Source organism: Spinacia oleracea, chromosome 1 (assembly GCF_020520425.1).
Source record: "Spinacia oleracea cultivar Varoflay chromosome 1, BTI_SOV_V1, whole genome shotgun sequence".
NCBI lineage: Eukaryota > Viridiplantae > Streptophyta > Magnoliopsida > Caryophyllales > Amaranthaceae > Spinacia > Spinacia oleracea.
Window position 1 is genome coordinate 56586154 of NC_079487.1, and position 68315 is coordinate 56654468.

The 68315-nt window shown below is 37.6% G+C and overlaps 1 long non-coding RNA gene and 1 other non-coding gene across 2 annotated transcripts; one reads left to right on the forward strand and one right to left on the reverse strand.

Moving 5' to 3' along the window:
* Positions 1-55929: 55929 nt before the first annotated feature.
* LOC130465890 (uncharacterized) lies at positions 55930-59533 on the reverse strand. Its single transcript, XR_008925904.1, has 3 exons — positions 58420-59533; positions 58029-58311; positions 55930-56302 (listed from the first exon to the last, which is right to left on the reverse strand). It is a non-coding gene; the product is annotated as an uncharacterized lncRNA (long non-coding RNA).
* A 7958-nt stretch (positions 59534-67491) lies between these two features.
* On the forward strand, positions 67492-67597 carry LOC130466599 (small nucleolar RNA R71). Its single transcript, XR_008926784.1, has one exon. It is a non-coding gene; the product is annotated as a small nucleolar RNA R71 (small nucleolar RNA).
* Positions 67598-68315: the final 718 nt, after the last annotated feature.

The window sequence follows — 68315 nt, forward strand, 5'->3', positions numbered from 1 at the left end:
GCATATTGACTCATTCTGTAAATGACCATTTCATTCAAATGAACAAACAATCAAGCATTGTTTTTGTTCTTCTGAATGTGAGTCTTTCTGTGTTTGAAGCAGAAATTTAGGTATGCTGATTATGGAACAAAATAGCCATTAAGTTCCAGCCTTTGAAAGGACTTAAAACAAACTAGATGACCCTACAACTAATGTAGCATTGCCATGCTTCATTTCCCACTTGTAGGTCATTAGTGTATCCTAGCTTCCATTGTTTGAGTTATTATCGAAGTAAGAACCTCAAGCGGTATATGATACCAAGGAAGTTTGATTGCTAGGTTACTTCTCTTTAAACATAAACTTATAGGTAGAATCGTAAATTCCTTTCATGTGTTCCTTTGTTTTCCTATTTCTTGTACCCTTTCTTATAGTCTTAAGAATTGAATTCTTTAGTGTTGACTTTTATACTTTGTTAGACATGTCCAATGTCACCAACAAGGTTCTTTACCATTTTAATTTATGTTGAATATTTTGTTTCAACTAGATGATCTTACCAGAAGCTTCTAAAGTTCTCTAAGCATCGATCTATTCGAATGTCTAGGGACTAGACTCATTCGAGAATTAAATGGACAAAGATATTAGGTTGTTAACCATTGGTAAAGCTGAGCGTATTAAACTCAATGCTTTATGATCTCAAAACTACATTGTATTTTGAATTCACAATCACCAATCGGTTTGCCATTCGATTTTGATTCTCGAAAACAACCATAAAAGTCGATATAAGAAACGTACATTTTAAATTGCTCATTTTCTCTCATTTCCGTGAATCGTTCTTGGATTCACTACCAATCGAGGAAATTTACTGTTACCTTTCTAAAAGGATTTATTGCAGTGCAAGATATTTAATTATAAACAATAATTAAAACATACATTGAAGCATGCAAAGTCTAAACATTTATCATGAATAATAACTTGAAATTAAAGCAACCATGCAATTCAAACAAGTTATTAGCATTTTATTCGATTTTATTGTTCCGGCAGGTGTGAATAAAATGATTCCAAGACCCTAAAATCATTGAAGAACTAAGCACAGTTTGTCGACTTAATCCTAAAACATCTTAGGTAAGCAAAAGCCTTTTGCTAATAGTCTAGAAACTACTCTTGGTTGATATGTACGTCTAAGAACTTGTTAGGTAAACCTATCGATTTTGCCACGACATAAAAGGACTCCTTACTTATATCGTTGAGTTTCACCAAAACTAACATGTACTCACAATTATTTGTGTACCTTGCCCCTTTAGGACCAATAAGTAACACCTCGCTGAGCGAAAACTATTACTAGATTGATGTAAAGGAAATCCAAGCAAGTGTATCTTTTGGCATGGCACCTTTTAACTCAATTTTTAAGTTTGGAACTTAAGGCTCTTAATATGTTGGTTAGATTTTAAGTGAACTAAAATCCTTAATCATGCAACATAATCAAGCTTTTGATCTCATGCATTTTAAGACATATTTAAAAGCAATAAATAACTTAAAACATGCATAAGATATTTGTGATCTAGTATGGCCCGACTTCATCTTGAAGCTTTAACTTCAAAGTCCGTCTTGAAAATCTCCGTGGGAGGCACCATTTTCTTCAAATAGGATAAGCTATAACTAATTACAACTATTTGATGGTTCGCAGACCATATTTGAATTGAAAAATAACTTTGGTACTTTAGACCAATTACATTCAAATTAATGGTACGCAGACCATATTTTCTATCCTATTTGGGCCATACTAGTCACTTCATAACCCGCAAAACAGTACATATACAATATATACCATTCACCCATTCATTATCATGAATGGCCCACATAGCTGGTTAGTAAAACACATTATGCATCACGTAAACATTTGCAGCAATTAATCAAGGGCACCAATAATCTACCAATTATTCAGTCCTTATTAATTCTAATCAAGTTGTTTTAACCTTAAGGATTTGTAGACCTAATCAAGAGTTTATGACTAAAAAAAAACGCTCCCACTTAAACCAATAAATTCATATGCTTTACTAATTTTAAACATAAAAATGTATTTCTAGTCTAACCGGAAACATACAAATTTAATTAAAATTTAAAGCTCATATAAATTTATAATTGAATCCAAAAAGTTTAATTTAATTTCAGTCGTTATTTAAATTAATTCATGATTTTAATTTTAGTAAAATAATTAGAATAAATAACATTTATTATAATTACAATATTCAAAATTAAAATCCAAGAAAATAATTTAAATTATTAATTTTAAAATTAATTAAAATTACGTGAACTGAAATTTTCAAATTAAACATTCAAAACGATCTAATCGTAACGCAAACACCCTACGCATTGCACGCCCATGGGCCGCCCGCACACAGCCATCGCTGGCCATGTGCGCGCAGCCCATGCGCTCGTCGCATAGCTGCTGCATTTCCATCGCAAGCCATCGCACGCTGCGCGCGCGCCAGCGCTCGTCGCACGCGAGCCATCGCTCGCAGTGCGCGCGAGCCATCGCTCGCTGTGCGCGCGACATCGCTCGCTGGGCGCGCAACATCGCTCGCTGTGCGTGCGAGCCATCGCTCGCTGGGCGCGCGACATCGCTCGCTGTGCGCGCGACATCGCTCGCTGTGCGCGCGACATCGCTCGCTGGGCGCGCGACATCGCTCGATGTGCGTGCGAGCCATCGCTCGCTGGGCGCGCGACATCGCTCGCTGTGCGTGCGAGCCATCGCTCGCTGGGCGCGCGACATCGCTCGCTGTGCGCGCGACATCGCTGGGCGCAGCGCTCGTGGCACGCGAGCTTGCGCTCGCTGCGCGCGAGGCTGCGCGCTCTTGCGCGAGGCAGTGCGCGTTGTGGCGCAGCTCGCTTGCTGCCCACACGCGACTGCCTTGGCTCGCCCTTCGCCCATGCCCATTCGTCCATTGCTCGTGGCCCACGACACAAGGCAGGGCTGCTGCCTTGTGCACGTGCACCATGCCTTGCTCATTGCATTCGTGCCGCACGGGCGACGAGCTCCCTTGCTCGTCGTCGCATGCCCGCACTATACAACACCCCTTAAGGGTAACACGAAGCGTCCCTTGCTTTGTGCGTGCAAGTTATATGAACGAATCGCATAAAAAATTTAAAATTTATAAAATTAATGACAAATTAATAAATATTATTAATTTCATAATTTTAGGGCGAAAAATCGAAAATTTATTATTCAATTGATTTCCGATTTACATGGATTCAAGTCTAGGTCATAAAAATTTAAAATTTATCAAAAATTTACAATTTTTATGGTGGTTTTTAATCATAGGTTTCTAATTAAATTATAATTAATTATGAAAATCAAATTAATTCTAAATTATTCTAATTTTCAACAAATTAATCATAATTACAAATTAGATTGCATAATTAACAAGGCTAGGCATTCAAACTTGTTAAACATATACAGTAGGTCAATCAAAAATTCAAGATTTATCAACAAGAATCGCAAATATTTAATTTTAACATCTTAAATTTACGAAATTTTGCATTCGAAAAACTAAAACCTTCGAAAAGTCATAGTTAGGCTTCGAATTTGAGAATTCTAAAAGTCAAAATTTTAGAATGCCTTTTACATGCGAAATTGACACAAAAATCACTCGATTTGGATGAGTAACGAAGAAACTGCCGAAAAACTGCGTACGTATAATTAAATAAACGCAATTTGCAATTAATTAACAATTACGAAAATTAATCACCCCTTTTAATTCTTGCAAATTTGTAAAATTTAACCATGTTCATGCAATTTTAGATTATGAAAATAATAAGGGGCTCGTGATACCACTGTTAGGTTATGATACATATGATATTACATAAATCATGCGGAAACAACCATTAACCCAGGAATACATATTATTTACACATAATCATATAGCATAATTTAGATGCATACTCTTTGTTGCGTGCCCTCCCTAGCTGCGCCCGAACCGAACAAGAACAAGTCTTTAGGACTCCAAGTGTCGTCCCTCCGTAGATAGTCCACAGCACGTCCGGATCCGCCTTAAGATTGACCAACTAGAATCGCCCTTAAGGTACTAGAATTTTCGGCACTTTTGAGCAAGATGTGTGGCTGAATTTTTCTCTCAAAAACTCACTTTGAATACTTTTAAAACTCGTTATAAATTGTGAACCCAGGCCACATATTTATAGGGTTATGGAAAGGGAATTGGAATCCTATTCAGATACAAATTAATTAAACCTAGAATCCTACAAGAACTCTAATTTAATTATTTTATCAAATAGAATTAGGAATTTAATCATTAACCGAACTCTGCACGTTTTAGGAAACGTGCACGAACACAAACACTTACGCACACACACACGGCAGCCTCGATGGGCCGCCCATGCGTGCGTGCGAGCAGCAGCCCACGCAGCGAGGCCTGCGCGAGCCACAAGCCCACGCAAGCACCCGCGCGCGCTGCGCGCGCTGTGCGCGCTGCCACGACCTGCTGGGCCTGGCCTTGCGCTGGGCCTGGCGTGGCTGTTTGTGCGGCGCGCTTGGCTTGCTGGGCGATGGCCTGGCTTCGTGCTGGGCCCTCGTCCGGCAGGCCTCGTCCGATACTTATTCGTACGATACGCTTCCGATTAAATTTCCGATTCCGGAATTCATTTCCGATACGAACAATATTTAACATTTCCGATTCCGGAATTAATTTCCGTTTCGAACAAATATTTAATATTTCCGTTTCCGGAATTATTTTCCGATTCCGGTAATATTTCCGATTCTGACAATATTTCCGTTTCCGGCAATATTTCCGATTCTGGTAATATTTCCATTTCCGATAATATTTTCCGATACGTACCATGTTTCCGTTTCCGGCAACATCTACGACTTGGATAATATTTATATTTCCGATACGATCCATATTTCCGTTTCCGGTAATATCATCGTTTCCGGAGTATTCATTTCTTGCCTGTGACGATCTCAGCTCCCACTGAAACCAAGATCCGTCGATTCCGAATATCCATAGATAGAGTATTTAATGCCATTAAATACTTGATCCGTTTACGTACTATTTGTGTGACCCTACGGGTTCAGTCAAGAGTAAGCTGTGGATTAATATCATTAATTCCACTTGAACTGAAGCGGCCTCTAGCTAGGCATTCAGCTCACTTGATCTCACTGAATTATTAACTTGTTAATTAATACTGAACCGCATTTATTAGACTTAACATAGAATGCATACTTGGACCAAGGGCATTATTTCCTTCAGAAACGACCATAGCAAAATAAAAAATCTCGAAGCAAATGTTTGAACGACCGAAAAGGCACGATGCTTGAGCCCACTTCATGAATGGGCCTGAACCCTATCAAGCTTCTAAGCAAACTATTCAAAATCAGTCATTGCTCAAAAAAAAAATGATTCAAGCAAACTGTTTAATGGACCGCACGCAACGACCATTCTATGAACGCTCGTTCGCGCATACATATCATCATTCTAAATATCGAATATTCACGAACGCGTTCAAAAGAAGAAAAAAAAAATATAACAACAAGAGCGATCAAAGTCCTACGCCTCAAGGTATGTTCCTCGGGCCATATAGATTCGCCCAACTATTGCAATAACTGTACGCCTTAAGAGCAACAATTCCTTTAAAATAATCGCCCCAAAGCGACAAACACCGTAGTCCACCAATCGGCTACGGCTTCTCGAGAAATCATCACGATCACTCGGCTCATTGTGATCTCTAATAAAATTCTACGTTCCCAAAAATAAAGAAAAAACAAAAGAGAAGAGAATACGTAGAATTCCCAAGTGAAATAAGCAAACGGAAAAGAGGCAGATCTGCCCAATAATCAACTCCGACGCCAAATCCCACGCCTGACTTTGGGCGTTGAAATGAATCCCACAATCGTTATAAGCTAAGAAATGGCGAACGAATAAGGAAATAATAAACACCGTTGGTCCACTATTAGGCTACGGTTTCTCGAGAAATAATTATTCACCAATCAACGGTGATCTCAAATGAACGGTGCGTTCCAAAAAAGAATCTCTAGACGAAAAGAAAAAAAAAGAAAACGAACGAACAAGAGGCCAACTGTGTCATCAAGGAACCTCGCCAGAAATCATTTTCAGCGCCCAGCGCTGGGCGCCGAAATATTTAACGCCCAGGCATGGGCGCCAAAAATGATCCCAGACCCAAAAAGGCCCCTGACTTCTGTAGGGCCCTGCCGTATCCGCTCGACTCGAAAATTGCCGATTTCTTTACTGAAAGTCGCACCTCACGGCTTTGTTAAAAGTAGCACGCCACTACAAAGATCGCTCGCACTTACGAGCACGATCCCAAACACGATCAAGGGCATTACAAAATACGTATCCCCAAGGAACCTCTTTGACAAGAAATGACCATCAAGCACGAATGCTTGGGGGCTCGAAAGAAAATATATAAAGCTAAAACAATATTTTCAGACTACGCTATACGAAATCCCGTGTTTGGATAATCTCAAAAGATAAAACCGGATTACGACCTCAAGACAAAGGTCGCCGTTGATACTTATACATAGTCCCCTAATCAAGGACCCAGGTAGTGGCAAAATTGAGCCATGAAGACTAGCTCAAAACCATGAAAGGATGATGACCACAAGACAAATGGTTCATCTAAGCACGTTGTCAACCCACATTTAGGTTACAACTAAATTCGAGCATCCCTCGAAAGAATTCGCTCCTACAAGAATGAATAAAAAGAAATTCCCAAAAGAAATCACAAGAACAAATGAAATAGGGACTTGCCCACCTCAATCGGGCAAGATCGCGCCACGAACCACGCGAGTTCCAAATATAAAAAAACGAATTCAGGGACGTCCACCCTCAGCGGACAGGGCTCGCCCACCTCCAGCGGGCGGGGTCTGTGTCACTAGCCGCGCAGGTCCTCAGTTTTCGAAAAAATAAAATCTTCAAATTCAAAACAGACTCGTCCCCTTCTATCGGACGGGGTGTCCACCCTTAGCGGACAGGCTCGCCATCTTTAGCCGGCGGGGTCTACGTCACAAACCGCGTAGGTCCTTATTTTCAAAAAAAAACAAACGAACTTCAAAACAGACTCGTCCACTTCTATCGGACGGGGTGTCCACCCTTAGCGGACAGGCTCGCCATCTTTAGCCGGCGGGGTCTACGTCACAATCCACTTAGGTCCTTATTTTCAAAAAAAACAAACAAACTTCAAAACAGATTCGTCCACTTCTATCGGACGGGGTGTCCACCCTTAGCGGACAGGCTCGCCATCTTTAGCCGGCGGGGTCTGCGCCACTAACCGCGCAGGTCCTTAGTCGCTGCAACGATAACTTTTCTGGTTTTCCCTTTTCCAAAAATTAAAGGATTGGTTTTCCGTTTTTTCCAAAATGAGCGATGTGCTGGATTTTCCTTCGTTTTACGTCCTATAAAAACAAGGGGGTTTTCTCGTTTAGTTAACCCTGAAAATGAGAATCTTTAAAAACATTTTTACCTCGTGATTGGGCTTGGCCAGGCCCAATTACACTTTATAACTTTGATTTCAAAAACATCTGTAGCTACTTCCAATGACAAAGTGAGGGAGTTTCTACGCATCTTTAGATACTTCCAATGACAAAGTGAGGGAGTTTCTATACTATCCGTTGACAAATCCCAATGACACGTGAGGGATATGTCGACACTTCAAGTGATGACCCTTAAGTCAAATGTTATCACTCGGGGGCTCGTGAGACCCTCGCAAAACAAGTCACATACACTATGGCTTGTGTGACGCACTCCCTCCAGTACTTTGACCATCGTCTCATCCCGAGACTCAGTCAAAGTGGGGGCTAACTGTAGACACCTACTTTTGTCCCCATTCCCGAAAGGGAAGGTTCGATGATGAGAGCATAAATCTCCACTTGGCAACGCATCTCCTATAAAATAACGAATCTCAATCACCCTTTTCATTTCGACCAAAACTGCTATTTATAGAAACCTTCTAAAAATAGTAACTGCCGTAACGGGTAGTTGCTAAAAGTGGCAAGATATAAAAGATAGAAGCCTGTCAGAATTAGGTGTTGCACTCCGACATAAATCCTAAAAGAGATAGAATTTGCAAGAGGAATCCTATTCCTAGTATAATTAAAGATAAGAGTTACGTATTAATTAAAGTCCTGACGAGCCTAGAGTTCGTAACGGGCCCAGACGCATTCCGTCATAAAGTTAATACGCGCTAAAAGACTCGGATAAGTCTCAAAGACTCCGTATTCCACGAGTCCAAATCTGACAAGGAAATTCGGCCCAGACCCTATTTTCAACGCCTGGCTCTGGGCGCCGAAATCTTTAACGCCCAGCCCTGGGCGCTGAAATTACCTGGGTACGTGTTCTCTCCTAATTCTTCTTGGATTAGTGCTCTAAAATTCTATCTTTCCACGAACTCTTCCCTATAAATACAGCCCCAAATTTGACGTGAAAAGAACACACAACACACAATTCATATTCTGAGTATTGACTCCAACCCCTAAGCCTAAGCCTCACGCTGCGAAATTGATCCCGCGTTCTGTCGCAATCGATCCAAAAATCGAACAGAACGTATCCTGTCCCTTGTAGCTGAAGAATTAAGCCCGGAAACTTGAGATTCGTTAAATAAAAGGAGAAATAGCAAAGCCAAAGTGGTTATTTTTCTGAGAACCGTGACGCACCTCTCAAGGGTGCGTCGTAATGTGTCCCTTCGCATGATTTCATCGCTTTCCTCGCCCTTTTATAAAATTGTTAAACTATAAATCTGATTTTTCTATCACGCTTAATAAAGATAATATCTTGGGAAATTGAACTATCATGCTAGGTCCCTTCAATCAATCTAAACAAGATAATCACGATCGATCTAGTATTATGTGTTGCACATTGTTAAAATCAATTCAGATTAGTTTAATAGTTAACGCATGTCCCTTCAATTATTTATGCTGAGCTAGTAAGGATATCCTGAATCTGGAGTTATCGAAGAGCGAGTACTCCTCTCGGTAGTTACAGTCCCCCGAACCCTCAATCTCTACCTTGCGGGTGTACGTTGAGAGATCCCCACACCAGGGATCACAAGGGAACCTATGGCCGTCGTGGTCAAACATAATTGCACTCCCTTTATGTCACGATAACCGGGTTTTGTCAGTTTTTCTAATTGTCGTTAAAAACTGAATGGCGAATCCTATATTACTAGTCAATTGGGTGTAAACTCACAGGAAATCCAATTACACTTGATTTGACAAAAAGAAACGTCACGCCCACGAGGGACGAGGTCACGCATTAGCCTCGTGCTTTTTCGACCCCCTCACAGGTATACCAAACTTAGTTGAAGGACATCTAAGTCAAATTATTAAGCATAAGCTTCATTCTTGCTCCTCTTTCCAAGAATTCTTTTTCAACCTTCAACAATATATACACAATTACTCGTCCTTACGCCAACAAAATTAATAGGTTTGCTGACTTGTGTAATTGCATATATTTTTATACTTGGTAAACTAAGAGTATTCCCTTAAAAAATAACCCCAAGGTATGTTTCAATTCTGCTTCGATGGTAGAAACGACGATTTGCTCTGAAAAACGTCATTTCTCTAGATTTAACAACTTCTCAGATCTAGTTCCTCTTATTCTATTTTCTTTAGTTGTAAATTTATTTTTAATTGATCTAATGCTCGGCGTATATATTTTTTCTTCATATTCTTATGTATTATTTTTTTTCCCTTTTGTTGAAGCTTGTCGATTTAATCTGATTAGAATGGCATGAGATTTGGTAGAATATAGACATGCATATTACAATAGTATGGAAATTAAAATGTAGCGGCAAGTGGAAAATGCAGAGCTATTTATAATATGTACAACTGTGCATGTAGGCTTAGAAGTAATTTTGTGTAATTTTATTTTCAATGTATAATTATGCCAAGGTTGTAATATTATTTTTATTTTTATTTTCGTATTGTGTAACTATGTAGAATTCGATCTTCCATGGCTAAATTATGTTAATTTTTTTTTTTTTTGGTAGAAGCTAAAATATGTAACGTTTTCATATGTACCATATATTTGTCATGAATTTGAAAGTGAATTATTGTTCTAAATTATTTCCTTATTCTTTCATGTCCATTAATTACCTTTTATTATTGTTATTTCCAATTTAATCTCCTCATTAATTGTGTGTGGGTTGATTTTGTTAATTTGTTTATTTCCTAAGTTTCCTTAAATAACGAAGCGTGATAGATGAGGATTGGGGTTTTGGAGCCTTCACATTCCTCACCACTCTGCTTTAATAATATAGATTGAAGAACGACTCAAAATTTTGGTATGTTATATATGTAACCATGAAATAATGTTGATGTTAAAGTATTGTTTTGCTTTATGGAGGACCTTGTTGCAAACGTTATTGTTATCTTGATAATTGTATTTGCTTCATATCTCAGGATTAATCTTTATCATCAAAATGTATTCATAAAAACAACACAATTTCCACCATAAAATATACACTACTAATACCCCTCAACTCGATACCAACACGTACACAGACAACATCTCGAATAAAAGGGGGAAAACCTCGTCTTTTAAGGGAGAATCATTCCTCCCCAAAGAAGGAAGCATTTTTAGATCTAGACAAACAAAAATTAAAGGAAAAAATATAAGAAAATAAATTAAATGGGCTTTCCTTTGGTAGAAACCGATGGAAGCCCTATTCACCAACAGATGTTGGGGTTTGGAGGAGACCGGAGAGGAAGAGAAATAGGAGGGCTACTATTGTTATACTTCATTATTGTACTTTACTATATTTAAAGCCCGTGCGATGCATGGTTAGTTCCTTTTTTATGACATTTTTTTTTCAACTCTAAGCAATAGTTAGAACCGTGGTTGTTTTTATAATCAATTAGTATGAAAGTTTTAAAGGGTCTTTATTTATCTATTAAAACATTCAAATTTTATCTCTTATTATCTTTGACCGGATCTTTATTTATCCATTTTTATTTTTCTCTTACTATCTTTTGCTGAGTTTTATTTATCTTTTAAAAATTTTAAAACTTATCTCTTGTTATCTTTTACCGGTTCTTTATTCGTCTATTTTTATTTTTTTCTTATTATCTTTTACTGACTTTTATTTATCTTTATCTCTTATTATCTTTTACCGGGTTTTTACTTATCTATTTTTATTTTTCTCTTATTATCTTTTACTGAGTTTTATTTATCTTTATCTCTTGTTATCTTTTACCGGGTCTTTATTTATCTACTTTTATTTTTTAATAAATCTAGAAAATATTATTGTTTGATGACAAGGAAATCCTACGTAGCGCTCCAAATTCTCACCAAAAAACTCCCCTATATTATTATTATTATTATTATTATTATTATTATTATTATTATTATTATTATTATTATTGTTGTTGTTGTTGTTGTTATTATTATTATTATTTTTATTATTATATCGAATGCTAACAAAGTCAATCAAAGTACAAAAATTTAGTGTGAAGCCGAGATACAATATGGCCCGCACTCCTCTAGCTATAGCAAAGCCTATCCTAGTGAAAATATGAGTAGCAGCACGAGCCCCAATGTCTTGGGTCCTAGAGAACTTCTGAACTCGCTTCAGCAACGCAACAACATCCATATCCAGTTCCCCCAGAGGAAAAAAAAAAAGAGAAAGGAAGAAGCCATAACCAATTGCCCGACAAATTGATTCGTACTTGACCCGCTTTCGATTAGCCGCATCAGTTATACCCCGTTCCGGAACAAAGCCAGACAACTCAGATTGTGTCAAAGGAAAAGATTCCGTCAAGTCAACACACACATCACGTCATCCCAAGAGTAGAGTAACACATCTGTTGGCCGTAGAGCTCCGTCGTTCCCTCCAAACAGACCAATATCAACCTCTTTCCGTGCCGAAATGTCAGACCGATAACAAACATCAACAAGGGTATCCCGAACAACATTATACCGATGTTTAATACCCACAATACCAGCACAAGACACCGCATGATCACCGAAGATATCCCCCCGCAAAAACCCTGGAGCAAGCAGAACATGGTGACGAAACAAAGAACAAAGGAACAACCAACTGGTAACAAAACACACATCGGTAAGCCTTAGCATTCATCGTTTGTCTCAAACCTGATATGGGGACCACCCGAAACCAAGCAGAGGTGTGATCTCCCTTCTGCGACTTCCATAATGTCGATAGTCGAGGAGATAAAGAGAATGTGGATTCTGCAGATGCAGTGACCTTTGTGAAATATATATCTTCCAATTTCTTCATGAGTTTACGGGCAGCGACCTCACTAGGATTACTCAAAATGTCAAACTCCATAGTTCTATTAAATAGACTCAACGCATCTGCAAAGGCTCGACCATGACCAACAATGTCAGCATGTCGAAGAACCTTTGTCTGCAAACCAGCAGACTGTAACCGAGAAGCAAGAAAAGCATAATGACGAACATCACTTGCGGCATAAACGCCAAGGCCTCCAAACGCAAAAGGTAAGGTGGCAAGTCGCCACTGTCATTCGCCAAACCCAGGCCCCGAAGCAGTAACAATACGCTCCAAGGAAGATCGAAGAGCCCCGTCGAATGTGCGCTGAGCCGCCTAAAAAATACAAGGAAGAAAAGTACGCAAAGCAATGTAGAGTTTAGAAACTCCGGTACATGCCCTAAGTAACAATAACTCACACTGAGAATCTTCAAGCTTAGCAACCTTATTCATAAGCACATTGGTCTTAGTCACCCTCTACATTGTCTTAATTTCTTACGGATTCCTTCTGTTTTTCTAATTGGGTGTTTTAAAAATATCTTTTTTTCGAAATACCTTTTTTTGTTACAAATTTATTTACCCATTATGTTCTCAATTCCTTAATTTACGTTAAAAATTCTAAATAATAAGGTCAACGAGAAACTGGAGTAGTACTCTTCATCTTGTTTTTAGTTTATTCTTCAACTAGATTAGATCCCGTGCACACACGGATTTTTATAATTTTCAAAATATTAAATTGAATATCTCCCAAACTAATGCATAATTCTAACATGTTTAACATACTCGTTTAAATTTATTCACCTAATGTGCATATTTAAAATGCTAATATAGTAATTTGACCAAATTTTAGAGTGATATATATTCCATTATTAATACAATGATTTGACTAAAATATTACTCCATACCAATTTAGAATAATAATTATTACGTCGTATCTATTATTGCTATAATTTATAAACTAAATTTTGTTTCCATACCTAAATAATTTATAAAAAAGGGAGAGAATAAAAATAAAATAAAACAAATACACTTTTTGGGAAAGTGGTTTTTGGCGGGAAAAAATCGGACCAGGAATTGACACGTATCATTCCTGGTGTCTCTTTTAGTATATAGTAATAGATAGTCCCCGATACCTCGATAGAACTGATCATGAATGACGTCGCCTGTTGGCTTGACCGAACCTAAACAAATGCAAAAGGTCTTGCACGTATAAGATTTATTATACACTAAGATAAATTTTATCTAGAATTTTGTAACTTTTTAGCTAGTTTTCAACTTTCAATATCTTCTGATTAAATTTTAGAGCAACATCAATGGGGTCTTATCTCAAGACATTTCTCATATGCATGTTAGCTTTCCACTAATATTTAATTAATTAAATTTTGTCAAGACTTCTTAAGACTCATCCAAATTTAGCTCTTAATCCCTCAAACTCATTTAAAATATCTCAAATAATATAACATCTTAATTTTATTTATTTATTTATTTCCTATCAAAAAAAAATATTTATTTTTTTATTTATTTAATTTACATATTGAGTCTTAAATTGAGTCTTAGTTTTTCAACACTCGATTTAAGACTTTATTAAGATAAACCCACTTCAATGCTACAAAAAGATATGTTTGATCTTAAGACTAAGTGAATCATATGCCATGTCAGCAAAATTCAAGTCGTAAGACTTGGTGCTGATGTTGCTCTTATATTATATAAAAAAAAGTTGATAGCTAAACATTTTAAAGGGTTAAATACTTAATTTTATACATTATTAGTGATTTTGAAGAAATAATTTTTATTTAAATGAAAAAATTAATCACTAAAAAATATACTTCCTCCGTTCCAAAAATATTGCACCATGATTGATTTACGTTCTCCAACACATATTTTGACTCTTAATAACTCGAATTATGTATAAGTAAAAATTATAAAAAGTTGGTATTTATAAAATGTATAGCGATATGAATCTAACAAGATATTACATGATTGTACTTTTTCTCTGTTATAAATCACAAAAAATAACCAAAATCTAGTATGAATAATGTAAAAAAATAAGATGGTGTGATATTTATGGAACGAAGGAAATATAACTTTTACATATATAAGGGTAACTTTTAAGTTGTGTTAACTTTTACTATGATGTACAATAGTATATTACTTGTAATTAAATATGAATTTGTTAAACTAATGCAGGTTTTGTTAGCTTACTAAAAAGTACTTACTCCTTCGTTTATTTTTATTTTTTACGTTTTCTTTTTTGGGTGCCTCAAAATGTTCTTTACATTTCCTTTTATATTATCACATCAATGCTTTAATATTCTAGCAAAATTTGTATCAAATGATTATTTTAACCAATTAAATTCATTGGTTCATTTAATCTCTCACATTTTTCTATTGGGACATTAAATTTTTCTCATTTTCCCAATATCAGAATTTTGATAAGAGTGAAAACATTATAAATAAACGTAATTTTTATATTTAAATTGAAAAATAGAGGAATTTCAATGTACATTAATTAGTCGCTAATAAACGTGTAAAAGGCCAAACGTAAATAACAAAAAGAAACGGAGGGAGTACTTTTTAGGCCAACGCCCGATCGTGGCCCGAAAAATCCGACCAAAGTGTACGAGTTAGGTCATGTGTTTTGTACAATAGTTCGGGCCCGACCCGATGTGTATCAGGCTTATTCCTTAGTTTTGGTTTTTTTTAAATGTGTAACTAGTTAGTTGTCCGGGCAATGCCCTAGAGTGTTGCATATAATTTGAGTTTTTTATTTATTTCGAATTCACTTATAAATTTCTTTATACATGCAGATTGAAAATAATATGTGTTTCATTATATGTGCAGCTTAGTAATAAAGTTGGTTAACCAAAAATCAGTAAACTAAATTTTTTAGCAAAAACAAATGTGTGTAAATATTTATCTTTGTTGTGTAAAGCTTTATTTTTTATACTACTTACTTATATGGAGTACGCCCTCCGTATTTTAAAAAGAGATAACTTTCATTAAACGTCTGTATTTTAAAAATAGATACACTTTACTTTTTTGGCATATCTTGGTCCCCACTTCCAATTATATTAATATTTCTTTCTTTCTTGTGATCCTTACACTTACTCAAATCATCTTTTTACTATAATAAAATAATTCACCACTACCCCACTTTCATCTTATTTTAATAAATTCAACTTACTCTCCTAAAACTATGTGCCGGTCAAAGTGTATCTCTTTTTAAAATACAGAGGAAGTAACTTATAAGAATTTTTTTAAGTTACAACTGAATATATTGAGTTACAAAGTCGTAGTACATTTTGGAGGAAAAAACACATTTGATTAGCTAAAAGAAAGCGCAACATTATTCTTTTCTATTCTTTTTTATGTTGATTTCATGGGTTTATGTTTGATGTAAATAAATTTCTAGAAAATATATATGATTTTATTAGTAAATGAATTATTTAAGAAACTTAAACCATTTAATCGAGAAGGAGGGATGAAGTCATCGGGACGATCCGGAGGACCAAGAAAAAAGGAGAATTTATGTCAATTTTAGTTAGACCTGGAAAACGTGTGATGTCGGGTCATGTTCTTGTTCGTGTCGAATATAAACGAGTTGGAAAAAATCAACAATATCCCCACCCCTTTAATAAACGTGTGTGTCGTGTTGACCTGTTTCACTAACCGTATCGGAAATTCGTGATACTAACCCGTTTTTTTTTTGTGTCCGGTTCGTGTCGTGATACAGTTGGCTCATTTATAAGGTTAATCACCGAATACATTAAAATAATTGTTGTTTTTTCTTAAGCGGTTTAAGTCGCGTCAGTTTCGTGTTGAGAATCTCAACACTAATAACCTGACCCGTTTAATTAAACGTGATGTGTCGTGTTTACCCATTTAATTAAACGAGTCGTAAACCTTCACACTAACCCATTTTTTCCGTATCTGATTCGTGTCGTGTTATTTTGCCCACTCTAATTTTAGGTGTTGGTGATGGCGTGGTCACCGCCGGCTATTATCACGGTTTATGGATCTTTGTTGCCGTGGCTCTAATTTATACCATGTAATGAAATGTAAAGCTTAGGCTAAAAGGTTGAATTGTATTGATATCGAGAGTTGAATGTATAGTACAAACTTAAACTTTAACGTACTCCCTCCGTCTCAGAATACTCGCATCAATTTGATCGACAAACCGTTTAGGGCAATTTAATTGACTTAGTATTTAATTTTGTGGTACTTCCTTCGTCTCTTTTTGTTCTTTATGTATTTCATTTCGGGTTTCCCATTTTGTTCTTTACAATTCATTTTATATTATCACAGGAGTATGCTTTAATATTATATCAAAATTTGTGTCCAAATATCATTTTAACCAATTAAATTCATTGTGACATTTAATCTCTCACACTTTTCTAGTATGGTATTAAAATTTTCACATTTTTTCAATGTCAGTTGTTTGATAAACGCGAAAACTTCATAAATAAGAAAAAATATGGTGGACTAGCTGATACTTATATCAATTAATGAAAGAGCCCAAGAAACATCTTGTTGTTTCTTCAACAATTGCGGATTTACAAAAAACGTATTCGTAAAAATATTTGGAAAAAAAGGGATATTGGGCGGCGTAGCCCGGGCTCGCTTAAAGAAAGTCGAAATGGAGAATTTGACTCCACGAGAAATGGAACAAAAAGCGGCTGAATTGGCCTATTTCTAAACGTAATTTGTCTTGTTTAAGAAAAAATAGAGGAATCTCAATGCACATTAATTAGTCGTTAAATCGCATGCATAATACCAAACGTAAAAAAAAAAAAAAAAAAAAGGGGGGACGGAGGGAGTAGTTGATAGATATTTTTTTTAATATAGTTAGTGAAAAATGGGTTAACTTTTGGGGTGGTGGGGATGGGGGTGATTTTTTTTAATGTCTTTTAAATGTTAGGAATGCAAGTGAGACATTAGGTAAGTGAGAGAAACAATATAAAATTAGAAAAATATGCCATTTATAAAATTGTACAAGTTTTCTGGGACGGCTTTATAAGGAAAGCGATGCGAGTATTTTGAAACGGAGGGAGTAATATGCAGTAAATTACTCCTAAATTTACTCATATAACTCCTAACTCCCAATAACTTCTAGTACAAACGTAACAAGCCGAGATTTGATTATATCTTGGGTAACACATTCCAAAACTTTAACCAACTAAGTAAGGAACTAAGGATGTTATATTTGCAGTACGTTGTCAAAGATGTTCTTGCGTGCATATAGTGTGCAATAAATTTATCGTACAACGAGGTAACTTTTACCTAGATTTTGTAAACCTTTAACATGCTTTAATTAACTTTTATATTATGAATTAAGGATAAATTTTTTCAAGGGTTACATGATTACCTTTATATGAGGTATGTTGATTGTGATTTTGAAATGATAATTTTTATTAAGAGAAAAAATTATCACTAAAAAATAGATCATTTTTACAAATTTTGGGGTAAATTTTAAGTATTTGAGTTAATTTTACATCTACCTTACCATATATTTTACTATACACCAATTTTAAATAAAAGTTTGTGATACGTTGTACGGAATGCATTTTATTTAATGCAAATCCCTCATGTTTTATTAATGGTTTTATTTGTAAAATACTCGTACAAATTAGGCTTCATTTTAAATATATATTTTTCTTATTAATATCCCCTCCGTTTTTTTCCCCTTTGTTTATAGCATTCCCTATTTTTATGGCCCTTCTTAAGGTAAATGTTATGGACCATCATGGCGAAATTAGTTAGAAAATCTCATTTGTCTTTCACTCTTTCTTAAAGTAGTGAAGCAGGAAGAAGAGCAGTTGAACTAATTAGTTGACTGTTTGAGACCAATGACGTACGGTGACGTCAAATGTTTAAATAACTTTTCTAACCAACCCTACAATAATTTGTATATTTAATGACAATCTAATAACGACGGGTCCACTGTCGCAAATGTCTTTTACGACGGGTTAACGACGAGATTTTTCATTTATGACGGCCCCCCTTTTATGACGGGTTCGCGGCATGAAATCCCGTCATTAATCAATGATTATTGGTCTTTAACGACGGAATTTCCCGTCGTTAATGATACAATTTCTTATAGTGCAAGTTATCGCATTTTGTCCATTACTTTAGTCTTTTGGTAAGACAAGATCGGATGATTGCACCTCAAAAATTTTGTAAGAGAGGATCTGATGATTGCAAACTGACCAGATCCGAAAACCCGACTTGAACCGACATGTATTCTTAAGAAATGGAAATCAACCGAAATCCATTAAAATAGAAAATCGATAATTCGACCGTCTCCAACCCGTTAAAACCAACAACCGAATTCGACCCGTTAATGCATGACCCGAACTAGAATCCGACACCCGACCGGAATATAACGGATAACAGAACTGACCCGACCGGACAATGACCCGAATTCAATTTAACACGCAACCTGATGTCAACTCGAAATCAATTAGAACCCGACTAAACATGTTATTGACACGACTCGTGACAACCGTTACCTGATTTTACCCGACCTGTTGACAACTCGACTTGTCATTGACCTAACCAAATAATAACTTTTTTTTTAGGGAACCAAATAATAACTTAAATCAAGTTAATATTAATTTTTATGATTACCTAATCTAGAACAAGTGAAAAGTGTTAAACCAAATTTAACCTAACTTTAGTATTATTATTTAAAAGTAAACAATCGCTAAGTATTAATTGCTTTGTTCCTGCAATGCTTTTGAATTATTGTTTTGTAATTTGTTGTAACCTTTAATTCTTGTTTTGATCCTACAATTTTTAGTATACATTGCTAGTATGTAAAATCGTACATGATGTGTTTCGCCTATGTTTAATTAATACGGAGTAGCATAGTTATACTTACATTTTATGCTTTAAAATATTGAGATGACCAAATCGATTATTGACTCGTAATTCCATATTAACTTTATATATGTATTGACTTGGCAAAAACACAGGATTATTTGGTTTACATAAAACTCAAATCTGAAATAAAATGAATCATTAAATTTTACAATATAATAAAGAAAAAATAATTATAGGTTAATTAAATACTTTTTTTTTTGGCAAATTTTCTATTTTATTTCAAACCAAAGCTGAGGTTAATTAAATACTTGACTAGACCTGATAGTATATATGTTATCGATCCCGATCTTAACCCGTATCCTAAAGCGAACCCAACCTGAACCGACCTGATAATTATCCGATCCGAACTTTGCCTATACCCGACATTATCTGCTGGAAGCCCGACTCAAACCCGACCGAATAAGACTCGAACCCAAAATTGTATCTGACCGGAATAAGACACGCCCCGAACCCGACCTATACCCGAAATGAAAAAATAACCCGACATGACCCGACTGGAAATCAATCTGACCGAACCCGAGTAGAAAGCGATGCCCCAATTGCTACTTTGAATAATTAAAATTCGAGATTCTTTCTCAGCTCAATATTTGACCAAAATATATTTAGTCCATAAAAGTAAAAAGATTCATTAAGTTCATCAACTATACTTGTACACTACGTCATTTATAATGCCAAATAATTTTTCAATTAGATCATCTTACAGTTAGTTTAATTTATTTTCTAATGGAACTAAGTGCTTCAAATTAATAAACACCAAATTAGATATATGTAGGATATTTCTATAATTGATGCTTATGAGAATTGTGATATCATGTTTAATTCATGATTTTCCTAATTCTTTAATTGTCTTTATAACAATATAGTCCATAAGAAATAAAAGATAACATAAAGATTTAATTGTGTTAGACTTTGTTAACATGTATTTTTATAAGTTAATGTCCATGAATAAAAAATAATTAGTGTTTGGTTAAGATGGTATAATGAGATTTATTTTATAAACATAGAGATCTTGTGTCCGAACCTTATTGTATTGATTTTTGATTGTCTAATATCACATAACCTTGGCGATTGGATGACGTGGCGTAAACAGGAGAGTTCTACGCGGCACAAAAACTTTCTTTGCAACGCCTTTTAATATATTAGTATAGATGTTCCCTTCGTACCTAAATGTTTTCCCCTTTCCTTTTAAGCTGTCCCGAAAAGATCTTCTCATTTATTTTCTTTCCTTTTTAATCCCCTATTTGTAATTTTAACCTTATAATTCTATTAGTTTATCAATAAAAGACCTTGTAATCTCATTGGTTGGTTTAAGTTTGAATTAATTAACGAGTTGACATTTTTATTCCTTAAATTCTATTGGCTCAAATTTTTACAACAATTTTGTTTTATTGTGAAAATGGAATAAAAAGTAACAATTTCCCATAAAAGTACAACAATAATGGTTAATCTTATAATGTTCCATTTTTCTTAATAACCGCGTAAAATGACAAATGGAAAATCATTCACGTACGGAGGAAGTAGAATGTTAGGGACATTTACATTATATTCCATAATATAAAAGAGAATATTACAAATATAATGATTAAAATAAGATACCTAAAATAAAACACGTAAAGAATAAAAAATAAAATTAAAATAATATACCTAAAACAGAACAGGTAAATAAAAAAAATGTAAGGAAGGAAGGAAGGAGTAATATTTAACAAAATTAAACATGTAAGTGGATAAATAGTAAAAACACAATATTGCTTAAGCTTGCAACTAATGTCTGCTACAGTGCTACATAGTTGACAAAAAGTAAACCATAAAACAAATGATAAATATATGATCTTCGAGTTAAAGAAACTCAAAACACACAAAATTGTTGGGCGAGCTTCAAAATATTACAGAAATTAAAGCTCCTCGTTCTACACCCACTTTTTGTCTGTTTCTTTCTTTGACCTTTGGATTTGCACCAAATCGTGCATAACCTCAGTCAATATCTTCTAACCAAAGTTTACTCGACTTAACTTTCCTTCTTGTTCATTACTTCGATGTGTAGCAAAATCCACATTAAAGTCTGTAGGGGTTGTTTTGATAGTACGTGTAACATCCCAATAATTTGAACTAAGAAAATAAGATAAATAATACTCTGTAGCTTATTATGGGGAAAAGGCTACATGTACTCCTAGAGTACAAGAGCCTTTTGTATATCACCTATAATATATTGACAACACATCAATCCCACTAAAAAAGGGGAGGGAAAACAGAAATGAAAAACTCATTTTGAGCGGGAAACAATTTCACATATGGCGCCAATTAGCCAGAATTGGGCGGGATACAATTTGCCATATTGCGCCAAGTTTGCCAACCCACCAAACGAAATTATTGTAGGTCCTTCATGTCCCTTCTTCTCTTTCCTTTTTCTGCCATTGTTGTTCATAAAAGAAATCTGCCATTGTTGTTCTAAAAAAAAAAATCTGCCATTGTTGGTCCATATTCATTCCTGCTAAGAATAAAAATTGAAATTTAATTAATTTCATAGCTAGACATTCGTACTAGATATAACCTATTATCAACTGCAATTCGAGTTTCCCTTAATATCTTTCGAATTGGGCTTTGAGATAGACAAAAATTTTATTACATAAACCTCCATTTGTGATGCATATAAGATGTTTGATAAAATGCTCAATTGAAATAATAAATTTAATCTACATTTTCTAAATTAGTTTTAGTTGCAAAAGCTAGCTATATTGATGGTTGAAGAAGGTATAGAAGAAAACTAGCTATGTGGATGTTTTGTGCTTGAATGGAAGCAAAAGCTGGACCCTTTACCGAAGGTTGATGAAGACGACAATGGCTTTTCAGAAGTGACAATGGCCGTATATTGCAATATGCAATCTGATTATGTATTGTTTATTATGATTCTGTAAATACTAAAAAGAAACCATAAAAAGTATAGAAACATAAAACAACAATTGCACAAAGGAAAAAAAAAAGCCACATATAAAGGATCGAACGTAGGTCTAGGCAGTGTAAAGATGACCATATAAACTTCGTTGTAACCAGTTTGGCAAGGGGTATCAGCACATCCATTTGTGCTAGAAAATATATAATATATTTGAGATTTTGAGAATAAGGTTTTATAAGCAGCGAATGTTTAGATTTCATAATAAATAAAATGATCCCACATATTAAAATACATACTAATAAAATTTAATTTTCATTAAAGAAACATACGGAGTAATTCCTAGTAAAAATATAATAAAAAAGCGTTTTCTGCCAATAACCCTTTATTGAATTAGGACCGAATATTGATTGATAATTCAAGCACTTGGAAAATTATGGAGTAATTAAGCATATGTTCAAGATAATTAGTCTTTTCAAGCCTTCACGACTTACGCTAAATGCTTCATCATAGTACTATTATAATTTACATGCAATATTTAATCCATTCACTAGTGTGTAGCCCGGGCGTTGCCCCGGATTTTGACTTTTATTCGGGTTTTTTTTAATAATTATGTGCACGTAGAGATGGCGTCATCATCAAATTACGGTGGTGACATAAGAATAGTGGCCGATCAACAACCTCCCAGATCTAAAACCCCACATCCAAAAATCTAAACAAAGCCGGATCCTTTTCTTCAAAGTAATAACTGTACATTTATAAATTAAATAATCATTCCCTTTTTTGCATTCACTTTTATTCAATGTATTGGTTATTGTAAAAAGAATATATTTGCTTATATAGAAAGATATTACATAAGTTGTAGTTGGTTAAGATGGTAAGAAGTGTAACTTTTAACAAAGAGGTCTTGTGTTCGATCCTTATTAGATATTTTTTGGTTGTAATGACATGTCATGATGCTAATTAGTTGTGACGTGGCGTAATAAGGAGAGGTCTACGTGACACGTATACGTTCTTCAAAACGTCTTTTAATATATTAGTATAGATTACAAACGTTTATAGATATTTGCTAAAACAATACCGTCGTAATAGAAGGTTACATTTACCTTTTTAATAGACGACTACTCTTTAAGAATCTAGGATGAGAATCCATACACACCTAGAAGTTAATTTATGTTTTATTAAACACATCTAATACGACAATAAAAATAAAAGGTTACCCTGACTGTGGATTTCCCTAGAGCAAAAATCATCTTTTTAAAGTTTAACTAGGCTTTTGAATCCTGGCCAAAGAGGAAATTACTTGGTATAATTTTTGACCATGAATTTACAGGATCATTACACCTTTAAGGTAAAAAGAAAAAAAAAATCAAACTCTAATTCAATAGACAAATTGGTTCTTTTGAAAATACAGATGTGCTGATACCCCTTTGTCGTAATGGTTACTAAACGCTGATCATATTGAGTAATATCCCCACGCACCCATGTTTGACTCCTTTCAAGGACAGACAAAATGTTTTTAACATAACATTACTATACGGGATCATTTTTAATATAGAGAAGTCATTTTGTTTTTATAGGGTTCAAACTTCAATCCGTTAAAATGGATATAGAGTCTTACAAATCAAAAGGGATTCTATTAAAAATGATACCGTCCTAGAAATTCAATTAGACATCATATACCAACTCCTTTGAGTGTAAATGAATTGATACCTATAAAACGCAATTCACATAAAGAAGTTCAAACGTCCCTCAGTACAAAACTCCCAGAGAGAAGTTCAAACGTCTCTTAAAACACAACTCCCATAGAAAATATCAAACTTCAATTTGGGGCTTCACAGCTTGATTGAATTAGTAATTCTTAGGTAATATCGCCTTGCACAATCTGTTGTTCCTTCTGTTGAACTAACAAGTGTGTATAAAAGAAACATATAACTGACTTTAAAAAGTAGTAAAGAACCCGTTGGTTTATCGAGGTCACAATTATACCCTTCGCAAATAATATAAAACTATAGTATTTACCTATTTAAAGGATCATTATTGTATATTTAACATTTGTCAATGGTTTACTTTGATTATCTTAATTAGAAAACGATACTTTAGAAGCAAAAATGATGAATTTTTTTTTTCAAACCAGTTAAAGTTTAAAATATTCCTCTTTTTGCCAGGTTTCGAACACTACTGTGCACAAACATTGAAACTCAAGCAGTGTGTTGTAGTAATCATTGTAGTAGGGGGTATCTTTTTAACTTTAAGAACATTTCATTTTAGTTTGATTTCTAGAACAGGAATATGATCCCTTAATTTCAAATTTGTTAATTAAGTGTTAATTTACGAAATCATAAATTAATTCAGTGTTTAAAAAATCACCTTTTGATTTCCTTAAAGTTAAAAAGATCCCGTAAAATCTTATTCATAGTTAAAATGTAGACAAAACGTTGCTCCAAGGGTTTGAACACGCCACGCAGGCTGAAGGAAAGATAGGAAGCATTGCAGTGACCATTGTAGCAAGGGGTATCAGCACATGCAATATTGTAACGTTATTTTATTTATCTATTTGAATGAGAACATTTCATTTTTGTTTGATTTCTAGAAAACGAATATGATCCCTTAATTTCAAATTTACAATTTGTTAATTTACGAAATCAAAAAAATAAGTCAGTGTTTAAAAAATCACCTTTTGATTTCCTTAAAGTTAAAAAGATCCCGTAAATTCTTATTCAGAGTTAAAATGAAAAAGAGATTGTTGATATCAGGGATCGAACACGCCACGCAGGCTGAAAGAAATATAGGAAGCATTGCAGTGACCATTGAAGCAAGGGGTATCAGCACATAACCTTTGGTAAAGTAAATTATTTTATATGGCTGCCATAATTGTATTAGAATCACTTTATTTGATTCTATAAAACAAATGACCCCGTATATTCAATTTACCTTGATTTCATTATTTTTTAAATGATCTCGTTAAATCAAAGGCATATAAAAAAAGATTGAACAACTTTAAGATCTAGGTAATTCATCTGGGTTCCCAACCCGCCGCCTACTTCCTCACTGGCCGCCTTACCATCACCGTCGTCACCACCCTCAACATACCTCCCTTCTCTTTCGAATCTCTTATTTCTTTTTCCTTCTAATACTACCCCTCTTACCCTATATTACGGTCGGAAATAAGAACACCAACGACCCACCGCCGTCGTGGTTTGACTCCAACAACCGCCCTTGGGTCGAAGACCACAACCGCCAAAACCCTAAACCGTAATCTGGGTTCATAAGTCTGGGTTTATGAAGAACATGAAGAACATAAGAAAATCAAAGTTTAATTACAAAAACTTTAATTCAACCAAAAACTTTAATTCAAGAACGTTAAAAAAGGAAGAATATGAAGAACATAAGTAAATCAAACACCAAGAACTGAGGAGATCATGAAGAACGGGAGAGAACACTGAGAATGGATGAAAAAAATTAAACCCAAAAATATATTTTCTCTCTCCTGTTGAAAAAAAAATCTGAAAAAAAAAAATAATGCATTAATTAAGTGTATTGTAATCTGTGTAAAATTTGAAATTCAAATTTGAAATTAATTTGAAAATTTGGGAAATTTTCAAAAAGGAGGGCATCTTTAAAGATGTCATTTCAGCCAATGAATGACATGGAGTACAAGATTCCATGTACTCTATACATGTAGCACCATCCTTATTATGGATAAGACGGTAGCGGAATTGCGGAAATATCGTCTAATTGGGAATGTTACCAAACTAAATGTTCAAAAGGGAAAAAAACGTACTACTAGTCAAAAGTAATAGATTCAACTGAGGCAAATACAACCTCAAACCCAAATGTCATAAATAACAAAAAAAAAGTCGGAGTAAAGAAAACAAATAGACTCTCTCTCAAATAAACCCATAGTCCACAATTAGTAGGAAACAACTAGCAGTTCTCCAAGTCTAAGTTAAAGTAGACAATTAAAATCAACAAATTGAAATAGAATAAGCTAAACACGTAACATCTCTATTACATAAGGGAAGAGGGGAGAGACATTTCGGTAATGTTAAGTTTTGTTTTAGCAAATAAGGAAGAAGGGAGAATGTTAAGTTTTGTTTTAGCAAAGAAGGAAGAATGTTAAGTTTATTAATCTCTCTTGATTTTTACAGATTTTGGTGGATTATTTTTGTGATCTTGGTTTTCTACGCATAGTTGAAATTGTTTGATTGAAACCCTTCAATTTTGTTTGATTGAATTTACGGATTTGAAACCCTTTAATCTGTTTGATTGAAACCATATTTTTAAGCACTGCTTTAGTTTTCTGAGTGCCTAAAATAGCACAAGTTTTAGTTTTTTTAATACTTCCGCACCATCGCGTGCATATAAGACTAGTAACCAATAAGTCAACAACAATCAACTCAAATTAAATAATTAGTTACAAGGATAAGAATCGAGATTAAACAACACGGTGCAACATAAATAAAATCCATATTAAAAAGGTATGTAGATAATAGTGGAAAAGTGAGGAAAGAACTGAACGCAAGTGAATCGCAAAACACGATAATCTCATGAAAACTATCGAGAAGAAATCCTCTCTTGGGCTGAAATTCGCCCTAGTCTAAGTATGGCCATACCCCGAATCTAACACTATTGGGAAGAAACCCTCCCTACTAAACTCTCCCACGACAATAGTACCAAAAGATACACCCAAACAAAAGCTGGATGTGGCATGTTCCTCTCCTTATGGAATAATACCCATTGGATAACTTAACCTCAAAAATATTAATAAAATTGCCATTAAGGACTTAAAAGAAGATAATAAATAAATTAATGTTGTTAAACGTCTTACAATATGTTATCCCACTTTTTGGACCAACGACATAACTGCTCTAACGTTTGATCATGTCGTAGGTGTTGTCGTGTCACAGGTAACATCGCGCCAAAGGGGCACGTCAGATGCGACGTCGGACGACGAGACATAGGCGACGATAGACCAACGACATGAGACCAGCGACGATCGACAAAGGAGTAAGCCAAGATAGGTTAAGATCTAGGCCCAAAGCCCAGAGCATGCTGCGCCGTCACACCCTCGGAATGAGTCCAAGAAGTCACCAAAGATCACGGAAGTTGTTGGAGAACAGAGAGGAACATGGACAACAGCTAGATGAGAATCCCTATCTTTTAGGGAGTCTCCCAACCAACAGGACCGTGATTCTTCAGATATAAAAGGAGACGAAGCCACAGGAAGAAGGCACAAGTGAACCGACGCTCTCAATACTCAAGCAATATTTACTTTCGTACTTTAAAAGAATTCCTTGTATTAGTTATTTTGATTAAGCACAAACATTTATACAAATTACAGAAGATACTTAGTGGATTGATAGCCTCATAGCTATCCGCGGTTTTTTACCTTATTCCTGGGTTTTCCGTGTCAACACTTCTCTTTGTCGTGTCTCTTTTACTTGCTTTATACATTCATTGCTTAGTTAGTGTCGACCCTAGCCAAAAGTCGCCCTTAGACAAAATTTGGCATAAAAAGTTTGGCGCCGTTTGTGGGGACATTAACTAGGTTTCACACAAAATCACCCTTCACACCATGACTACTGAAGAGATGACGCTCGCAGAGATGAAAGCGGCTTACGAGAAGGCCCAAGAAGAGCTGGCCCAAGAAAGAGCATCTATTGAAAACCTCCAGAAGGAGCCCGACTATGTGAAAAGCACCAAGTACAAGTCGCGTTACAAAGCCGGGGGAAAGCCAAAGAAGCTGACATTCGAGATGCCCGATGATTTCGAAGACCTGACCGATGATGAGGAACCCCACGAAGAAGAAGGAGAAACCCCTGACCCAGTGACCCAGCGCCTGAACAAGATGGATGCACGCATGACGAAGCATTATGAAGGAAATAATGCCCTTGGTCCAAGTATGCATTCTATGTTAAGTCTAATAAGTGCGGTTCAGTATTAATTAACAAGTTAATAAATTCAGTGAGATCAAGTGAGCTGAATGCCTAGCTAGAGGCCGCTTCAGTTCAAGTGGAATTAATGATATTAATCCACAGCTTACTCTTGACTGAACCCGTAGGGTCACACAAATAGTACGTAAACGGATCAAGTATTTAATGGCATTAAATACTCCATCTATGGACATTCGGAATCGACGGATCTTGGTTTCAGTGGGAGCTGAGATCGTCACAGGCAAGAAATGAATACTCCGGAAACGATGATATTGCCGGAAACGGAAATATGGATCGTATCGGAAATATAAATATTATCCAAGTCGTAGATGTTGCCGGAAACGGAAACATGGTACGTATCGGAAAATATAATCGGAAATGGAAATATTGCCGGAATCGAAAATATTGCCGGAAACGGAAATATTGTCAGAATCGGAAATATTATCGGAATCGGAAAATAATTCCGGAAACGGAAATATTAAATATTTGTTCGAAACGGAAATTAATTCCGGAATCGAAAATATTAAATATTGTTCGTATCGGAAATAAATTCCGGAATCGGGAATTTAATCGGAAGCGTATCGTACGAATTAGCATCGGACGAGGCCTGCCAGACGAAGGCCCAGCACGAAGCCGGGCCATCGCCCAGCAAGCCAAGCGCGCCACACGAACAGCCAAGGCCACGCCAGACCCAGCGCAAGGCCAGGCCCAGCTGGCCGTGGCAGCGCGCGCAGCTGCGAGCAGTGGGCTGCGAGCATTGCTGCAGTTCGCGTGGGCTTGTAGCTCGCGTGGGCCGAGCGGCCGTGTGGGCTGTGCGCGGGCATGGCCTGCACGCTTGCGGGTCATGCTCGTGTAGAGTTTGTGTTCACATACGAAACCTAAAGAGTATAGGATTTGTTTAATGATTAAAATTCCTAATCCTAAAAGATAAATTAATTAAATAAAGATTATACTAGGATTCTAATTTAATTAATTCGTATCCTAGTAGGATCCGATTACTTATTCCATGGTCTATAAATATGAGTTAAGGGCTCATAATTTATATCGAGTATTCAAATATTCAAAGTGATTTTTGAGAGCAAAAATTCAGTCATATAATTGCCTACAATAGCCGAAAATTCTAAGTACCTTAAGGGCGATTCTAGTTGGTCAAGCTTAAGGCGGATCCGGACGTGCTGTGGACTATCTACGGAGGGACGACACTTGGAGTCCTAAAGACTTGTTCTTGTTCGGTTCGGGCGCAGCTAGGGAGGGCACGCTACAAAGTGTATGCATCTAAACTATGCTAAATGATTATGTGTAAATAATATGCTTTCCTGGCTTTATGGTTTTTCCGCATGATTTATGTTTTGTCATATGAATCATATCCTATCAGTGGTATCACGAGCCTCTTATTATTTTCATAATCTAAATTGCATAAATATGGTTAAATATTACAAATTTGCAAGAATTAAAAAGGGTGATTAATTTTCGTAATTGTTAATTAATTGCAAATTGCGTTTATTTAATTATACGTACGCAGTTTTTCGGCAGTTTCTTCATTACTCATCCAAATCGAGTGATTTTTGTGTCAATTCCGCATGTAAAAGGCATTCTAAAATTTTGACAAAAATAGTACATTTCGGCCGAACCCAGAATTCTCAAATTCGAAGCCTAACTATGACTTTTCGGACGTTTTAGTTTTTCGAATGCAAAATTTCGTAAATTTAAGATGTTAAATTAAATATTTGCGATTCTTGTTGATAAATCTTGAATTTTTGATTGACCTACTGTGTATGTTTAACAAGTTTGAATGCCTAGCCTTCTTAATTATGCAATCTAATTTGTAATTATGATTAATTTGTTGAAAATTGGAATAATTTAGAATTAATATGATTTTCATAATTAGTTATAATTTAATTAGATACCTATGATTAAAAACCACCATAAAAATTGTAAATTTATGTTAAATTTTAAATTTTTATGACCTAGACTTGAATCCATGTTAATCGGAAATCAATTAAATAATAAATTTTTGATTTTTCGCCCTAAAATTATGAAATTAATATTATTTATTAATTTGTCATTAATTTTGAATATAAATTTTTAATTTTTATGCGACTCGCTCATATAACTTGCACGCACAAAGCAATGGACGCTACGTGTTACCCTTAAGGGGTGTTGTATAGTGCGGGCATGCGACGACGAGCAAGGGAGCTCGTCGCCCATGCGGTACGAATGCAGCGAGCAAGGGCATGGTGCACGAGCACAAGGCAGCAGCCCTGCCTTGTGTCGTGGGCTGTGAGCAATGGGCGTGTGGGCAGGGGCGAGAACAAGGCACGAGCAGTCGCGTGTGGGCAGAAAGCGTGCTGCGCCACAGCGCGCACTGCCTCGCGCAAGCATGCGGAGCCTCGCGCGCAGCGAGCGCAAGCTCGCGTGCCACGAGCGCTACGCACAGCGTCGATGGCTCGCGCGCAGCGAGCGCCAGCTCGCATACTGCTGCCTCGTGCGATGAGCGCAAGCTCGCGTGCGGGAAAGGCAGGCGCGCAGCGAGCGATGGCTCGCATGGATCGAGCGCTGGCAAGCGAGCGCAGCGAGCGATGGCTCGCGTGCATCGAGCGCTGGCGCGCGCAGCGAGCACCAGCTCGCGTATTCGATTGATGCCTTGCGATGGTGAGCAGCAGCGATGCGACGCAGCGCATGGGCTGCGTGCACATGGCCAGCGATGGCTGTGTGCATGTGGCCCATGGGCGTGCGTTGCGTGGGGTTGTTGCGTTACGATTAGATCGTTTTAAAATTTTAATTTGAAATTTTCAGTTTTCGTAATTTTAATTAATTTTAAAATTAATAATTTAAATTATTTTCTTGGATTTTAATTTTGTATATTGTAATTATAATAAATTTTATTTATTCTAATTATTTTACTAAAATTAAAATCATGAATTAATTTAAATACGACTGAAAAATAAATTAAATAAGCGGATTCAATTATAAATTTATATGAGCTTTAAATTTTAATTAAATTTGTATGTTTCCGGTTAGACTAGAAATACATTTTTATGTTTAAAATTAGTAAAGCATATGAATTTATTGGTTTAAGTGGGAGCCTTTTAGTCATAAACTCTTGATTAGGTCTACAAATCCTTAAGGTTAAAACAACTTGATTAGAATTAATAAGGACTGAATAATTTGTAGATTATTGGTGCCCTTGATTAATTGCTGCAAATGTTTATGTGATGCATAATGTGTTTTACTAACCAGCTATGTGGGCCATTCATGTTAATGAATGGGTGAATGGTATATATTGTATATGTACTGTTTTGCAGGTTATGAAGTGACTAGTATGGCCCAAATAGGATAGAAAATATGGTCTGCGTACCATTAATTTGAATGTAATTGGTCTAAAGTACCAAAATTGTTTTTCAATTCAAATATGGTCTGCGTACCATCAAATAGTTGTAATTAGTTTTAATTATAGCTTATCCTATTTGAAGAAAATGGTGCCTCCCACGGAGATTTTCAAGACGGACTTTGAAGTTGAAGCTTCAAGATGAAGTCGGGCCATACTAGATCACATTTATCTTATGCATGTTTTAAGTTATTTATTGCTTTTAAATATGTCTTAAATATGCATGAGATCAAAGCTTGATTATGTTGCATGATTAAGGATTTTAGTTCACTTAAAATCTAACCAACATAGTAAGAGCCTTAAGTTCCAAACTTAAAAATTGAGTTAAAAGGTGCCATGCCAAAATATACACTTGCTTGGATATCCTTTACATCAATCTAGTAATAGTTTTCGCTCAGCGAGGTGTTACTTATTGGTTCTAAAGGGGCAAGGTACACAAATAATTGTGAGTACATGTTAGTTTTGGTGAAACTCAACGATATAAGTAAGGAGTCCTTTTATGTCGTGGCAAAATCGATAGGTTTACCTAATAAGTTCTTAGACGTACCTATCAACCAAGAATAGTTTCTAGACTATTAACAAAAGGCTTTTTCTTACCTAAAATATTTTAGAATTGAGTCGACAAACTGTGCTTAATTCTTCAATGGTTTTAGGATCTTGGAATCATTTTATTCGCACCTGCCGGAACAATAAATTCGAATAAAATGCTAATAACTTGTTTTAATTGCATGATTGCTTTAATTTTCAAGTTATTATTCATGATAAATGTTTAGACTTTGCATGCTTCAATGTATGTTTTAATTATTTTTTATAATTAAATATCTTGCACTGCAATAAATCCTTTTAGAAAGGTAACAGTAAATTTCCTCGATTGGTAGTGAATCCAAGAACGATTCACGGAAATGAGAGAAAATGAGCAATTTAAAATGTACGTTTCTTTTAGCGACTTTTATGGTTGTTTTCGAATATCAAAATCGAATGGCAAACCAATTGGTGCTTGTGAATTCAAAATACACTGTAGTTTTGAGATCATAAAGCATTGAGCTTAAACGCTCAGCTTTACCAATGGTTAACAACCTAATATCTTTGTCCATTTAATTCTCGAATGAGTCTAGTCCCTAGACATTCGAATAGATCGATGCTTAGAGAACTTTAGAAGCTTCTGGTAAGATCATCTAGTTGAAACAGAATATTCAACATAAATTAAATGGAAAGAACCTTGTTGGAGTGACATTGGACATGTCTAACAAAATATAAAAGTCAACACTAGAGAATTCAATTCTTAAGGCTATAAGAAAGGGTACAAGAAATAGGAAAACAAAGGAACAGATGAAAGGAATTTACAATTCCGTTTCTACCTGTAAGTTTATGTTTAAAGAAAAGTGACCTAGCAATCAAACTTCCTTGGTATCATATACCGCTTGAGGTTCTTACTTCGGTAATAACTCAAACAATGGAAGCTAGGCTACACTAATGGCCTACAAGTGGGAAATGAAGCATGGCAATGCTACATTAGTTGTAGGATCATCTAGTTTGTTTTAAGTCCTTTCAAAGGCTGGAACTTAATGACTATTTTGTTCCATAATCAGCATACCTAAATTTCTGTTTTCAAACACAGAAAGACTCACATTCAAGAAAACAAAAACAATGTTTCTTTGTTTATTTGAATGAAATGGTCAATTACGGGTTGAGTCAATATGCTTGATTAAAACAAACAACTCTTTAACAATAAAACTTTACTAGGTTCAAATCAACCCCTTGATTTGGGTTCCACTAATCTTTGGCATTGTTGCTTAGACCATATCAACAAGTTAAACTTCAAAATCTCTATTTTGATGGACTTTTGAAAGTTCATTGATTTCTAGATTAATTTAAGACGACTAGTCTTACTTGTTGAAAGTAACAAAAGATATGAACTATTGTTAGAACGCCTAGACAATAGAGTTCAAAGCTAAAGAAAGATTTTATGACTTTATTATTTCACATGGATTTGAGTGAATATAGGTTTATTTACTCAAATGTGATATATGTTGGATCTGTTTGGCTAGTTCAAAGATTCAGAAGTATAAAATCCACTTGGCAAGAAATCATAAAGATCTAGGTTAGATCATGTTGATGATTACTTGAGACCAAATATGATCATCAATGATTGTGTGTTGTAATTTCACAATCTAGGTCCATAAGATATGGCATATCTTAGTTGGAATAATCGAAGTCAATTAGTACTTGATTCGATTAATGATGAATCATAAAGACTTTTCCTATAATTTCTAAAACAAAATGCTCAACTACCACCAAACTAAACCAAATTCGTCAAAGCTATTGAAAAGTAATTTCAGAATAACTTTTCATAAAATATATCTAGAGAGTTGCAAAACTCAGTGGGAGCTTAGTGTTTGTCATTCGACAAACTAAGGCCCAAGTATAGATATATGTTTCATTGTGATTTATTCAAATGAAACACAAGGGTATTGTTTCTACCACGAATTTTTGAGAACATAATGTTTGTTTGCTCGAAATAATGTCCTTTTGGAGATTCGTTTCCAAAATGACAAGTGGGAGAAAATAGACCTCGAAAGTCTTCGAGGCGAACAACAAACATAGACGGACATTCCGGAGGATTTTCGAAGTTCTTTAGAAAATCCGAACACGTATTCTTTAAGGACTTTAGAAGTGACTTTAAAGAATAGACATCTCTTAGAAGACTTTACAAGTGCTTCAAGGAGAACAGAATATTCAAAGGACTCTCAAATTGCCTGTTGATATTCTATTGTTTGATGTTCTATACCCAAGTAGGCATAGAGTTCAGGTCAATGAAACTATGAGATTCTTCTATTAAATAGTGAAGAAACCTACAACTTGCAGTCAAACTATTAATGAGTTTGTGACCTGTAAGAAAGCTATGACGAAACCCAGATTCCCTAAAATGGTTAGAGGCCATATATAGACTCAAATGTTTTAGATGGTTAAATGCTATAAAACATAACCAATGTTTTGATGACAAAATTGAAATTTTGTTGATTTGCAAGAATAGTTTCACACCTATTGGTTGCAAGTTTGTTTTAAGGATAAAAACCATCAAACATGGAATTGTGTTCACACACAAAGCTAGATTAGTTGCTAAAGGTTACAAGCAAATTCATGGCATGGATTGTGTTGAAACCTCATGCATAATCGTAATGCTCAAGTCTATAATTCAAGCAATGATTGCATATTGGTACATATGACAATTGGATGACAAAACGTATTCCTCAATCAAATGTTGGAAGAAAAGTTATGTACATGGCATGTCATAGGATTTGTGGATCCAAATAAATGCTTGAAAAGGAATACTAACTTATGAAATCTAAGTACAGATTTAAGCAAGCAATTGGGAATTGGAACTGTATTTTAGTGAAGCTAATAAGCATTTTAGTTTCATAAAATGTACATGATTCTTATAGATATATAAGAAGTTTAGTGGGAGTACGTAAAACTTAATTGGTCCTATGTGTATCACACATATCTCTCTATTGTGAAATAACATTCAAATGCTAATGACTTAGATTTGAAATTATTCATCAATGATGGACCATGGCGAAACTTAGTACATACTGGGTATTAAGATCTATTTACAAAGATCTTATAATATTGTTTTGGATTAAGTAATGGCATTTACTAAATCAAACACGAAATACTCCATTGGAGATATTCGACCCATGTGAATAAATCTAAGTAAAAGATGTCTGAACTATGTATAAGCGTTTACTAAGTTAAACATCAAAGGATCTAAGTAAGATTCTTAACCTATATTATATGTCAAAGAATTTAGCTAGATTTAGTATCTACTGAAACTAGATGTGCTAAACTTACATGAATAGAATTCAATTGGGAATTATTCTGCAAAACAATTTATCATGTATGATATAATATGAGGATCGCCAAAAACGTATCGTATGGCTTTAGGCATAACGAACATATACCAATCTCTATTGATCTAAGTGAAGATCAACTAGATTGAGATCAAGAAAAACTTATGGTACTTGAAAAGGTACATAGGAATAGTTCTTGATTCAAGGAAATAAAGATATGCTAAATATTGATGCTACACGCATAAACACTGGCAAAGGATCAAGCAAGATTCCTTTGAAGTTAACCATTGACAAGGACGAGCTATAGAGCATTGTGTTTTGAAATGGCAACATGGATTGGAGACCATGAGTTGTTGCATGGGAAATTAAATATTAATTTCTATGTTCTAAGATACAGCTGGAAAGTCTTCCACATATTTGTGAACTGCTTGGATAAGCAAATCCAAACAAAGCATCACTAGCAACCTATACAGTTGAAGTAAAAGTAATTATTGCCTAAGAAGCAATGAAACAGGGTTGTTTAAGTTAAAGAGTTCTTCACTGAACTTGGGTAGATCACATGTCTGTTGACTTAATAGTTCTTCATTGCAAAATGCGTAGAACCACTATTGTAGCAAGAAAGACTAGATCACAAAATAAACATACTCAAAAGATCTTATCATCTATCTCGAAGAACATTCGATGAAAAGGATATTAAGATTGGCAAAGCATGATAACTAAACCTATGCAACAAGTGAGAAACAACACTCACATTGTGGCACTGGAAATCAAGCATAGCTTTGAATTCCATGAACTGTTTAAAAGATGGGTTTGAGGCCCATGGTTATAAAACATTGGGGTTGAACATTTATCATAAATGAAATGTATTTTCATATTCCATTTAATCTTGGTTTAGTATTAAATGATGAGTCCCTTCAATTTGACGATATATTCAAGATAGACTGTCAGGACCAGTCCTGTGACTAAGAAATGTCTATCAAGTGAACTTGAATGTCAAAGGTTGAAAATGGTCCCTAGTCGGAGTTTTCTATAAAATTGGACGCATAGAAAACGTTAGACGATTAGAATGCAAGATGACTAGTAGTTCTGTTTCTTGAACTATGTGGACATGGCAATGTCATAATCATTTGCATAGATACTTACTTTGGGAAGACTAGTATCGGACAAGACCTATGAAACTTTACTGTAAGAGATGAAAATCTGTCATAAGTAAATTTCATTAAAATTATTAGACACTAAATCCTCAATACCTGAGTGATTTGAGATTACTTGTTTGAGAACTGGTTGCTTTGACGTTGACCAACCGTCGCACCGTAAAAGGAGGCTATAAAGGCAAGGCTCAGATAATCACCTATCAAACGGAGTCTAATCTCAAGATCGCAAGATTGGGATTGTCCTCCCATAAATCGGGATGAGATGCTTAAAAGTTGTACAAGGCCACTCGGAGAGCTAGAAACTGTGAAATGCATGGCCATGCTCGGATGAATCATAGGCTATGATTATCTGTTTATTTGAACAGTTGAACCCTGAAACCGAGAAACACCTCTGGACATAATAAGGATGACAACTCTTACCTTATGTTCAAGAGCAAGCATCGAGCGACAAAGGAATTAGGAAATGCACACTTGTCCCTAAGGACAAGTGGGAGACTGAAGGAAATAATGCCCTTGGTCCAAGTATGCATTCTATGTTAAGTCTAATAAGTGCGGTTCAGTATTAATTAACAAGTTAATAAATTCAGTGAGATCAAGTGAGCTGAATGCCTAGCTAGAGGTCGCTTCAGTTCAAGTGGAATTAATGATATTAATCCACAGCTTACTCTTGACTGAACCCGTAGGGTCACACAAATAGTACGTAAACGGATCAAGTATTTAATGGCATTAAATACTCCATCTATGGATATTCGGAATCGACGGATCTTGGTTTCAGTGGGAGCTGAGATCGTCACAGGCAAGAAATGAATACTCCGGAAACGATGATATTTCCGGAAACAGAAATATGTATCGTATCGGAAATATAAATATTATCCAAGTCGTAGATGTTGCCGGAAACGGAAACATGGTATGTATCGGAAAATATTATCGGAAATGGAAATATTGCCGGAATCGAAAATATTGCCGGAAACGGAAATATTGTCAGAATCGGAAATATTATCAGAATCGGAAAATAATTCCGGAAACGGAAATATTAAATATTTGTTCGAAACGGAAATTAATTCCGGAATCGAAAATATTAAATATTGTTCGTATCGGAAATAAATTCCGGAATCGGGAATTTAATCGGAAGCGTATCGTACGAATTAGCATCGGACGAGGCCTGCCAGACGAAAGCCCAGCACGAAGTCGGGCCATCGCCCAGCAAGCCAAGCGCGCCACACGAACAGCCAAGGCCACGCCAGACCCAGCGCAAGGCCAGGCCCAGCTGGCTGTGGCAGCGCGCGCAGCTGCGAGCAGTGGGCTGCGAGCATTGCTGCAGCTCGCGTGGGCTTGTAGCTCGCGTGGGCCGAGCGGCCGTGTGGGCTGTGCGCGGGCATGGCCTGCACGCTTGCGGGTCATGCTCGTGTAGAGTTTGTGTTCACATACGAAACCTAAAGAGTATAGGATTTGTTTAATGATTAAAATTCCTAATCCTAAAAGATAAATTAATTAAATAAAGATTCTACTAGGATTCTAATTTAATTAATTTGTATCCTAGTAGGATTCGATTACTTATTCCATGGTCTATAAATATGAGTTAAGGGCTCATAATTTATATCGAGTATTCAAGTATTCAAAGTGATTTTTGAGAGCAAAAATTCAGTCATATAATTGCCTACAATAGCCGAAAATTCTAAGTACCTTAAGGGCGATTCTAGTTGGTCAAGCTTAAGGCGGATCCGGACGTGCTGTGGACTATCTACGGAGGGACAACACTTGGAGTCCTAAAGACTTGTTCTTGTTCGGTTCGGGCGCAGCTAGGGAGGGCACGCTACAAAGTGTATGCATCTAAACTATGCTAAATGATTATGTGTAAATAATATGCTTTCCTGGCTTTATGGTTTTTCCGTATGATTTATGTTTTTTCATATGAATCATAACCTAACACATTACTCTCGCCTAATGAAGCTGATGACTAAGCTTCCCGGAGCACCCACACCTATAGAGACCGAGCCAACCGATGGGTACGCAGCGTCGCCATTCTGTGAAGCGATCGCCAGAGTAACAGTCCCACACACTCTCCGGCTCCCTACCTGGACCACCCTGTACGACGGAACATCTGACCCCTACAGGCACGTCAATTTCTACAAGCAGCGCATGTGGCAGATCGGGATCCCATACGATCTGGTCGAGCCTGTCATGTGCAAATCATTCGGCGGTACTCTTGATGGAGCAGCTCTGGAATGGCTCATGAACGTCCCCCCCGGATCCATCTCCTTCCTATCCGACATCATCAACGCCTTCTATCAACAATTCGCCAGCAGTCGCCAGTTGGAAAAGCAAACCAGTGATCTCTATCGGTTGGTTCAAGGACCAACCGAGTCGGTACGCGATTATTTTAACCATTTTAATTGTGAAAAAATTAGTATAAAAAACTGTGATGTCAAGACAGCCATTGAGGCGTTCAAAAGAGGTCTCATCCCCAATTCGGAGTTGTACCGGGAAATAACCAAATACCCCTGTGCAACCTTCGAAGAGGTGCAGTCGAGAGCCACCGCCCAGATGCGAATTGAAGACGACGAGGTCATCCGAACGGCATATCAACGATCGACAGGGGGCAGCAGCGACAGGAGATCGTACACCCCGAGAAATAACAACTGGCGACCCCTGTAACACCCTAATAATTCCTTGCTTTTTATAAAACATTTTCCAACTTAAAACACAGGAATTACCAAGATATAACCGCCACCGTGATAACGGCTAAGGCTATTTACCAGAATTACGCAGCGGAATTAACTAACTTTCAAAACATATTAAATGAATAGTTAATGGTAATTAAACAAGTTGGAACTGTTGAGGCCCAAACTAAGCAAACCGTTTGAAAATCCATTAACTGAAAATAGTAGTATTAGTAGTAGTCATGACTATAAATAGAAATAGAGTTTATAAAATTACGGAAGCATAAAACTCTCAACTCGAATCCCATGATAACTTCTCCCGTAAGTTATCTCTACAAACCTGCTTTATTAGAAATCTACTCCCCAACAACGCAAATGCAATTGATGGATCATCATAGGGTCATTAGGGCAAAGGCCATGACTAGAAGACATGAAGCACGAAGTCAACGAAAGCTGAGTACGGACAAGCTAGAATAACATTCTATCCTAACATGCTTCACTCGACAATTAAATAATCCACATGCAAAAGCCATAAAATAAACAAGTAAACATGGAGACAAGACTTGACACGAGACACGACTCTTGACTCACAGTTTAATAAAAAGTAGCTTCGAACGGGTAAAGTAAAGTATCCTCAAAAGGAAAGAAAAGGGTGATGGGAGCCAACCATACACCAAAATAAGTCGGGCTACTACCGACAGTCGGGCCATACCGACAGGAATTCCAATGCACAACGGCATAAAAGAGAACGAAACAACGTCTTGTATCATTCTAGGAGTACAAGTTTTCCGGCAAGACTCCCCCCATTGTTCATACTCAAGGTATATACGTTCCAAGAGTTTTGAAGATCTTTTAGGTTACACTTTACGTTAATTAGTATATTATGTTCAAGGCGACTCAAGACACAACATACAAACAATTGAACAATCAAACAATTCAACAATGACACTTCATTATTTTACTTCTTTAGGACTTGTGATCAAACAAGACTCAAGTGAAATTACTCCCATTGTTCCTTCTCAAAAACACTGTTTGAGATAACCCAACATTGCCTATTAACAAGCGAGGTGTGTCCTTAGCACGAATTGTCCTTAATTCAATTCACATAGACTCTCTAACATATTCTACCCCTTGGTAGAATATATATTGCTCTCCGGCAATATTCGACAGGCTCAATATATATGCTAGACATCCTGTACTATAGCATAATAATAATAACAATCTGCATGCGCAATACTCATACATGCAAACCAACTTGAACAACATGCTTGACATAATTCAACGATTATAAAAGTCCATAACATGCTAGTTCAATAGAATCTATAAGGCATAATTCAATTCATAACAAGCGAGGTGTGTCCTTAGCACGAATTGTCCTTAATTCAATTCACATAGACTCTCTAACATATTCTACCCCTTGGTAGAATATATATTGCTCTCCGGCAATATTCGACAGGCTCAATATATATGCTAGACATCCTGTACTATAGCATAATAATAATAACAATCTGCATGCGCAATACTCATACATGCAAACCAACTTGAACAACATGCTTGACATAATTCAACGATTATAAAAGTCCATAACATGCTAGTTCAATAGAATCTATAAGGCATAATTCAATTCATAACATGCTCGTTCATATAGATTCAATAATAATAATAACATGCTCGTTCTCAACATTAAACATGAATTCATAGTAACATATTCATACCCAATCATCAAACATGAATTCATAACAACATATAAGTTCACATGATTCGCATTCAATACACTTCACAAAGTCCTCAAGGGATGGGTGGTCACCCTAGTCTTGTACGTACCTGGAATATATACCTAAGTACGGGGGCCACTGTGCGAATCACGACTCACTAGAAATCAACTCCTATAAAACAAATAAGAGAACTAAATTATTATGCATGTTTACTAAATTTCCAGCAACAATTTAAGAAACTAAAACCCTTAGTTTAATTAAAATTCATTCATTAATTGGTAATTTAATAGTCTCAAATAGTCAACTCAAGTCCTAGCATAAAAACATTGACTTTTTAGCTTTAAAACTCTTAAAAACCATCCTTTTAAAGCTAATAAACATTCTAAAAATTTTTCTTGATTCCCATAATTTAAATTGACATTAAATTATGTAAATCAATTGCTTAATCAATTTAGAACCAAAACCCTAGCAATAGTTTAATCCGAAAACAGGTTTTGACTTCAAAAATCCACACTTTATAACATATTAAATCTGAAAATCATAATTTAAATCATCAAAACCAATCTCTTTAACACAATACTAACCCAAGACGGTGTTCATAACCGTTTTAATTAATCTAAACAATCCAATAATTAAATTTAATCACAAATAATTAAAACAATTTAAAACTGAAATCAAAGTTTAAAAAAAAGTATATAATTGATTATCACCAATCAACAACACACACACACACAACAATTGATGTGTTGTGTGTGTGGGGCGTCGAGCAACAACAACACACATGGCACAGCAGGGCACGGCACAGCAGCGCGCGGCACAGCAGCGCGCGCGAGGGCAGCGACGAGGCCTGGGCGGGGGCGAGGGAACGCGAGGTGCGCTGGGCAAGAGAGAGAGGGCACGCGAGGTGCGCGCACAGCAGCAGCAGCAACGAGTGCTACACGCTGCGGGCTGCGACGAGGGTGAGCGGGTGAGGCGAGCGAGAGAGCAAGGGGTGTGCGGTGCGCGTGAGGCGCGACTGGGCACACGAGCGCAAGGACACGAGCAAGGCACTCGTGCCTTGGGGCTGAAGCAAGGGTGGACGAACAAGAGAGACGGAGGAGAGAAAAATCAGAAATTTTAGGTTGGGGATCTCATGAAGGGGAGGGGTATTTATAGGTTCTCATCCCTTCATGGGTTAGGTATTAGGGTTTAAGGTTGGGCTTGATTTTTTGGGCTTAGTTGAATTTAATCCTTGCAAGCTTTGTTGGGTTTAATTAAAACAAAACGACCGGGCTTTAAGTTTATTAAATTCGTTTTTGAAATACGACCCAACAATTCCCGACAAAATAAATTCCTTGAATTTATTTAATAAAATACGGTTTTCGAAATAATTAATATTTAAATTAATTAAAATAAATAGAAAGCGCATTTAATTCTCATTAAATGAAATTACTTTGTAAAAATACAACGAAATGCTTTATAAATATAATAAAATATATTTATAATAATAGAAAAATACGAGGTATTACAACACCAACCGTATAATCGACAAAACCAGGTACAAAATGTCAATCAATATATATGATGATACTAACAACGTTTACAAGAATGAACGGGTCAAGCATCCCAACATCTCCGATTACGGCTTCAACGTCGACATCGGAGGTGTAGTGAACGCCCTTCAAAATGTAGGTGGAACAGTCAGATGGCCCCGGAAAAGCGACAGACCAGATTCCATGAAAGACATGAGCAAATGGTGTGACTTCCACCGCGACAATGGTCACAAGACCAAGGAATGCATCTCCCTTAAAAAGGAGGTCGCGTTTCTCCTGAAACGGGGGCATCTGAAGGAGCTGCTGAGTGACAAAGGGAAGGAAACATTCACCAAAGAGAAAACCACCCAACCCGGCCCGACGACAAGCAACGACCGACCGGACCCACCTACGTTCAATAAAGTGGTAAACGTGATTTCTGGTGGTTCAGATATTTGTGGACTAACCTCTTTTGCAGCTAAAAAAATTAACAGAGGAGATTCTGGAGCCGTCGAGGAGGGGCAAACCGAGGACGAGATCGCACTACACAAATCCCTGACGGCAATGGCTATCACCTTCGACGACTCAGATTCAGCAGACACGCAGCGGGAACATCATGACGAATTAGTAATATCACTCCCAATAGGCAACGCTCTGATCAAAAGGATATTGATCGACAACGGAAGCTCGGCCAACGTACTGTTCTTAGAAGCACTACAGGAAATGGGATTGGAAGAGAAAAACATCGTTAGAAGATCGACAGTTCTGTTAGGATTCAGTGGAGAATGGTTGCGAACCGTTGGAGAAATATCATTACCCACTTATGCAGAAGGCGTCAACATCATGACAAAGTTTAATGTCGTCGGCTGTCCATCAGCCTACAACGTCATCTTAGGACGACCCTTGATCCACAAAATGAAAGCAGTGCCGTCGACGTACCACCAATCAATCAAATTCCCAACCAAATGGGGGGTCATGGAAATTAAGGGACAGCAAAGAGACGCAAAGAAATGTTACGAAACCGCACTAAAACCATCAAAATCTTCTATCTAGCAATTACTGCTTGGGTCGACCACAAACGAACCAGACGACCAGCAGATCGACGAAGTCGCATTAGACCCGACGAAGCCAGACCAAGTAGTAAGGATTGGAGCGTCGCTGCCTGACAACATCAGAATTCAGTTAGTGTCGTTCCTAAAAGAGAACTTGGACTGCTTTGCCTTGTCGCATGAAGACTGTTAGGTTATGATTCATATGACAAAACATAAATCATGCGGAAAAACCATAAAGCCAGGAAAGCATATTATTTACACATAATCATATAGCATAGTTTAGATGCAAACACTTTGTTGCGTGCCCTCCCTAGCTGCGCCCGAACCGAACAAGAACAAGTCTTTAGGACTCCAAGTGTCGTCCCTCCGTAGATAGTCCACAACACGTCCGGATCCGCCTTAAGCTTGACCAAGTAGAATCGCCCTTAAGGTACATAGAATTTTCGACTATTGTAGGCAATTATGTGACTGAATTTTTGCTCTCAAAAATCACTTTGAATATTTGAATACTCAATTTAAATTATGAGCCCTTAACTCATATTTATAGGCCATGGAATAAGTAATCGAATCCTACTAGGATACGAATTAATTAAATTAGAATCCTAGTAGAACTCTTATTTAATTAATTTATCTTTTAGGATTAGGAATTTAATCATTAAACAAATCCAATACTCTTTAGGTTTCGTATGTGAACACAAACTCTACACGAGCATGACCCGCAAGCGTGCAGGCCATGCCCGCGCACAGCCCACACGGCCGCTCGGCCCACGCGAGCTACAAGCCCAGCGAGCAGCAGCAATGCTCGCAGCCCACTGCTTGCAGTTGTGCGCGCTGCCACGGCCTGCTGGGCCTGGCCTTGCGCTGGGCCTGGCGTGGCCTTGGCTGTTCGTGTCGCGCGCTTGGCTTGCTGGGCGATGGCCCGACTTCGTGCTGGGCCTTCGTCTGGCAGGCCTCGTCCGATGGTAATTCGTACGATACGCTTCCGATTAAATTCCTGATTCCGGAATTTATTTCCGATACGAACAATATTTAATATTTTCGATTCCGGAATTAATTTCCGTTTCGAACAAATATTTAATATTTCCGTTTTCGGAATATTTTCCGATTCAGATAATATTTCCGATTCTGACAATATTTTCGTTTCCGGCAATATTTCCGATTCCGGCAATATTTCCATTTCGGATAATATTTTCCGATACGTACCATGTTTCCGTTTCCGGCAACATCTACGACTTGGATAATATTTATATTTCCGATACGATCCATATTTCCGTTTCCGGCAATATCATCGTTTTCGGAGTATTCATTTCTTGCCTGTGACGATCTCAGCTCCCACTGAAACCAAGATCCGTCGATTCCGAATATCCATAGATGGAGCATTTAACGCCATTAAATACTTGATCCGTTTACGTACTATTTGTGTGACCCTACGGGTTCAGTCAAGAGTAAACTGTGGATTAATATTATTAATTCCACTTGAACTGAAGCGGCCTCTAGCTAGGCATTCAGCTCACTTGATCTCACTGAATTATTAACTTGTTAATTAATACTGAACCGCATTTATTAGACTTAATATTATATGCATACTTGGACCAAGGGCATTATTTCCTTCAAAGACATGACAGGAATCAGCCCGGACGTCATCACTCACAAACCCAACATCGACCCCAACTTCAAACCGGTGAAACAAAAGCGGAGGAAATTCGCACCAGAAAGGAGTAAAATTATAGATGAAGAGGTTCAGAAGCTGATAGAGTCAGGGAAGATCAGAGAAGTCAAGTATCCAGATTGGTTAGCAAATGTCGTCGTCGTCGGGAAAAAGAATGGTAAATGGAGAGTGTGCATCGACTTCACCGACATCAACAAAGCATGCCCTAAAGATCCGTTCCCCCTGCCACATATAGATGCCATGGTCGACGCCACCGCTGGCCACGAGCTATTCACCTTCATGGACACTTACTCAGGATACAACCAAATACTTATGCATCCAGAGGATCAAGAAAAAACTTCTTTTGTAACAGATAGAGGGATTTATTGTTATAAAGTCATGCCTTTTGGTCTTAAAAATGCAGGTGCGACGTACCAGCGACTGGTCAATAAGATGTTCAAGGATCAGCTAGGAGACATGATGGAAGTATACATCGACGACATGCTGGTAAAATCAAAGAAAGCAGACGACCACGTAGACCACCTGCGACAATCATTCGAAATCTTAAAGAAGTACGGTATGAAACTTAACCCAACTAAATGTTCCTTTGGAGTGTCGGCAGGTAAATTCTTAGGTTACATCGTTACTCAACGAGGGATCGAGGCCAGCCCCGACCAAATACGAGCAGTCATCAACATCCAATCCCCGAAAAACATAAAAGAGGTACAACGTTTGACAGGACGGGTGGCGGCACTAAAGCGTTTTATATATATCCCGGTCGCCGAACAAGTGTTGTCTGTTTTATGACGTGTTGCGCAAAAACAAAGGTTTTAGCTGGACCGACGACCATGAAACAACTTTGCAAAACCTCAAAAAATATTTGATGACGCCACCCCTCCTGTCCAAACCCAAAGAAGGTGAAATCTTGCAACTTTACCTCGCCGTCAGCACAACAACAGTCAGCGCAGTGTTAGCCCGAGAAGAAGAAAGACAACAACTACCCATCTACTACATCAGTAAGTCCTTGCTAGAGGCAGAAACCAGGTATTCCTCCCTCGAAAAACTTGTTTTAGCACTCGTCACTGCCGCCAAAAAGCTAAGGCATTACTTTGAAACTCACCAAATAGTGGTGATGACTAACTATCCAATTAAGTCTGTAATGCGTAGGCCAGAACTGACAGGTCAAATGGAAAAATGGACGATGGCACTCGGTGGATTTGACATCAAATACCAACCAAGGACAGCCGTAAAGTCGCAGGCCCTTGCTGACTTTGTGGCAGACTTCAGCCCCGACTTGGAGAAGATAGCGAACGACGAAGTCAAAATCATCAACAGCATAGAAGAAATATGGACACTCTTCGTCGACGGATCATCTAACTTTCGTGGTGCAGGTCTAGGCGTCGTGCTAAAGTCGCCACAAGGGGACATGATAGCACAGGCCATTTGCCGCGACTTCAAAGCGACGAATAACGAAGCAGAATATGAGGCATTGATAGCCGGAATGACATTAGCTGATAAATTAGGGGCAAGCGGACTCAACATCTTCAGCGACTCACAACTGATCATCAACCAAATCAACGGCGACTACGAAGCTAAAGACCTGAAAATGACCCTATATCTCGAGAAAGCAAAAACACTAACCTCTAAATTTAAACCCTTCTCCATCAAACAAGTGCCACGAGACCTAAACACACAAGCCGACGCCCTTGCCAACGTAGGATCAGCCCTCAGAAAATCACCATTCTCAACCATACCATTAGTACACCTACTGTCGCCCGCCATCGAAAAGGACATACCACAAAACGCTAGCCTCATCCTGTCAACCACAAACACGGATAGTTGGACTAAACCCATTCTCGATTACCTAACACACGAAACCCTACCCGACGACAAGCTCGAAGCCAGAAAAATACTTTTCAAAGCTTCACGATATGTTATTTTGCAGGACGTACTATTTAAGCGATCGGCAAACGGAATGTTGATGCGATGCGCAGAAAAAGCCGAGTGGGAAGGATTACTGAAACAATATCACGAAGGAGAATGCGGAAGACACGAAGGAGGGTGAAGCTTATCGACCAGAATCAAAAGGAACGGATACTATTGGCCAACAATGCTCAAAGATGCAATGAGGTACGTAGCTAAGTGCGACAAGTGCCAACGACACGCAGGTATGACACATAAACCATCTGAATTCTTACACCCCACTTTGACTCCGTGGCCTTTCATGAAATGGGGAATGGACATCGTTGGTAAACTACCCGTCGCCCCAGGAAAAAAGGTCTTCATGTTAGCTCTAACAGATTATTTTTCTAAATGGATAGAAGCAGGCGCGTTCCAACAAGTAAGGGACAAAGAGGTATGTTCGTTTATATGGACTAACATAATATGCAGGTTCGGAATACCATCGGAAATTATATGCGACAATGGGCCACAATTCATCAGCGACAAGACCAGGGCTTTCTGCAAGACATGGAACATCGAGCTAAAGACGTCGACGCCAAGATACCCCTAAGCCAACGGACAGGCAGAATCCAGCAACAAGACAATCATCGCATCGCTAAAAAAGCGCCTGGACGACAAGAAAGGACGATGGGCAGAAGAGATGACATCCATCCTATGGGCCAATAGGACGACGCCTAGGACAGCGACGGGACAGACTCCCTTCTCACTCGTTTACGGGTGCGAGGCAGTACTGCCCCCTGAAGTGACATTGCCCAGTGCACGATATGGACTCATGATACCAGAGCAAAACGACGTGGAACTTGGTGAAACCCTTGACAACACAGAAGACTTCAGGGAAGCAGCGTTGATAAGGATGGCGTCGCAACAACAGATCGTGGCAAAATGCTTCAACAAAAACGTCAAAGTAAAAATGTTCAAGGAAGGCGACTGGGTGCTGCGCAAAGTATTTCAAAACACGAAGGAACTAAACGCAGGTAAACTCGCACCAGCTTGGGAAGGACCGTACTTGATCGATAAAATCGTTGGAAAGGGGGCATACAGACTCGTCACCAAAGACGGGAAGTCGGTCCCCCGAAGCTGGAACGCTACCCACCTTAAACTTTATCATTTTTGAACACTCGTCGTGGCCAATCAGTTATCGTACTGTCGCTTCTATCCTTTGTTTCACTTTTTATCGCTTTCTTTCCATTCAAAACCATTACTGACTTAAGCATCGGAGGGCCGTTGGCGTCCCCAACGGCCAACCCTCCTAGCAACCCATGTTACATTTTGCAGAACACACGAAACCCAGCCAGGAGCAATGGTATTTGACACAAAACGGATCGCAAGCAACAACAACGAACAAGCGACACAGGTACTACTTTACATATGCTTAGCCCCATCATCTCAGTATCTTTTCTTTGTAAACACTTGCTACACTACGCGCGACTGAAAACTTCGAAACATAGAGGAAAGATCACCAGAAACACACGACTAAGAAAGAAACACACTTGTCATACAAACCGCGCGACATCTAAGGCCACGACTTTCAAAATGCAAACCAAACACAAAACACACAAATTATCCGAACACCTCGTCGCCGCCATCGACGACGAGTAAAAACATCCATATTACATAAAAAAAACACAAAATATCCAAACCTATTACTATTACACTTGTTCTTCTTGGGCGGGAGACAAAACTTCTTGCTCCTGGCATGGGGGCACGACAACGTCAGCCACGTCCGTCTCTTCCGCCAAAACCACCTCCTGAGCAGCGACGACGGGTACATCTCCCTCGTGTTGCCCTTCTAAAGTTTTCCCCCCTGTTCCGACGTAGGAGCATCCTCGACCAAGGGAGTAGCGTCGACATCGGCCACGGCAGTTCCAGCAGTATCCGCCTCCACCGTCAACTCATCCACATCCACCACTGGAACAGACAGCTCTGCCATAGTACCACCATTAGCCAGAAATTCGTCCACCTCCTTTTGACATGGCCAAATACTGGTCTCCCCAATCATGCAAGAATACATCATTTGCGCCCTCGTCCTCCATATAGCCAAAGCCTTGACATCTTTAGCCTCCTCCTGCAAGGCCTCATACAAACTCCTCAACCCCTCCATCTCCTCCGAAGTCGAGGCCAACTCCCCTTTTACTTTCTCCAATTCCTTAGCCGCGTCGGCGATTTGCTCGTCCTTACCCCTTAGCTGCTCGTTCTTTGCTTTAACCACCGCAGCAAGATCAACCGCCTTCTTCTCAGCAACCTTCCATTTAGCCTCCCACGACGCGGCCGCCTTCTTCGTCGCCGCCACCTGCTTTCCAGCATTAGACAACTCGTCGCACAACAGCGAACACTGCCTGCGCGCAGCCAAAGCGGCTTGAGACGCCTGCGAAAAAACACACCAAAACGAGTTAACAAAATGTACATTTTACACAGGACAAACGAAAATAAAATAAAACTCACCCGCAAACTAAGTTCAGCGGCGTCCGATGCGACAGGAAGAGGATCCACCTCATGATATCGCTGATACGTCGTGGGCAAAATTAAACGATCAGCGTAAGGCCAAATAACAGCCGTCTCACCATCTCCCAAGAAGCGTGGGGGCAGAGAGATAACCGTATCCTCGACAGAACTCTTCTCGGCAGGACACTTCTTGGCCGACCCGGCGGAGACACTACCAACGGTGACAGCAGCAGTCGATGGCGCCTTGAACGGCTTCGGAGACGACGACGAAGCAATGGGATGAAAACCTTCACAACCTATGACGACGGGCGTATCAGGCGACGCCCCTATCTTAGAATGTCGAGGGACGACAGACATGGCCCGACTGCCAGACACAGCAGACGAACTCTGCCCACCAGCAGCAGCAGTCGACCTCAGACGCTTCCTCGCCCTTTCCATCACTTCGCTCTACGACATCCTCGACACTGGCCTACTTGACAACGTATGCTCTTCAAACAAAAACACAACACCATAAAACACAAATCCCCAAAAAAAAACGTAATAAAAAAGACAAAGCAAAATGTCAACACAAAAACCTGAAGTATTAGCCATATCTTCTTCCTCCTCAGCAGATGACGAATTTTCTACCACCTCTTCAGCCAAATTCAACCTCTTTCGACGACGAACCAAGCAAACTGTCTCCTCCTCTACCTCCTCCTCTGCACCTTCGACGTCGTCAGTATGAGTCTCCTCCTGCCCGTCTAAAAGACCACCGTCGCGACTGAAAGACCTGTCCTCGACAGAGTAGCTTAAAAACTTCTCATACTTGTCGTGCGAATCAGCGTTCAACTCAGCCAACGACGATGCCCTGACAACTGCAAAACAAAACCAAGTAAGGCGACGTTCAGTAAAACGACGAGAAACAAAGACAAAAAACCACCTTTACCTTCCATCGTCCACCCTTCAACCAAAAAATGTCCTTTCTCTCCCAAAGAATCCTTGTTCACATAGACAAAACGACTCTGCCAACCCCTGTCGTTCACAGCTAAACCAACGCCTAAGTTCTTCTTCCCCTTCTTCGTAACCAGTGTATACCTACAATACTCCTTCAGCGCCAGGTAGTAAGAATACATCAAGTCGGCCAAGTCAAAAGGCACCTGCCAGTTTGCAGTAACCCCTTGCACCACCACGAAAACCCGCCAGATTTGGGGCATTAACTGGCCCGGACTCAAATGAAAAACCTCAATAAAAGACCTAGCTAACGGAGTAAAAGGAAATTTGAAGCCAATTGTGAACGGATACTCGTACATGACTACGTACCCCTCCGGACAGTCAAGAGATTCTTCGTCTGGATCTGGAATCTTCACCTCCGCTGACGGCGGTAAGCCAGCGAGCTCGACAAACACCGCCGGATCCACTACGGTAGAGTATATCGGATTAAGGGACTTAACCCAACCAGATCCCAACTCCCCTTTCCCTTTAGCCACAATCGACTTAGATCTAACCATCTTACTTACGAAATTCTACAGGAAAATCAAAAGAAATGAGCAAACTTTACCTGAATTCGGACGAACTCAGTGCGAAAACCAACTTCTATTTCTCCCTTTTTCTCCTTTTCCCTCTCTTGTTTTCAGATCTGGAAGTTTTTAAAATTTGCTATGTGAGGAACTTTATTGCATGTCGCAGATCAATATTTATTGCTTTGGAATTTCGAACGATTTGTTCCCACGAACTAGGCAGTTGTGGACGGTTTATTTTTAAAAATTGAATTGTTTCTTTTGCTTTGTATGACCCCGCGAATTCACAATTGGGGGCAAACTGTTATCCCACTTTTTGGACCAACGACATAACTGCTCTAACGTTTGATCATGTCGTAGGTGTTGTCGTGTCACAGGTAACATCACGCCAAAGGGGCACGTCAGATGCGACGTCGGACGACGAGACATAGGCGACGATAGACCAACGACATGAGACCAGCGACGATCGACAAAGGAGTAAGCCAAGATAGGTTAAGATCTAGGCCCAAAGCCCAGAGCATGCTGCGCCGTCACACCCTCGGAATGAGTCCAAGAAGTCACCAAAGATCACGGAAGTTGTTGGAGAACAGAGAGGAACATGGACAACAGCTAGATGAGAATCCCTATCTTTTAGGGAGTCTCCCAACCAACAGGACCGTGATTCTTCAGATATAAAAGGAGACGAAGCCACAGGAAGAAGGCACAAGTGAACCGACGCTCTCAATACTCAAGCAATATTTACTTTCGTACTTTAAAAGAATTCCTTGTATTAGTTATTTTGATTAAGCACAAACATTCATACAAATTACAGAAGATACTTAGTGGATTGATAGCCTCATAACTATCCGCGGTTTTTTACCTTATTCCTGGGTTTTCCGCGTCAACACTTCTCTATGTCGTGTCTCTTTTACTTGCTTTATACATTCATTGCTTAGTTAGTGTCGACCCTAGCCAAAAGTCTCCCTTAGACGAAATTTGGCATAAACATAATACTAGGTGAAATTCATAAATTAATGTTGTTAAAAGAAGATAAATAAATTGTATAATTGTGAAAGAATAAATAAGGTCTTAATCAATGTTGTTAAACAATAAATTATTGTTGTTAGATTAATATTGTTAAACAATTAATAATATTTGACTTATTTTGTCTGAACTTATATTATTTGAACTTAACTGAACTTATTTTGTCTGAAATAAACTTACTTTTGTGTAAAAATGTCTGAAAAATACTAAATTTATATTATCTGAACTTATTTTATCTGAAATAAGTCAAAATAAATCGAACAAAACTGAGCCTAATATCAAATCTTACAACACCCACGCAGACTTATGTACGAATATCCATCAATAACACAACTTCCTCGTCCTGCGTATGAGCACAATGCTAGCTGCAAAGATAATCACAACACACGGTGCCTAACCCAAATTTTTGGCTGCATAGGTATGCATGCAATTTCGCATGCATATGAGCTTCAAGTGGTTCGTTTTGGAAGTTTCAGCCCTCCTGTTTCTTTTTTCTTTTCTTTTTTTAAGTTTTTTTTTAAGTTTTTAGTTTTAGTTTTTTTTTAATTTTAATTTTTTAAATTTCAATATATTTTTTAAACTTTTTATCACGCTTGTTTTCCAAAAAAAAAATCTCATTATTTGAGTAGCTGCAAGCACACATAAGAAACAAATAAATGGACATTTAAAGTAATTTAATGAACATGTCATTTATTTTCTATATGTTTCCTCAATTTTACTTGCTGCCTATTTTCTCTTTCTATATGCTTCTAATTTTTCCGCTTCTTTTCGGGTTCCACTTTTTTCGCTACACCAGTCTCTTCTCTCTCTACGGCTTCCTTATTTGCAGATTTTTTCTTGTTGCTTCCTTCTTCAAGTTTTGCAGCCTCTCTTAATACCACATCTTCCATTTCTAAATCGGGTTTTTCTTTTGTTGGTGCATTCATATTAACCTTTTCCTTCCTGTAGAAAAATCATAATGTTGTTAGTTGAATATTATTCTGTATAAGTTGAACATAAGACTTGAGAAACTGAACATCACACAAAACTGTTCTTATTTATGAACATATTATAGTTTTATAAGTTGAATTTAGTTGAACATGATTATTTATAAGTTGAGCATGAGACTTGAGAAATTGAACATCACACAAAAATGTTCTTATTTGTGAACATCATATTTTATAAATTGAACATCATATTTTATAAGTTGAACATGAAAAATTATAAACTGAACATGACAATATTTTGCAGCGCCACTTTTTATCTTTAGTAAAGAATAATAACATTTGCTTATTACTGTTGTTGCTTGCCTTTTAGTTGAACATGATTCTGTACATAATTATTTATAAGTTGAACATGAGACTTGAGAAACTGAATATCTCACAAAAGTATTGAACATATATTAGTTTTATAAGTTGAATTTAGTTGAACATAATTTTTGTATAAGTTAAACATAAGACTTGAAAAACTGAACATTACTCAAAAGTGTTCTTATTTGTGAACATCATCTTTTATAAACATCATCTTTTATAAGTTGAACATGATGAGCGCTAGTTATAAACTGAACATGACAAGATTTAGAGAGTGCCAATTTTAATAAAGAATAATGAACACATGCTTATACAATTTGAACGTGATCTTTTAGTAAAGAATTAATGAACATCTGTTTTAAAAAATTATTTTGGCTCGTTGTTTGGTAGTATAATGTTTTTTTATTAATGTTGTTCCATGCCGTTTAGTTGAACATGATCCTGTATAAGTTGAACATACGACTTAAGAAACTAAACATCACACAAAGGGTTGAAGATATCATAGTTTTATAGGTTAAGTTTAGTTGTACATAATTCTTTATAAGTTGAACATGAGACTTGGAAAACTGAACATCACACAAAAGTATTGAACATATATTAGTTTAATAAGTTAAATTTAGTTGAACATGATTTTGTATAATATGAACCGAGAAACTGAACATCACACAAAAGTATTGAATATTATATTAGTTTTATAAAGTAACTTTAATTGAACATGAATTTGTATAATTTGAATATAAGATTTGAAAAACTGAACATCGCCCAAAACTCGTTCACAAAAATTAACCTTTATCATCCACCATAAGGCAGGGAAACACTTGTAAATATATAGCAGATATATTGAGTATAACTTTCTATCTCTATCATTATAGAAAATATCTACCAATCACCAAAATGATTAATAAAACAAGAAACCAAAGTAATGACACATATTTAAAACATTAGATAGCATAAACAACCAAGTGAACCAACAAGAAATGAACATCTGGAAGACGAACCTGGTATCATTAAGATACGAAACCGAATCACCTCTATCAGATGAGCTAGGTCCAAAACTTTGTCGCCAAGTCGCCAAACTTTTGTAATCGCTAAACTTTTATAATTTTGACATTCTAACCTAACATTTCATTGAATATGTATGGTTAACAAATGCAAGCGCAACAAGTTGCGATGGATGCAAAATGTAATCAATTACTCCAAAAAGAAACGAAATAACGAAGAGAATCATAGTATTATGTATTTTTCAATTCGATCAGGAAATCGCTGATCAATTATAAGAACACAAATTCAAAAGTCAGAACACATACAGAGAGAACCATAGAGGACATTCGAAAAGAGATTCGATCTCCGGAAGTGGATTATTTTGATCCGACAGAGGCACGAATGCTTGCTCTGACGATTCCACCATTGTTGACGAGCTTCAGCGCTTATCGGAGAGAGCAGAGAGGAACAAAACGCCGACGATGGAGGTAATTGCTGGGAGAAATCTCCAAGACAATCGATTGTTGCTGGTGCTATTATGATGGAGGTGGTGGTGGTGGTGGCGGCGGCGCCGTCGGTTATTCGTCATGGCAGTAAAAATGGAAGTGAGAGAAAATGGTGAGATTTGATGAGAGAGAAAATTGTGAGAGATGGATAATGGGGTTTGATGAGAGAGAAAGTGGTGAGAGAGATAAAAATAGATACGTTATAATAGGCATTTTGCAGGTGTCGTTTTTAGCTCATATGCAGCTATCTTTAGCTGCATACCTATGCAGCTATTAATAATTACGGTGCCTAACGCTTGGCGAAATTATACTAAAGACAGCCAGCCCCGGTCCAGACATTTTTAAGGCCCTAGACGAAATAAGGGATTAAGGCCCCTTCCAAAATGATACGTTTTAACTGAAATAATATAACTTTTTTTGTTAAATCCATTATATTGTTGGATTCAAATCAATAAAAAAATTATTATATCTCCTTTGCAGGATCCTAGAATTCAAAATACTGTTCTGGTCGATCTCTTGAAATATTTCAATAAAATAAATACTTACTTAATTAATCCGTACAAGATAATTAATATGCATAAAGAGATTTTTTTTTTTTTTTAAATAAAGGTTCATTTTGAGCATATAAAAGTATCAGTTAATTTTGTCATCATTAAAATTTGATATTTTTTAAAAACTTATAGACCTATAGTACATCAAATAGCATTTTTTTTAGCCCACATATAGTTACATCGATTAGAACTAAGTACTAAAAGTCAAATACTACGTACATAAACGCAATGTAAAATTTAATTACCTTGTAAAGAATTAAAGCCCAGAGCTAATACAAATAAAGGGTTTAAATAATTGAGACCATATATGTACAAGTATTATAAATGAGAAAATTAGTTGCTAAATAATAAATTTAAATAAAACAGTACATAACAAGCTAACAAACACAAAAATAAAAATATTGACAAAGTTAAAAAAAGAAAAGAGTTGAACGAATAAAGGGAGATGAAAGTGAACAAGAAAAACAATGAAGGAACGAATAAAAAAAAAAACATAGAAGTCTTTATCACCTACTTTTTGCCAATGAGCCAAGGAAATAACATCTACATTTAATGTGTTGTTTATTACTAGTACTAATTTACTGGACATGCTATATTTTTAGGCCCCTTTCCACCTTGGGCCCTAGGCGATCACACCCCTTGCCTACCCCTAGGACCCCCAGATTTTTGGCTGCATACCTATGCATGCAGAGTTGGGTGGATATGAGGTTTTTTAGACATCGTGAAACAGTTAAAATTGAACATGATGATAAAAAAAATGAACATGAAAAAAATATCATTCTTCATACTTATCTTTTGAGAAATAATATTTAGACTAATTAAATAATATTAATTAATATATCAAAAACTCTAGTACGTCTGCACAAGTTTAATCACTACGCTACATTTCGGTAGAAAATTATTATTCGGAAAATAAACAAATAAAAAATATGAACATTGATGAATCTTTTTCTTCTTCTATGTTCCTCTTTCCTCTATGTTTCTTTCTCTCTCATCTGCAACTTTTCTCCATCTTAATAGTTCTTATTTTCCCTTCTTCGTCGATAAATTTTCTACCACCAAATGCAGACGGATTGAGTTCACCAACTTCTCCTCCACTTCTTCTCCGATTCTGTCTATTTTCCTCCTTGTTAAATTCTGAAAATTGATCATAGAACATTTTTTTAATTAAAAATGAACTTGACAGGATATCAAACATAGTATGAACATTAAATTTCTAAAACTGAACATTGAGTTTTAAAAATTGAACATAACTAAGAATAATAGGTGATTTTGTTTAGAAACTAAAAAAAACCTATTACTAATTTAAACACATTTACTCCAGAATCGAGTATTAAATATTTTAACAATAATTCAAATTTACAAACCCAGAAATCAAACATATATATATATATGTGAACATGAGACTTAAGAAACTGAACATCACACAAAATTATTGAAAATATATTGAATTTAGTTGAACATGATTCTGTGTAAATTGAACATAAGACTTGAGAAACTAAACATCACACAAAAGTCTTATTTATGAACATATCATAGTTTAATAAGTTGAATTTAGTTGAACATGATTCTGTATAAGTTGAATATGAGACTTGAGAATCTGAACATCGCACAAAAGTGTTCTTATGTGTTCTTATTTATGAACATCATATTTTAGAAGTTGAACATGATGAACTATAAACTGAACATGACAATATTTAGACATCGCTACTTTTGATCTTTCAGTAAAGTGAACATGAATGTGTACATAATTCTTCATAAATTAAATATGATATGTAAGAAACTGAAAATCACACAAAAGTATTGAACATATATTAGTTTTCCAAAAAAAAAAATATATTAGTTTTCCGCATTCCAATCAACTAACCAAAAGCTCGCAACAAGGAAACAATTCCAAAAGATTAAGAAGCAAATATATTAACTGCTCTCTTTTATACAAGGAGGTGGCAAATATATGAACATTATTCTGTATAAGTTGAACATAAGACTTGAGAAACTGAACATGACACAAAAGTGTTCTTATTTATGAACATATCATAGTTTTATAAGTTGAACATGGTTCTTTATGTTGAACATGAAACTTAAGAAACTGAACATCACACAAAAGTGTTATTATTTGTGAACATCATCTTTTATAAATTGAACATGGTGAATCATAAACTGAACATGACAATATTTATACAACGCATTTTTGATCTTTTAGTAAAGAATAATGAACAGCTGCTAATTACTGTTATGGCTAGCCTTTTAGTCGAACATGATTTTGTACATAATTCTTTATAAGTTGAACATGAGACTAGAGAAACTGAACATCATACAAAAGTTGAACATATATTAATTTTTTAAGTTAAGGTTAGTTGAACATCATTTTATATAAGTTGAACATAAAAGTTGAGAAACTGAACATTCCACAAAAGATTGAACATATAATAGTTTTATTAGTTCAATTTAGTTGGACATGATTCAACATAGGTTGGATAAGAGAGTTGAAAAATTGAACATCACTCAAAAGTATTATAATTGATTTCATTAACAATATTAATTTGAACATCTATTGTTACAATTTGAACATGACAAATTTTGAACACACCACTTTAGATCATTATGTAAAAATAATGAACATCATCTTATAAAATCTGAACATGATTAAATTTCAAAGTCACAACAGAAACATTTGACATACTTGCACAACTTGCACACCGAAGCTAGGTTCACTTTCATAGAGTTCATCATTTCCAAGGTATTCACCAAAAAAAAAAAGTAAGTAACCTAATCTTATTCAAAAAAGCAGGTAAACTAATCGTATTCACCAAAAAAAGAGTAAGTAAACTAATTATGAAGAAACGAGAATGTAAATTAACACCTGCTATGGTCTCATCGGCGAATCTTCAAATCAGTTCGAAGAACAACTCGGTATCATTCTCAACGGAGTTAAAAAGTCGATCCAAAATAATTTTCATCAGCTTCACGTTTACCAACATGGATCTCTTTAATATCACCTAGAACCTTCCGGTTAACTCCACGGCGAACCCTAGCGTAGGTAGGAAGCCTCTCAACCGCCTCCCAATGAAGCGCCTCTTCATCTTCTTCTCCAGCTCAAAACGACTCCGATCTAGCAAACGCGTTCTCCGACGTCGTTCTTTGAACTGTAAAAAAATCAAACCGAAAATACACAACATCAACAAATTACACAATAAAATAACAAAATTACTCAAAATAATCAGAACATAGGGCAATATTCATCCGCAAATTACACTCTGAACTCCGGCGAAGTCATCTGCAAATTCGAGATCCTGGAGAGAGGAATTGGGGAGAGGTTAGAGGAGAGAGAAAAATGGAGAGAGGTTAGAGGAGAGAGAAAATGGCAAAAAATCTGGGCAGGTAATATAAATAGAGCGTGTTTCTTTTATTAAGAAACGTCGTCGTTTCATGTAATATGCATGTAGAGATACATGTATACCTATGCATCCATTAATGACCAGGCCTGAAGACAGCGAGACTCTCACAAGCCACACTCTTCCGAGTACGAGATCGTTGACAACGCTACAACAATCAATACACACTTGAACAGTCATCTCCACGACAAAACTACACCGGAACAAATTGCCCTCAAGCCACACAATAAAAACCACACGTACAACCTAAACTGGACGCCAGTAATTACAAGCACACATTGCTCCAAAATAGACAGTTAGAAAGAAAAACCCACATTGCTCCAAAATGGAAAGTTAGAAAGTAACACCCACATTCCTAGCGAAGGAACGAACCCACTGAGGTTGGCATGAGTGGTTAAGCGACTCTTGCTACTTAACCAAGGTCTCGATTTTGAACCTTGGATATAGAAAAAACCTCAAGTGGGAGGGATGTTGCCATCGAGATACTCATGCAAAATCGCACCGAAAATTAGTCTCCTCGTAATAGAACCCAAAAAAAAAACATTTCTAGTGAAGGAAGCGTATGAACGTGTAGTACTTACATTTCGTATAGTACTTACATCGTAAGCGTATGAACATATAACCAGGAAGCGATCGGTAGCCATATGATGAAAGTCCTTATTGTACAATACCCGGCGATAAAATCTCAAGCATGTTTCTTTTTCACGGTTGCTAAAATGCAATCTGATTTCACTTGACGCAATTCTGTTAATTTCATTTTTTCATTCTAAAAAAAATATCTAACCCTCACTTTTATTACTTTCTCTAAACCATTGTTGATATTATTTTAGTTCAAATAAATTTGATTTTTTTTATTAGTGTCACGTGTATCTAATCAAATTAGACTACATATTTTGATTGCAATTGAAGATTTATTTTGACTTGAAAGACTTTGGAATTGAGGTAATTTTTGTTTTTTTTCATGTTTTTTCGAGGTTTTTCATGCAATTGGTATGAAATAAATAATTCTATTTTATATAGATTGAACAAAATATAATTAAATATTTCGTACAGATTAAATAAAATATAATATTCCGTACAAAATTGAACAAAATGATGATGTTAGTTCTTTCAGTTGTCTATAGTGAAAGAACTGTCGACTGGTCATGTAGTGGTTGTTTGTATACATTAGTAGCGATGATAGAACTCATTTCTGTTATGTTTAATTTGTACGGAATTATGTTTTGTTCAATTTATACGAAATACTTAGTTCTGTTACGTTCAATCTGTACGAAATGGTTAATTATATTTTGTTCAACCTGTACGAAATGGCTAATTATATTTTGTTCAATTTGTATGAAATAGTTAATTATATTTTGTTCAGTTTTTATGAAATAATTAATTATATTTTGTTCAATATGTACAAAATAGAAGCATTTATTTCATACAAGTTGCATGAAAATGCTCAAAAAAAAAGGGGAAAAATAAAAGAAAATTACCTCAATTCCAAGTCAAAAAAAATCGTCCGTTGGAATCAAAATATGTACTCAGTATTCTAATCTGATTAGATACAAATGACAGTAAAAAAATCAAATGTATTTGAACTCAAATAATATCAAAAAATATTGAAAGAAAATAATAAAAGTGAGGGTTAGAGTTTTTTTAGAATGAAAAAAATGAAAGTAAACGGAGTTACTTCAAGTAAAATTAGACTGCGTTTAGCATTTCCATTATTTTTTTATAACAAGAATACACACGAAACAATCCTCATGCGACACCAACATGTATTTCACAAAGATTTCAAACTTACACTAATTAAAGTTATTAATTATAATCCCTATTCTAACGTAAATGAAGAGCACTACTAGTTACTTTGACCAACGAGAGGAGTGTTAGAATAACGAATCACGCTTCGGGACCTTCACCCTCCTCTTCTTCTTCTTCTCCTAGTAGGAAACTAATGGACGAATCAAGCCTTGAAAAGCGAACGATCGAATATACAATGCTTACAAAACTACTATAAAACGCTTGTAATGTAGTGGTGGGTACATTGATCTATAGTACTTTGATCTTGCTGGAATACTTTGCTAAGGAACAAAAAGAATGTAGGGAGGAAGGGATGCTACCAATCACGGCAACTATTTGAGTGAATAAGTAGGCTAGTCTAAACCTCATCCAACTTCTAGTATTATACCAATATTATGTACTTCCTCCATTTCTATATAGTTGCAACACTTTGTTAAAATGGAAATGTCACAATAGTTGCAACACATCTAAAATGGAAACATTTTTTACCCAAAGTTACAATTTTACACCTAAGATGAAGCAAGTAATGTGAGTAAAGTGGTTGTGGCTCCACTCAAGTACCACTTTCTTAAATACCGTGTAGAGGGATATGTTACAACAACAAAGAATCGGAGGAAGTATAAGAAAGTGAAACAGAAGGTTTACTAATGAATGGGGTTACGTGTACAAATGAAGAGTCCAAAAAAGGAGGTTATTAAAATAAGGATCCTAGCCTTTTTTATTTGTGTACCACCCGTTCACCTTTAAGGCTAATTCAGATTTGGGGCAAGTATGAATGGATAAGTTCTATTCACCTCCCAATTGTTGTTGGGGGGGATCGAACACAAGTCCTCTCTACCAAGTTCATCTTCAATCACCACTGAACCAACAAGCAATTGGTAGGATCCTAGCCTTTAAAAGACTAATATTTAAAGTTAGACATGTGGGTTACCAACACACCCCCCCCCCCCCCTCTCTCTCTCTTTCCCCCTCTCCCTTTACTCTCTTCTCTCTCGTCTTCTGGGGTTTTAGTGTTTTTTGCAGTTTAGGCCGGAAATAGTCTAATTTCTTCAGAAATTAGATTATTTCCGACCCTTCATCTTGTTTTTTCATTGTTTTCTCTTCATGTTTTGTCTTTTTTTGGTTTCTTTTCCGTTGATTTTGTTCCCAATTTATTCTTGGGTTGTTCCCAATTTATTTGAGTCACTACAACAAAAAAAAGGTTATAGCAACACCCTTTTATGCAACAGTTTCATTGGCGTTGCTATATCATAGTTATTGCAACAGTTATTAATTTGAGTAAACTTTGACTTTAAAAAAGCGTTGCTACAAAAAAAGTTATAATGGCAACCACACAATAAAATATCCCCCCAAGCTCGAATTAGGCCATGTCCTCAAGGCCTAAAACGAAACAAGGATGGGCACAACTACCCATCCAACCAATGCCCCACATGAATAATTCCCGATCCCAAAGAATGCAAGTGAGTTAGAAGGATATTACCGGAGATGCCTTGAGAGCAAGTCCCGCAAAGAACCGGAATAAACGAAAGAACTCACCAAAAATATAATCGGGCATGGCAATGGTGGATGAAATGAATCCACACCAAGAAAACGCACCAAAAAGAAAAACTCAAAAAGAATCAAGAAAAAGTTAGTAGACGAGGGCCAAATGGCCAAAATAAACCTAAATCATCAAGAGATCATCATATATGTACAACCACACAAAGTGTCAAAAAAACCAACAAACCACCAACAAATGACTAATTCCCCAAAGCTAGCTCCCACGGCGCACTTCTCCCCCCAAGATAAATAAAAGCATACCATCACAACAAAATGAGGGGGGAGAAGTGGAGTGGCTCCTAAGAGCGACCGGGGCCGATGCCCTTCCCTTTCCGATCATACTCCCTCCAATATTCATCCCGGTCACGACGATAGGCAAGTGCTTGCTCGTCGGTGAAATGGGTGAAGTTGAAGTTGGGGTCCACATCGGGACCCGAGGCATCGGAATGAGGGGGCCAAGAATAATTGGGCTCAAGGGGGTAATTGCCTTGGGGAGGCTCTCCTCTAGGACCATCTCAACCGCTGATGTAACCCGCGGGCCAACCGGTGTATCCAACAGGTCAATCACTAGGTTGCTCATCCAGCATAGGCGTGGGGTACATAGGGTCGCCGCAATAGTCACTCCCCCTATTTTGGAGTAATCATAAGGAGGGTACGAAGGGGGGGTGACATTGGGTTGGGAAGGTCCGGTCCAATAGGGGTAGGTAGGTGTATGATCCTAGTTCCAACTAGGGACGGGCCTTGTTGGGGTGGATGATATGGATAGTTGACATAGGGCTCAAAATCCCCTTTGTCCACGTGAAAATCATACACCTGCCTACCATAGTAGGACGAGTCAAAATCACCATAAGAAGCCACCTCGCGGCTCTCTTGAGGGGCAAAAGAAGCTAAAGTACGAGCTTGCTCTGTTTTCCCTTGCAAGATAGCCGCAAGAGTGGATTGCAATCCATTTAAATCAAAGAGAGGAGAGGAAGAAGACGTACCACCCTCTTGGAGGGGAGGCTCCATGGCCATTGAAGTAGGCGGAGGAGGAGGAGGAGGAGGAGGAAGAGGACCACCAAGAGCGGTAACGAATTTGGGAGCACGGAGAATCAAGTAGCGGATATGAGGAGTCCATGAGGTAAGGGACCAATCGAGAAGAAAGGACCAATTGGAACCCTTGACACACAAAACATAATAATCCTCCTTGTCCGCGTACTTGATCCATTTGGTAATGTACATAGCTTGGATGTCCAAGAACTCACCACCGGGAACGGGTTTTAAGGCCTTGAGATCATCCACATAAGGACCGTTTGGAAGAGCCCGCAAGAGGAGAGTGAGCATGCCCCCAAGAAGGATATCCCCACTAACCGGATAAGCATTTCGGACATCAATGATCCTTGCAATTAGAAGTTGGCCAACATCCAACGTACCCAAATCGTCCCTTGTAGCCAACCAAAGTGCACCAAGCTCCGTGCCCGGCAAGGCCCCGGTAGAAGCCTTAGAGAATAGGGGGTAGAGAATGAGCCGGCTAACATACCGGATGGCCGGGTGTTGGAAAGATGAAGACTTTGCCGACGCGGAAACAAACTTTCCCCTTTCGTCGGTGAGAGAGCGCCACCAACCAAGCTCTTCGTAAGTCTCCAAACATTCACTCACCGGGTTGGTGATAAGCTCCTTGTCCGGAGGAATGGAGAAGAAATCGTTGATCTCTTTATGCGTCAAAGTGTGACGGTTGTTGAAGACTTGAAAGCTCAACTCAACCGATTCTTCCCCATCTTCAACTACCACGCTCTTCCTAGCCAAAGCTAGGAACTCCAAGGTCACTTGCTTATAGGTTTTGGCGTTCATTTTCACAAACTCCTCCCAATCAAGACCCGAAATCAATGTATCCACCTCCTTTTTCAATCCCCAAGTCCCTTATAGTTTTCTTGTGGTAGAACTTGGTTGGCCGGACGGCCCTCTTAGACAACTCGGCAAAATAATTCCAAGACTTTTGTTCTTGAAACTCAATTCCGTAGGTCTCAAGGTCCGGAGGAGTTGGGGCCTTCCTCTTGGCAGGGGCGTTGGGACCCTTCTTTGATCTTTTGGACATCATGATAAGCTAATGATGAAAAATCTACACAAATTAACCAAACAAAACCAACTAAGAACCAAAAGAAAAAAACTAAGTTAGTCTACAAACCACCACAATCATCCACCAAAACACTACACAAGCACTCCAAGAAGTTCAAATCGGTCAATAGCACCCCAAACACTACTCCACATCCAAGAACAACAAACAAGCTAAAAATTCACCTAAAACTCACCAAGAGTCTAGAATCTGTCAAGTATAAGAAACTAAGAATGCATAACACTTCTAGACAATCAAGGACTACACACATAAACAAACATGCATCACTAATTAACCAAAAATCACAAATTCAGAAATTTCCAAAAATATCATGATCATGGAGAACAATAGAAATGACAATGAAGAAGTAAGGGAAAGAAATAGTCACCAATAGTAGAGGAAGCAACAAAGATCAATCCCAAGTAATCTCCAAAGCTCCAAATGCACCAAAAGTGACAAATTGAAATTTCTAGAGTAAACCCTAACTTTTGGGAGTTTTTCTGAAAAATCTGAAAACATGTGATTTAAGGTATGAAATAGTGATGAATTTGTGTTTGTGAAGAGGTAGATAGTGAAATTTGAGTGGGAAATTTAGCAAGAATGGTGTAGAATGGATGTATGAGAAGTGATAATGGAGAGGATACTAGCGGGTTTCTGGTTTGAGAGAGTGGAGAATTCGAATGAAATGAAAATGTAGAAGGGATTCGCGACTTATTAAAACTGCAGTTCTGACATCCCAGGCCTGTGCGAGCGCACGAAAATGTCGCGCAATCGCACAAGATTTTGGTGCGAGCCCACAGACTCTTACCCGATCGCACAGAAATTTTGTTAGCTATTGATCAGCTTACCAGACCGTGTGCGAGCGCACACCTAAGTCGTGCGATCGCACAAGAGCTGAAATGGCACTTTTTTGTGTGATTCCTTCACCTAAAGAAAAACAAAGCTAAAAAAAAGTTAGTATACAAAAGTAAAATAAATCTAAGAGTTAGACAACCGGGTCGCCTCCCGGGCAGCGCTCGTTTAACGTCATTAGCTTGACGAATCCCCCCAAAATTCATGGGGGGACAAGAGAGAAAATATCAATATACGGGTTGCCTCCTTGTAGCGCTCGTTTAACGTTATTAGATTGAAGAACCCCCCCCCCCCCCCCATTTTCATGGGGGGTCAAATGCAACCAATTTTGGATCGTCACAAGTCAAAAAGCTTCTTGTTTCCTCCTTGGGCACAAACATCTTATCGAAACCACCACTCATAGAGACGCCATCAAACCAACTTCCCCTAGGCCTTTGCTTGCCCTTCTTGGCCTTCATGCCCGGGGGGTGCTTACCAGTGAAAGCTGAAGTTCGTGCACCATCATCATGTAGATGCATCTCGAATATCTCGGGAATGGTTGTGACATCATCAAAGGCATCGCCCAACATCGTGGGGCTCACAAGCACCTTCTTCTCATTGAGGTTGTTCCTAGTAAGCTTATCATCAAACATAGAAACGCAAGAGTTGTTAGAAGGGTTAGCATGTATGCAATGATGCTCAATGCTAGCAATAGTATCTATCTTCATGCAACTCTTTATCTTAGAACAACATCCATCATCATTAGGAAGCTTGAAGCTAGCGTTGGCGTCTCCCACCTTCAAGGTGATAAGACCACCTTGAACATCCTCATCAATGTCCAAGACAATAAAGTCAACAAGAAAAGTGAGCTTCCCTATCACAAGGGGAACGTCATCAACTCTACCCAAGGGGAACATAACCGAGCGATCGGCTAGTTGCAAAGACGTAGGGGTAGGGGTGAGGTCACCAAGATTAAGCTTCTCATAAATTTTGTATGGCAAAATACTCACACTTGCCCCCAAATCACAAAGAGCGTTATCAAATTTCAGCTTTTGAATGCTACAAGGAATTGAGAAACTCCCTCATCCTTGAGCTTTGGGGGAAACGGGCTTAGGATCAAGGCACTACAATTCTCCGTGAGATGCACGGTCTCCTTGGGCCCACAAGTTCTTTTGCCACACAAAATGTCTCTCATGAACCGAGAATAATGTGGCATTTGCTTAAGTGCCACGGTGAAAGACAATGATACATAAAGCTTGCTAATTGTATCAAGAAACTTAGAAAATTGATCATCCAACTTTTTCCAACAAACGTTTGAGGATAGGGGAGTTTGGGAGTAGGGAGAGGTAGAAGAGTAGCCTCCGTTGGCTTCAAACCATCACTCACATCATCAACGTGAGACTCCTCTTCGACCTTATTATCATAGTCCTTAGACTCAACTCCCTTAGACTCTTCCCCCCTAGAACAAGAAGCTTCACTTAGCTTAGGACCATCATCTAGAATCTTCCCACTCCTAGTCACAACGACATACATTTTCTTAGGAGGTGCTTGACCTTGGGGCGGGAGACTTGTATGCACTTGATGCTCTTTGATGGTGCTAGCAAGTTGAGCTAGCTGAGTTTCAATCATCTTAAGATGAGTATTGATTGCTTGAATCCATCCTCAAATTCCACATTCTTCTTGGCTTGCGCCCCCACAAACGACTCCATGAGAGCCTCAAGATTAGACTTGGGAGGCGGGAGCGGTGGAGGAGCATTACCAAATCCGGTAGGATTAGGTGGAAATTGAGTGCCATAGGTCCTAGGCGTATTGAATCCGGGAGGAGGATATTGGGAATTGCCATATTGGTTTCCCGAATTCAATGGATAGCCCCCACTAGAAGCTCCCCTAAATTGCCCATATTGGTAGTTGTAACCCCCTCCACCTTGGTGGTTTGGGTTATAACTAGCTTGGTTGTATTGAGTTTGATTACCTAGGCCATGGGGTTGACCATAGGAAGCTTATCCTTGATAGCCTTGCGCCCTATAGTTACCCCGACCTTGATTATCAAACACTCCTCCTTGGCCTTGGCCTTGGTAGGATCCACCTTGATAAGCATGCATAGGAGGGCCTCTAGGTGCTTGTCTATTAAAGTTTGGGTTTGGGGGCCCATCATACCTAGGCCTTTCATTCATAGCATTTGCATATTCCACATCAAATTCTTGCTCATAAGGAGAGCCATGTTCAACATATGAGACATTATGCAATAAATGGCACATGCTAGGGAAACGACCATGCTCACCACAAATATCACAAAAGATGTATCAAGAGGCATGGTGTTGTAGGAACTAACCTTGCCCTTCCCCTTAGTGAGAAGGGTGGCCGATGATGGAGGAATTGTTGATGGAGATGGTGGTTGACTAGGAGCACTCTCAAGCTTCTCAAGCCTTGAGCTAAGCTTTTCAATGATATTGGCTTGCTCCAAATCGAAGGCCGAACCCTTTCCATCTTCATATTTTCTCTTGCCATCGTAATTCCTAGCCCTCACATGCCATGTTTGGTAGTTTTGCACGACATCTTCGATTATCTCTTCGATTTGGTTCTCCGTCTTATTCATGATTGGACCACCCTCCCCCGCATCAAGACTTGTTTTGGAGGTTGGGCTAAGTCCCAAGTAGAAAGTTTAGAGGAGGAGCCATTTAGGTATTCCGTGGTGAGGGCACTCCCTTTGGTATTCCTTAAATCGATCCCAAGCCTCAAATAGGGAGTCATCACGCTTTTGCTCGAAGGATTGAATTTTGTGCCGTTAATTACTCCGTCGTCTTCCCATGCGAGTAGAACTTACTAAGGAATGCACTTGTCACTTCGTTCCAAGTCCTTAGTGAATTTGGCTTGACCTCCTTGTCAAGCCAATCACTAGCTCGCCCCAATAGAGAAAACCGGAATATCTTCAACCTAAAATACTCGGAAGTCAGCTTGTTGTGCTTTATGGTATCGCAATAATGTTCAAATTGTTTCAAATGTTCGTGCGGCGATTCACTACTTTTTTCGCAAATTGGGTGACTTTGAACCAAGGTAATCAAGGCGGGCCTTATCTCAAAGTTGTTGGCATTAGTGGTCGGGGATTGTATGCCACAAGTTGCCTCAAAAGCGCCTAGTATGCCCAAATTCTTAACCGGAAGAGCCATTCTCTATATGGTTGGACTTGATAGCTCTTGATCCGGTATTTCTCTCAAAGGATCAAACCTATTGTAGCTCGATGAACGGGTTCGGATTCGTCTCAAGCTCCGCAAAGTCCTCTCTAACTCTAAGTCGAGAGGGTAGAGAGGCCTATGACGTGTGCGCCCCCTATCTTGCATACAATCTCAAACAAACCGTGAGCAATGAAAAGTAAACTAAAGCAATAACAAAATTTGGTTAAACTAGACTCGACTAAACTAAACTCAAGAACAACAACCGTTCCCCGGCAACGACGCCATTTTGATGAGGCCTTTTCCGTGTCGTTGAATCGGAATCCACCTATCAAACA